The sequence below is a fragment of the Hevea brasiliensis genome, chromosome 18, assembly GCF_030052815.1.
Source record: "Hevea brasiliensis isolate MT/VB/25A 57/8 chromosome 18, ASM3005281v1, whole genome shotgun sequence".
NCBI lineage: Eukaryota > Viridiplantae > Streptophyta > Magnoliopsida > Malpighiales > Euphorbiaceae > Hevea > Hevea brasiliensis.
The window spans coordinates 35,516,014-35,576,961 of record NC_079510.1 but is presented as its reverse complement, the minus strand read 5'-3'; the positions used below and the strand labels follow the sequence as shown (position 1 = coordinate 35,576,961).

At 32.0% G+C, this 60,948-nt stretch overlaps 2 protein-coding genes and 2 pseudogenes across 3 annotated transcripts; 3 read left to right on the top strand and 1 right to left on the bottom strand.

Moving 5' to 3' along the window:
- Positions 1 to 701: 701 nt before the first annotated feature.
- On the top strand, positions 702 to 6,702 carry LOC110654812 (L-aspartate oxidase 2-a, chloroplastic). 2 transcript variants are annotated; one of them, XM_058140481.1, is made up of 8 exons: positions 702 to 1,057; positions 1,625 to 1,765; positions 2,370 to 2,733; positions 2,932 to 3,174; positions 3,435 to 3,491; positions 3,571 to 3,651; positions 4,411 to 4,472; positions 5,341 to 6,702. In XM_058140481.1, exons 2-8 carry the CDS (start codon positions 1,635 to 1,637, stop codon positions 6,347 to 6,349), a joined length of 1,947 nt encoding a protein of 648 aa, XP_057996464.1. In that variant the 5' UTR covers positions 702 to 1,057; positions 1,625 to 1,634; the 3' UTR covers positions 6,350 to 6,702. The 2 variants fall into 2 exon arrangements, with proteins under 2 accessions (XP_057996464.1, XP_021666619.2); XM_021810927.2 differs by lacking the exon at positions 702 to 1,057 and adding an exon at positions 2,078 to 2,252.
- A 3,055-nt stretch (positions 6,703 to 9,757) lies between these two features.
- On the top strand, positions 9,758 to 11,665 carry LOC110654813 (GDSL esterase/lipase At5g14450-like; annotated as a pseudogene).
- LOC110654771 (alpha-L-fucosidase 3-like) lies at positions 11,614 to 23,505 on the top strand (annotated as a pseudogene).
- A 2,654-nt stretch (positions 23,506 to 26,159) lies between these two features.
- LOC110654811 (protein KINESIN LIGHT CHAIN-RELATED 2) lies at positions 26,160 to 30,306 on the bottom strand. The gene is given in 3 exon segments (XM_058140712.1): positions 26,160 to 26,704; positions 26,789 to 28,790; positions 30,059 to 30,306. Coding segments are annotated over 2 exon segments (2,211 nt in total). The 5' UTR covers positions 28,786 to 28,790; positions 30,059 to 30,306; the 3' UTR covers positions 26,160 to 26,490.
- Between the last annotated feature and the right edge of the window lie 30,642 nt (positions 30,307 to 60,948).

Sequence of the window (60,948 nt, the reverse complement as noted above, 5' to 3'; positions counted from 1 at the left end):
ATAACTCAACATCAATGTAACTTAAACCCAAAACTTTTTTATTTTTAAAATCTTAATTTTGGTTAATTTAATTTAAGAGTTTTTATTTTATTTTATTATTTTTAATTATGAATATAATACACAATTTAAATATTATTTTAAATTCAGATAAAATGTTAAGTAAATTATATATTAATTTATTTTAATATAAATTTATATAAATAATTAAATTATTTTATATAATAAAATAATTAATCAATTAAATATTATAACCTAACTACTTATATATTACCCTTTAATGTGAATTCCAAACAATAACTCTTTTAATTACTATGAAAAATTATTATTATTATTGGAAATGAGAAGCAAAATTTTTTGTTTACACTAAATTTATATTGTAAACAATAAAAAAGTTTAATTATATTTAAATACTACTGTACATTCTCAAATATTAAATTATCAAATATATTTATTTATAATTTTTGTTAATACCCACATTTTTTAAATTATTATGGGCCAATAATAATAAATTATATTATAAAAATAAATTAATAAAATAAATAAAATAATTTTTAAATTTTATTTATTATATTAAATAATTTTTTTTTAGTGAAAAAATTGATAAAGAAGGTTAAGGTATCATCTTCTTTTTGCCACTGAGTTTTTTAATTAAATTCACCGTAACACTTGTTATTCAAGCAACTTCCTAGGAAAAACAAACTAGGAAGGGAAACGCAAGGAAAAAAAAAAAAAAAAAAGAAAAGAAAGAGCGGGGCGGCGCGTATACGGACAACTGAAAAGGGAGCATGGCGCGAATTTCGACGCTGGTTCTGGACTAACAATTCTCAAATAAAACAAGAGTGGCTCTGGCGCTTCGGAGGCATATGATTCTCAATCTCTATACGCCTCTCCTTCTTGTTATTGTAATAATATTTAATTTCCAACGCAAATATTCTCAGAATCTAATTTCTTTGGGCTGGTCTACTGATGCTCTTTTAGATTTCGTCGACAGCAATACCCAGATTCTGATTTTACTGGGGGACTGTTGTCAACTTGTCATTTGAGAAGAACAATCTCTGTAAGTGTTTACATGAATAGATTATAGCTTTTTTGGTTATGGTATTTGATGATTAATCACTGAAAATGATGTTCTTCTTGTTGATGATAAGGTTGATGATGTTGGGTTTCTGTTTTTCATTTTTGTTTTATTGTTTTGGGGTTAAAACCCTTTTTGTATGTTGCTTTTAGTTATAGCTTTCTCTTTTCTTGGCTGATTCGTAGTTATTTGCTTGGTTAGAGGAATTGCTGCCTTATCCTCAAATTCATTTAGTTGCTCATTTTGGATTCTGGTCCTCTGTATTGTTTTGTATATGAAATATTGCTGAATTGTTCCCTTTCCTTAAGGGGTTCTGCGTGAAGAATCTGTGAATTCAATTTTGTTATGGGTAGCATTTCTGTTGTCGTACAAAAATGAATTTCATGGAAACGCAGGAGAAGAACTGTATGTAATTTTGGTTGAAATTTGTCTGACAATTCTTGGTTGTTCCTTTATTTGGTTTTTGATCAATTATATCTTGTATTGTTAAATTGATCTGTTTTTGTTCCTAACGTAGATGCCTTTCTTTACTTTTTGTTTGTCTGGCAGAGGAACTAACATGACAAGTATAGCTGCCTTCAGTGCCAACCTGCACTACAGGTTAAACAAATGCAGGGTACACAGTTGCACACAACCCGCCCAGGTGTCTGGTGCGGCATTCAATGGAGGCTTGCAGAAAGAACTTTCATGGTATTAAGGATCTTTGCTGAGCTATTTAGTTTGTGTATGGAATTTGCTTTGGTTTTTGTTTGTACAAAGAAATGAATATGATTTATTTATTTATCTAAATGGTAAATTCAATAACTTTGTGATATCCTTTTTTTTTTTTTTTTTTTTTTTAATATAAAGGGGTTCTGGTTTAAGGGCTTGTTGAATCCCTTAATACAATTTTATAGAGTTGAGGCTACTCTTGTCCCACAAATAGCATTTGATTGAAAATTCACATAAGCAGAAGATGATGTTTCTGTGGCTCCTAAAACTTCTAAACTTTGCTCTTTTCAGCTTTCACTCTATGGTGCTCGGTTATATGACACCACAAAAAATGTACTAGTACAAAATTTTCAACTTTGCTGTGTTATTGCTGCAAAGGCAGTGCTTTACAAGAGGGATTTTGCTTAATGAGAAGCAGGCTTTATGACATGCCTTTTTCTTCTAGGACAACATAAACACATTTTCTGTAAGCTTGTCCTGATAACAACAAGACAATAATTCATGATTACATATCATATCGAAGCTTTCTTTTTTTTTTGTTTTATTATTAAAATTTATTTTGTGGTGCACATAATTCTTTTAGGTCATATGGAGTATCCAAGATGTTGCAAATTCAAAGATTTAACATTTACCGGTCTACCATTGGTGAATACTGGAAATCTTTTGGAACGATAACAGTTAGTGTATCATCTTGCCTAAGAGATGGTTCCACCAAGTATTTTGATTTTGTCGTTATTGGAAGTGGAGTTGCTGGACTTCGCTATGCTCTTGAAGTTGCAAAACATGGAACTGTTGCTGTGATAACCAAGGCTGAGCCTCATGAGAGCAATACAAACTATGCCCAAGGTGGCGTTAGTGCTGTGTTGTGTCCTTTGGACTCTGTGGAGAGTCACATGCAGGATACCATTGTAGCAGGGGCTTATCTATGCGATGAGGAAACTGTTAGAGTAAGATTTAGAACTACTAGTTTTGCATTATGAATATTCTTAGAGCTAAACTAAGTATTTCATTCTTTAAAGAATTTCAACTAATGCATGCTGAATTTCTCTGAATAGCATATCTGCTAACTTTTCCATAAGCACCTCTTGAGAGTTGTGCCCACAATGAAAGATATCCTGTTTTTATTATTTAATTTTATTGTCTAGGTTGTTTGTACTGAAGGACCTGACAGAATCAGGGAATTGATAGCTATGGGTGCAATGTTTGATCATGGTGAGGACGGAAACCTGCACCTAGCAAGGGAAGGGGGTCACTCTCACCATAGAATTGTTCATGCTGCCGATATGACTGGGAGGGAGATTGAGCGAGCGCTGCTGGAGGCAGTTGTTAATGATCCTAGTATATCCATGTTTGAACACCACTTTGCAATAGATTTACTGACTTCTCAGGTTCATTTCCTAGTACTTCTTTTGTTTATACAAAAACCGAGAAGCATAACTTTAGGTACTCACTTATAGTATTTTTTTTGGCTGAATTATTTCTTAAATGTTTGTAGGTATAAATGTAGCATTAACTTTAATATTCAGTTTCAAAATTAAGGAACAGTTGAATGTATTCACCTCACTTGTGGTGTGCCTCTTCATCTGACATCATAAAGTTTTAAGTTTACATCAGTGTGGATACTTAAATGAATTTTGTGTTGCTGTAGGATGGTCCTGACACAGTTTGCCATGGCGTTGACACAATGAATACTGAAACACAAGAGGTGATGCAAGGGTTTGCTTATTTGGCTTGCCATTTTTTTGTACTCTATCCTCAAGGCCTTTTATCCCTTAAATTTCCAGGTTATTCGTTTCATTTCAAAGGTGACTTTACTTGCATCAGGTGGGGCTGGGCATATCTATCCATCTACCACAAATCCTCCGGTATACTTCTTTGTCTAGTTGTATGAGGTTGTTTCCACAATGATTGTTTGGATGGTTTTGTACCTTATATTTTAAGAGACCAGGTATTTAATCTTTGGTTAGTGTAATCACCTGTTTTATTAATTAAAAATAGATGTTAAGACTTGGCTACTTTAGTTCATAGAATGACCCAAATTAGGAATGTGATTACCAAGAAGTAACGAACAAATAAATATAGCTCAATTAAGTTAACTACCTTGTGGTACGCTTGAATTAGATGAACCACCACTCTAGTTTGAATAATTACATCAAACACCCTTGAAATGGATATTTGGCTTGTGCTTGACTGTTTTACTCTGTAAAAGAAAGTTGTTACTGCCCATTTTATTTTATTTTTCATAGCAGTTGCTAGATGTTCAATTGAACTTATAGCATGTAGATGTATTTATGTTCACTGCAAAATGCATCTGAGGAATGATTTATGTATCTATCCATGCTAGAGGATGATATGTGCAATTTAGGGACATTGCAAGGGTGGTGCATGCGATCTACCCTACATTGATGTATGCTAGTAAAAAATATTGATCAACTGAATATGCAGTAGGAAGTTGGAATCCTTTTTCAGCTAATCTGTATACAACTTTGTTCATTTATTGACTTTTTTATTGGCTTATCAATCTATGTTGCTTTCCGTATATAGCAAATGAACGTACAGATGCAGTGCTGATCACAACTATACTATCCTAAGATTTATTCTTATTTCTCCAAATTTTCTTATAGGTGGCCACTGGAGATGGCATTGCAATGGCTCACAGAGCTCAAGCTGTGGTGTCAAACATGGAGTAAGTAAAAGCTTTTATAGTGTTATGCAAGAAGTGAACATTCTACCTCTAATCATAGTATCCTTCTCTCTTGTTATGTGAATGCCTATGTGGTAAATATAAATTTCACAGTTTTTTTTTTTGGCTGATTTGTTACATATTATAGGAAGAAGTACAGGAATAAAGTGTAAATAGTGTTGTAGAGAATTATAGAACAGTTGTAATTGGCAGGAACAACTTCTGTTATGAGCCTATATAGCTCAGTGATGCTCTTCTTGTAATTCCATTCCAAGAATTATCAAGAAATACAGTCTCTCTCTTCTCTCAACTCCATTTTTCTTCTACCTATTCTGTTTCTCTCTCTTATCTCTATTTCTTCTTCATTTTTCTGTTAGGGTTTCCAAAACCCTAACAGGATTATACCATCCTGGAGAATGTGAAGATGTGGAAATGAAATTATTTTGTCTCATCACAAGATTGTTTTCCAGATGGTTTAATGTCCCAAAAAAAAAAAAGAAGCAGCCAAAATTGGATTATTGATCTTTTCCCTTTATCAGGAAGTCTTAAAACAATTTTAACTACAAAAGACCATTTGAATTCTACTTTCATCTTTTTTATTAATTGTAAACTGGGTTGCTAATTGTTAGAGAGGGGATTTATAAATTGGAGAGCTTTCTTGATTGAAGGCCAAAAAATTCATATTTTGACCATGCTGCATAACTGCTGCTTTCTTTTTCTCATAACTCCGGCCCGGTTGTTTGGCTTGGGAAGGTTCCTGCATTGGAATCACATCTGTGCTTATATGTGGTACATGTGTCAATTAAGTAGGGAATCATGTTAATAAAATTTTCTTTTTGACACGATTTTCAACAATCTTGTATTTTCTCAGATTTGTGCAGTTCCATCCAACTGCCTTAGCTGATGAAGGCCTTCCTGTCAAACCAAACAAAGCTCGAGAAAATGCATTTCTTATCACTGAAGCCGTCAGGGGTGATGGGGGTATCCTCTATAATTTAAGCATGGAAAGGTTTATGCCCATGTATGATGAGAGGGTTGAGTTAGCTCCTAGGGATGTGGTGGCAAGAAGTATAGATGACCAGCTTAAAAAGCGTAATGAGAAGTATGTGCTACTTGATATAAGCCACAAGCCCAGAGAAAAAATACTCTCCCACTTTCCCAACATAGCTACTGAGTGTCTTCAGTATGGCCTGGATATAACTCATCAGCCAATTCCAGTGGTTCCTGCTGCACATTACATGTGTGGTGGAGTCCGTGCTGGGCTTCAGGGGGAGACAAATGTGCGGGGCCTCTATGTAGCAGGTGAGGTTGCATGCACTGGTTTGCATGGAGCAAACAGACTTGCTAGTAATTCATTGCTTGAAGCACTGGTTTTTGCAAGAAGAGCTGTCCAGCCTTCAATTGATCACATGAAGTGCTCTGGGCTTGATCTCAGTGCTTCAAGTTGTTGGGCACGACCAGTTGTGCCCAATTCACTTGGAAGTGATGTAATAGACAACATATTGAAGACAACAGTGAAAGTAAGGAAAGAACTGCAATCAATCATGTGGAAATATGTGGGAATTGTTCGCTCAACAACTAGACTAGAAACTGCTGTGGGAAAAATCAGTGAACTGGAGTCTCAGTGGGAAGAGCACTTATTTGAGCAAGGATGGGAGCAAACAATGGTAGGGCTTGAGGCTTGTGAAATGAGGAATCTCTTTTGTTGTGCAAAGCTGGTGGCGAGCAGTGCCCTGGCTAGGCATGAAAGCCGCGGTCTTCACTATACAATTGATTTCCCGCATGTGGAGGAAAGTAAGAGGTTGCCAACAATTATTTTCCCTTCTCCCATAAATAGGACATGGAGTTCAAGACAGCTGCACAAGCTGGCTATCTGTTAGCAAGTGCAGGGCCTGTGTCTGTTTTCTTCCAGCTAAAACATTATTTTTTGGATATATCATTCATTGTTTAAATGAAGATTTATAGTGAATCCTCTGGAAAGAAAGGGGATGTGCCTTTCTTTGTTTACTTGAAAATTTCTTTGTTTCCTTTTATGGACTTGTTAAGAGAGCCTAACAATAATGTCCTTGGTGATTGGATTGCTATAAGTAGGATGAGTTATGAATATTTGAAAAATTGAATTTGATAAGTCAAGAAATGCTATAAAACATGCTGTGGCCTGTATTAGGAGAAATTTTTATAATTTCTCCTGTATTAGAACACATATTATGAATTTCTCATCAATTTTGCTCAACATGCATTTATTTACTTGTATTGGGAACTTGCAACTCACTCTCACCGCCACAGTATATTCATCGCCAACATTTGCATAATTTTACATCTTCAACATTTATGTGAGAAAATGGCAGGTTTCTTGCTGTTGTATCTACTGAGAGGCATAACACTGAGCAAGTTTTATTCGCCAAATTGATGGCTTAGTTTCAGTTCCCATGTCTCAATCTGAATTTTCTTGTTTGCAAATTAGTTTATACACTATCGACCATGATGCAGTAAGAGAGGGGTGATGCTTGTATGAGGGAGTTCATAAAAGGGATAATATACTTAGTAGGGGAGGCTATATGCCTTCATCTTTATTAGTACCAACTTTATTATATGGAGTTAATTGCAAATAGACTAAAGCAATTGATCCTTCTCTCTCTCTCTCTCTCTCTCTCTCTCTCTTATGTTCCTTCTTTTTACTCTTTTGCTTTGCATCCATTATTATAGTACCAAACTGGATGGAGACATCTTGAGTTGGAGACTCCGCAGGACTTGCAATGCCTTCAACTTTATTGTTTACAGGCAAACTCCTGAGGTTTGTACATGGTTATTGTTAATATTTTGTTTTATATTTAATTTTTTTAATTATATTTTATATATCTTTCAATATTTATATTTAAATAAATTTTAAAATCAATTTATGCATTTTAATTAAATATTTTTGTAATTAATTTTAAAGAATGAGCTTCAAATTTTTGTATAGAGTGAAAGTAACAATGATAAAATGTCATTCATAAATTATGAAGTTCAATGATATTTAAAATTCATTTTCTCAAATTATATTTATTTTTTTTATAGATTTAAATTTTTATGCTTTGTGCAATAACTAATAATTTATTTTTTGTATTTAATATAAATTATTCTATTATTTGAATATTTATTAACATATTTAGTAAATATTTTTATTTTTCTATTAATTACTCCTTATCTGATTTTTATGACTTAGTTTATATACACAAAATTATAGTAGCTAAAAATAATATGTTCATAAAGAAGAAAAGAAAATGATAGTAACAATGATCATATGAAATACAAAACATAATAAAATAATGATTAATTTTTAATTTTCTTTTAAAAAGGAATGGTTAAATTTTAAATTGATTTCAGGTTAATCATGATATATGATATCTTTATGCATGCAGGAAATCATTTTTTTTTTCTATTAATACAAGTAAGAAAAAATAAATAAAAATAAAATAAGATAATTTATTTATATATATAATAAGATATGCATATAAAAGCAATAAAAAATAGGTGAAAATTAATTTGTTAATTGAGAAAGGAAAGAAAATCAACTATGAATTAGTTGAGAAATTTTCCATTAAAAAGTGAATTAATTTATTAATTAAAAAAAATCAATTAAAAATAATTGAGTAATTTCCCGTAAATTGTAACAAATATATAATTTTTTATTAATTTAAATAATAATTAATTTGTTATAATTTTGATAGATTAACTTCTTTTTATTGTGATAATATTAAAAGATATCAAATCCTTGGGGATCTTTATTTATATTTGATTATTACAATAATCAAAATTCAGTTAGATAGTGTTTGGTATAAATGAATTCTATAAAATTTGGTGTAATTCATTTATAAATATAAAATTTTAGTGTTTGATTAAATGAAAATTTATTTGAAATTCTTAATAATCAATTATATAGAATTTATTAAAACTAAACTAAATTCCATCAAAATTGATAGAATTTATAAATAAATTTCAAACTTAAAATTATATATATTTCAAGTGACAAAATTATCTTTTAATTATATATTATTTTATTTTATTTATTACAAATATAAAATTCATTTCACTTGAAATGAATTTCATATTTAATATAAAATATCCCAAATAAAAAAATTCATTTGTAAATGAATTACATTATAGAATTTATTTGTAAAATAAAATGAGTTTTATCATAAAATTGAACCAAACGTGGTCTTATAGGAAAATTAGGAGTTTATATTTGCTTGATTAAAATGACATTAATCCAAAACTATACTCGCATCAATTTTAAGAGCAATGGACTATATATTATCTCTCTTGGGTTATAGAGCTAGGGTAATTTATATAGTTCGTTTCTAAATTTTATTTATATAGTTCGTTTTTAAATTTTATCCTATGTTTCACTTTATTCCTTGATTTTAATTTATTGCTAAAAAATCTTTAAACTTCAATTTTATTTTACAAAAAATCCATCTAACTTGTAATAGTAAATTTTCATATTAAAAAAAAAATCCTTATAAACTATAATATCATGTTTACAAATGCACTTTCAGTACTTTCTAGTGAATCCTTATGGATTGTTCATTATAATCACAATTATAATTATTAAGATTCATTGAACTTTAAGTTATTTATTAAGTGCACAAGGACCAAACAATTTCATCCAGCACGGGAAGCAAATGCATATATAATAATCTAATCCTGTCATCATGCTGAAATATAATGCAGCTAATTAGCTGGATACCCAGAAAAGATAGTTATTTGCTAATCCTATATATATATATATATGTTTGTAGATAGATTGTTAACTCAAGGCTTGTGAGTTTTGTTGAAGCCGGTTAATGCTGTATTCACACATGTTCCAATTCGTTAAGGCCAGAAATCTCAGATGTGTTGATCTTTCCTACTTTCTTAAAGGACGGAATTATCAAGGGCCAATTCCAATTTCTGGCATTTTCTCTTGATAATTGTTGACTTACGCTAGCTTGCTGGGTTTCCATTGGCCAAGATGTTCTATGTTGCAGATAAAATAATAATAATAATAATGGTCTACAGAGGATTACAGAAACATGTAGTTCACATCAGATCAGAACAAAATAAGAACTCTGAGAAGAGTCAGTTTCCATAATCACTGGACTGCTGTAATGGAAATTCATTCGTTTCGTTGTTCATTTTCAGAATTTCTTGTAATATTCAGCTGTGTCATATTGTGCCTAAGTTTGTAGTATAAATAACCATAGTCAAGTACCACATTGGCATATCATTAAAAAAACTATCACACTTCTTGTAAGGGATTATTAATCATGGCTTCCGGAGGAATGTTTTGGATTCTTGGACTACTGGTTATGGGATTGGGAATATCAAAGTTTGCAATGGCTAGAGGTCTCAACTCAAAATGTGCATTCCCTGCTATTTATAGTTTTGGAGACTCAACTGCAGATACTGGAGGAATGTCTGCTGCATTTGGTCCTGTTCCTCCTCCCCATGGTCAAACCTTCTTCAAGAAACCTTCTGGGAGGCTCTCCGATGGTCGTCTCATCATAGATTTTATGGGTGAACTCCATAATCTATAAAACTTCTTAGCTCTTTGGACACTAATTAATTTAAGACTTCTAATTAGTTGTTGATTCAATGCAGCGGAATACCTAGGATTACCATATGTAAGTGCATACTTGGACTCTATAGGGACAAAGTTTGCACATGGGGCAAACTTTGCAAGCGCAGGATCATCTATCAGGCTGGGCCCTAGGAGCCCTTTCTTTCTTGCACTTCAGGTCTCTCAGTTCATACAATTCAAAGCACGCACCACACAACTCTATAAGAACTCGAGCAATAACGGTATGAAAAAGTCCTTGCCTGCCTGCATTCTGCTGCAACTTTTTAAATTTTTGATAGTTATAAGCGGTTGACAGTTTTCATTTATGGTCCCTGTCTAAAGGTTCTCTTCCAAATCCTAAAGATTTCTCAAAAGCCTTGTTCACATTTGATATCGGACAAAATGATATCATATTCGGTTTTATGAACACAACAGAAAATCAAGTTCCAGTAACATTTCCTGACATCCTTTCTCAGTTCAGTCAAGCAGTGCTAGTAAGCAATTTAGAAATTTAACATTTCAGCCCCTATGTAAATTCTTACTATAGACATTACCTAGGCATGCATTGATACCTAAAATTAATGTACTTGCTCACAGAGGCTTTATGGCGAAGGGGCAAGAGCCTTTTTGGTGCATAACGTAGGGCCAATCGGCTGCTTGCCATTCGGTGCTGCAATGTTCCCTCCAAAGAATGCTACTCTTGACAAGAATCGCTGTGCAGTGGCCCAGAATGATGCAGTTCATGAATTCAACAGGCAACTAAAGGACACAGTAGTACAGCTGAAGAAGCAACTTCCACAAGCTGCCATCACCTATGTAGACGTTTATAAAGTTAAATTTTCACTAATTGATGATGCTAGGAATCAAGGTAAAATCAAGTAATTTCTTGAGTCTTGTTTTGATGGGGGGATATATACATTGAAATTGATTTGAGTATTCAAATTACATTAGCTTGGTTTTTCCTGATTAATCCATTTATATGTTGTAATTGCAGGATTTGAGGATCCATGGAACTTCTGTTGTGGCATTCTTGAGCCTAAACTAGTTCTCTTTTGTGGGACAAAATCAGAAGACAAGAATAACTCTCGTACTGCAACTGCTTGTCCTGATCCTCAGAAACACATTAGTTGGGATGGTGTGCACTTCAGTGAGGCTGCAAACCAGTGGGTAGTGAAAAGGCTTTTCGATGGCTCAGCGTCTGATCCATCTGTTCCCCTCAACCAGGCTTGTCCTTAGACTAAGAGAGCATAATAATGAACAATAATTAAATAAAACTTTCACCTCAGCCAAAAGGATATCAGGACAGATGTATGGTTTTGTGCAACTGAAGCATCATAAGTTATCCAAATGTTGGGAGATTCTGTTTGAGCTGAGTAATTTTAAATAGAACTTTCTTACGTTGGAGTGCCCTTCTGTTGTAATTTTTGTCTGCAAAATTTCAGTTGAGAAATTGCTTATATAGTAGAGTTTTCATTTTTGTTCTAAACACATTTGCTTGCTTAAAACTGTCTCAGTTTTTGTCATGAAAGTATCACTACTTGCAGAGGAACCTAACACTCAATAATGGTTCTGGTTTTGGCTGGATTATATGCGATAGATGGAAATGCAAATCTTTGCAGACTTCAACCAAATGACTCATTTCCTGATGATTGGATTAAGACTTTCTCCAATCTAGTAAGGCCAGGTTCACTAGGCACCTGACAATGCTTTCCATAAAGATTTCCTTACAAATAAAAGGATTCATTTGCAATCAGAAAAGTTCAAATACCAGTTATATCAATCCGACAGCATTTTCTGTTGGCTGTTGGCTCCAAATCCCATTATGTCACTTTTGGATTACTTCAAACACGCAATTCTTTTTTAGTTCACAAGGAAGTTGCATAGATGTTGACAGAACATTTTACTAAAAACTGTAATCAAAAGTAAGACAAAAATGCGTCTGATGCGAGTATATGCATGCATACTGTTTTTATGTGAGAATTATGTTTATGTGCAGATCGGAATTGATTCAAGGTTTGCGGGTAGCTTTTAATATTTGAAATCCTATGATAGCAAAATGCATGAAACAAGAACACTCGTATAGCACAAATCTACTGATTTTTGGGCACATGATACATGCAATTGGTGTTAGTCTACATGATTTGCACAATAATTTTTGAGCAGAAAATTAAATCCCATATATCTACTTTAATTAACTTATTGGAATGGTGATAATTAATTTCATTTGGTAAGCAAATTACTTAAAACTTTCTTTTTATTACACAGACCGGTTCTGAGAAAATTCTCCCAGACTATATTAGAGAAAATGGAAACTTTGAGTGCTAGCTCAAAGTGTAGAATGAGGGCTCTAATGGAAAAAGAGATGACAAGCTTGCTTTTATAAGAGCAAATTTTAATAATTAATAATTTAACCATTTAAATTTATTAATTATAAATTGACCCTATAGGAATTAAAAATTACATAATTAATTCTTACAATTTTTGAAATTGCTATGATATAAAGCAACCTAAATAAAATTTATACTTTGGTCCATAAGTCTCTAGAGTTATTTTATTTTATTTTAATCAAGTCCAACTTATCATCCATTTTAATTCCTCACTTACGATTTATATTGTGCGACCCATTAGACTCCTAATATATTGGCAACAAATATAATTATAATACTTAGATTTAAATAAATTAATAATTTAATTTTATTATTAATTCATAAGTGATTAATTATATTTGTAGACCATTATTGATATCCAGTAATATATAATGACCACTCAAATATTAAAACTTGTCAAAGTAGTTTGACTAACGTTTTAGTGATTCTTACATCATTGTAATTAATATCTATTCATTATAATATTCTGATTTATACACTGATACATAAAATGTGTCTGCTATGCGTAAATTATTTCAGAATGTGTCTGTTATGTATAAATCATTTCTATTTTCTCAGTGTGATTGATTAATTAAATAAGATTTTCAATATTAATTTACCTTGCACAAGGATTTAACAATCCACATTAGCCAAGAACAGTTGAAATATTTTCTCTAATATTCTATCTTGACAATTACATATTTTCATACAATTCTACCTATATTCAATAGCTGTTATAGTTGTTATTTTTATATAGAATGACATGTGAACAATATCAAAACGTAGTAATTCTTAAATAAGATAATTTATTGTCTCAAGTCAATGCAAGTCTTTCCTTAAACACAGTTCCGTGAACTTGTCACTATAAGCATCCACACATTGGTTCTAGGTATCCTACATACCACAATTTAATGAGAATTGCTACTTCCTTTCATAAAAAATGACATGTGAACAACATCAAAATGTAGTAATTCTTAAATAAGATAATTTAGTGTCTCAAGTCAATGCAAGTCTTTCCTTAGACACAGTTCAGTGAACTTATCACTATAAGCATCTACACATTAGTTCTAGGTATCCTATATACTACAATTTAATGAGAATTGCTGCTTCTTTTCATAAAGAAAGAATACAAAGTGTACTAGTTTTACCAATGTGTACTAGTTTTACTGGTTTTATCTATATCCAATCTCAATATAACATTGACAAGGAATATTTTGAAATAATGCTATAATATAATTGGAGTCTCACAATTATAACCACATTATAATTTCTATTGTTGTGCATATAAGTTCTATGTATTTTATCTTTATTAGTTGACTTTCATTAAAATTAACATAAACATTAAAGATAAAAGTAGCCTTTATTGATAATAAAATGTGCATGTAATTAAGTGATTACACTTACAACTAATATATTGGCTGCAGTGCATATACAATAACAATTGGTGCATGAGTTTTTGTATCATAAAACAATGTCCCTGTAAAAGCTTATAATTGACTAAGGACTAGTAGAGTTTTGATTGGCCAAATAAAAGCAAATATGATTGTTGCAATGAGTCCATAAATGAAGTGTCCCTAATTGCAAGCATGTAACATGGGATTTAACTTAGAAGTAACGTTTTAGATATCAGGGTCATTGCTTTCGGTACAATAAATTTAGGCTTTAACAACATGCCATATATGCTGTTAAAAGTTTAAAACATGTTGTTAATAAGAATTATCAGCAAACATATGATGTTGTCCATAATAACACTTTTATATTAATTTACAGCACTATTATATATAATATTGTAGATATTATTTATTACGTTATATACTATCTTGATGTCAAAATATGTTTCTTGAAATTATTTATCACTTAATATCATCTATAAAATGATATTAAAAAAGTATTATTAAAACCTATATGTATTGTAGTGTCTCAATCATGAATAGTAGGGGACCCTCTATTCAGCTCCAAAAGTGTAAGAGAGAGACAAGGCCGATTTAACAATCACCATGCAGTAGTTTCAATGCTTCTTGCTGTTATAATTTTTAAAGCTTAGAACAGACCTCCTGGGAGTGGAATAAAGAAAGAAAGGCTCATTGTAGTGTGGGTAACTTAAATTCTTGAAGGGTACTGCTGCTGCTGAGACTTAGCCAGAATGTAAACAGGATGAGGCTACTTTGCGTATTTGTGCTTTAATTTTGACACTCCAAGAAAGGTGACGGGTGGCACTGGTTTGCAGAAATGTGGATTCCAGGCAATATACAACATTGGGGATTCGAATTCAGATGCTGGAGCAAGATCTTCAACATTGTCAGAGGTCAATTTACCAAATGGTGAAACTTTCTTCAAGAAGATTTTGTGATGGTCGTCTCATTATAGACTTCATGATTAGTACTGAAGGTTTTGGGCTTTAATTTGTTAGACATTCTCTGCTCCACACCTGAACATCCTTCATCGCCGTACATCACTGACCAAACCATAGGCAATGATGGAATTTTGCAACCAGATTGATGAAATAATTCAATGTTTAGGTTTCATGAAGGTAATTTTGTTTTTATATTTGTTACTATTAGAGCACATAACATTAATTTCTAATCAATTTTGTTCAACCTGTACTTATTTACTTGTATTGGGAACTTGCAACTCACTCTTGCTGCTACAATTTATTCATCACCAGCATTTGCTTATTTTCACTTCTTCAACATTTATGTGGGAAAATGGTAAGTTTCTTGCAATTGTATCTACTGAGAGGCACAACCCTGAACAAGTCTTATTTGCCAAATTTATGGCTTATTTTCAGTTTTCATGTCTGAATCTGAATTTTCTTGTTTGTAACTTTAATAGCATGTAGTTTATGTACTCTTAACTATGATTGTTGCAGGATGGGAGGGATAATATTGTTAAGATCCCATATTATTAAGGAACAATTTAAGAATAATCTTGGTGAGATGTTAACCTTAGCTATTGGTAGTCTAATCTTATCTTGCTAGACCTAAAACTCGAAATGGTAACCTAAGCCCATTGTATAAGGATGAGTGATCTAAAGCAATTGACTTTTCTTTTTTTTCTTGTATTCTTTCTTTTAAACTCTTTTGCTCTGCATCCATTATTATAGAATCAAACTTGATGGAGACATGTCTTGACTTGGAGACTCCCCAGGTCTTGCAATGCCTTCAGTTCTATGAGAAGAAAATTAATATTATAATAAATATTTAGAACATAAATATTATTATTCATATTATAATAATAATAATAATAATAATAGGCTAAAAAATAAAAGATGGATATGTATTTTAAAAAATAAAAATAAACCGATTAAAAACTATATAATTAAATTTATATATTTATAAATGATATAGAATTATGGAATTATATTTTTATTTATAAAATTTTTACTATTTAATCCCATATAATTTAAAATTATGACAAATTTATTCAAACTTAAACTTTTCATAAATTATATAAATTATTTTCACCATATGAATGATTTTTACTAATAGCGTTGAATGATAATCACAATTATAATTTTTAAAAAACAAAAAATATGAATTTTTTAATATAATTATTAAGATTCATTGAACACTATATATATATATATATATATATATATATATATATATATATAATTTTAAATTTACAGGAATAATCTTTTATTTGTGTATTTGAATACTCTCAACGCAAAACTTGTTAAATTTTGAGAATTGAATTCAAGCCAATTCATATTTCTATGCAAACGTTAACTTGGTTATTAAGATGCACAAGGATCAAACAATTTCATCCAGCACAGGAAGCAAATGCAGATATAATAATCTAATTCCATCATCATGCTCAAATGTAATGAAGCTAATTAGCTGGATACCCAGAAAAGATTGTTATTTGCTAATCCTATATATATATATATATATATATATATATATATATTGTTAACTCGCACAATTTGAAGCCGGTTAATGCTGGATTCACACATGTTCCAATTCATTAAGACCAGAAATCTCAGATGTGTTGATCTTTCCTGGTTTCTTAAAGGACGGGATTATCAAAGGCCAATTCCAATTTCTGGCATTTTCTCTTGATAATTGTCGACTTACACTAGCTTGCTGGGTTTCCATTTGCCAAGAGGTTCTATAATGCAGATATAATAATAATTAAGGCTGTGCACGGTTTTTTAGAGAACCAAACCAAATCAAAGAATCATACCGAACCGATAGGAACTGTACTGAATCGAATTTATTTTGATACTTTGGTTTAGTTTTGGTTCTTCACTAAGAACCGAACCTGAACAGTACCAAAACCGAACCGAAACCGTATCGAACTGGAACTGAACTGAGAATCAAATTTATATATATGTTTTTTTTTTATGTTTTTTTTAAGGTTTATCATATATTTTCAATATAATTATATATACTTATGTATGTATATATAATTATGAATTAAATATAACTTAATATTATATTTCATTTTTCTATATTTTCTTAATAATTTTAGTTATAAATACATTAAATTACCTTATCATTCTTAATTATAAATATACTATTATCTTATATATATATATATATATATTAATTCTTAATTATATTTGCATCTTATAGTTAAATATTATATGATTAATAAATAGTTAAAATGTATATTATATGATATACTATTATATTATATAATATATTTAATCATAAGTTATATATGCACATTATAATTAAAGATTATATAATTTAGGTATGGCTAAAAGATATATTATATGATATATTATGTACTAATAACTCAATTCAAAACATAAATGCTAATTCAAGTTTGCCTTTTTAAGGAAATAATTATATAAAATTATTTTAAGAACCGAGAATTAAACTGGAATCATACCGAACCGAACCGGAATCGAATATATATATATATATATATATATAAATTCTTAATTATATTTGTATCTTATAGTTAAATATTATATGATTAATAAATAGTTAAAATGTATATTATATGATATATTATTATATTATGTAATATATTTAATCGTAAGTTATATATACACCTTATAATTAAAGATTATATAATTTAGGTATAGCTAAAAGATATATTATATGATATATTATATATTAATAACTCAATTCAAAACTTAAATGCTAATTCCAGTATGACTTTTTAAGAAAATAATTATATAAAATTATTTTAAGAACCGAGAACCAAACTGAAATCGTACTGAACCGAATTGGAACTGAAGAATCGAGAATTGTACCAAACTGAAACCGAAACAATAAGAATCGAACCGGAACCGTATCGAAATTTTGAAATTCCAGTTCGGTTCCGGTTCCTAAGCAAATCCCGAAATGAACTGGAACCGAACACCCCTAATAATAATAATAGTGGTCAAACCTTCCCCAAGAAACCTTCTAGGAGGCTCTACGATGGTCGTCTCACCATAGATTTTATGGGGGGGCTCCATAGTCTATGAAACTTGTTAGCTCTTTGGACACTAATTTAAGACTTCTAATTAGTTGTTGATTCAATGCAGCAGAATACATAGGATTACCATATGTAAGTGCATACTTGGACTCTCTAGGGACAAAGTTTGGATATGGTGTAAACTTTGCAAGTGCAGGACCATCTATTAGGCAGGGTCCTAAGAGCCCTTTCCTTCTTACACTTCAGGTTTGTTATAACAAGCACATAATTTTAAGGCATACACATAAATCACACAATCATACAATATATAATAAAGAAGAAGAATAATATAGGATTTAACGTGGTTCGATTGTAAGGTCTATGTCCACGAGCAAGACGAAAGAAAAAGGTTTTATTACGATGAAATGAGCAAGATACAATCATTCAGAACTCTCAAACTCTAACCTCAGTGTATTTTTTGAATATCTCATAACTCTATTGCAAAAAGCAGAATAATACAATATTTATACTGGTCCATATCCCTACAGATATCACTTTTTATCTCAATCGGGTAGCAGCGTGAAGTTTTCAAGTTGGGTCATAATTCGGGTCAATTTGGGTCCATGAAAAAAATATCCAAAATTCCAGCCACATAAAAATAACAATTCTTCCTCTTAGCTTGAATTCTCTCCATCATCAACAAAATAACCACAGACACTCTATCTTGCTATATGCCCTTGCAATGGCACTACTAAGCACTACAAACACCAACCAAGTATAGGCAATGCCTAAACTTGCTAACTGAGACTCCCTTGATCATTATATCTACTGGATTATCATGTGTAAAGACTTTTTCAACGACTACAGTTTCCTGAAATATAATGTCCCGAATGAAGTGATATTTGACATCAATGTGCTTAGTTCGCTCATGGTACATTTGATTCTTTGTGAGATGTATTACATTCTGGCTATCACAAAACACTGTTGGCTTGTTCTGTATCAACCCAAGATCACCCACCAAATCCTGTAACGATAAAGCTTCCTTTACCGTCTCTGCTAAAGCCATGTATTCATCTTCTGTGGTAGAAAAAGCAATTGTAGCTTGCAATGTTGTCTTTCAACTGATAGCACTTTCAGAGAGAGTAAACAAATAACTTGTCAGAGATCTCCTCTTGTGTAAGTTTCCTGCAAAATCTAAATCCACATAGCCAATAACTGAATCACTTATCTTGGCCCTGTCAAATGTCAGAGCAACATTTGTAGTACCCTTCAAACACCTTAGAATCCATTTCACTGCCTGCCAATACTCTTTCCTAGGACACGCCATGTATCTACTCACAACACTGACTGCGTGTGAAATGTCAGGTCGAGTGCAAACCATAGCATACATGATACTACCAACAGCACTCGAATAAAGAACATTGGACATATGCTCCATCTCCTTATCTGTTTTTGGTGACATGTCTGCAGATAACTTGAAATGGGTAGCAAATGGGATAGTCACAGGCTTAGTATTGTTCATGTTGAAACACTTAAGCACTTTCTCAACATATGCCTGCTGAGACAATAAAAGCTTCCCAATACTTCTATCCCTAGTAATTTCCATTCCCAATATCTTCTTTGCAGCATCCAGATCCTTCATCTCAAACTTATCACTCAATCGCTCTTTCAGAATGTTAGTTTATGACATACTTTTAGCAGTAATAAGCATGTACAATAGCAAATAAATAAAAAAATCTTCTGAAAGCTTCCTATGATACACACAACTGTCATATGGACTACGAATAAAGCCATTACTAATCATGAATATATCAAATCTTTTATACCATTGTCTAGGTGACTGTTTCAGACCAAACAAAGACTTCTTGAGTCAACAAACATGGTTTTCTATACCTGGATTGACAAATTTCTCAGGCTAACTCATATAAATTTTCTCCTCCAGCTCACCATACAAAAATGTTGTCTTTACATCTAGTTGCTCGAGCTCTAGATCATGAAGAGCAACCATAACAAGTAAGACCATAATAGAAATGTGCTTCACAACTGGAGAAAATACTTCATTAAAGTCAATTTCCTCTCTTTGAGTAAAGCCTTTTGCTATCGAGGTGTTTCAACCCTTGGAGTGCGTTCCTTTTTTTTGAACACCCATTTGCTTCCTACCACTTTTTGTCCCTTGGGCAATGTTACAAGCTCCAAAGTCTAATTCTTGTGAAGAGATTCAACTTCTTCACCCATAGCACCGACCTACTGATCTGCATCTGAATAAGAAATAGCTTCTCTATAATTGTTGGGTTCATGCACATCAACTGTCTCAGTAATTGACAAGGCAAATGTAATTAGATCTGCATATGCATATCTTTGCAGGGGTCTAATCTATCTTCTCTCTCTACCAGTTACAATTCTATATAGTTCCTGTTGTTGTTGCTCAGATGCATCCTTTTATTGATCAGGATCTTTCACTTCATTCTCTGAATCACTGGACTGAACTGCTGAAGTATCAATGTCAAGCTCCACCTGTTATCTAATATCGTGATCTGATTCTATTATTGACTTCTCTCTCTGACTATCCAATGAAGCAGACTCATTAAATGTCACATCTCTGCTGATAATTAATCCTGGAGACTTTGAATCATTGCACCACAACCTGTAGCCTTTCACTCCAGTTGCATACCCTAGAAATATACATTTTCTTACCCTTGGCTCAAGCTTACCATTCCTCACATGAGCATAAGCAGGGCAGCCAAGCACTCTCAGCTGAGAGTAATCAGCAGGTAAACTGGACCAGATCTCAAAAGGAGTTTTGTACTCAATAGTTGTAGATGGAGATCTATTAAACAAGAAATAGGCTGTATTAATTGCTTCAGCCTAGAAATCCTTTTCTAATCCTGAATGTGAGAGCATGCTTCATGCTTTATCACAAAGCGTTTTGTTCATGCGTTTTACAATACCATTCTATTGTGGTGTCCTTGCACAAGTGCAGTGTTTCACTATGCCTTCATTGTTGCAGAATGCATCGAACTCACTATTGCAAAATTCTAACCCGTTATCAGTTCTAAGACGCTTAACCTTCTTTTCTGTCTGCTTTTTAATCATCATCTTTCACTTTACAAAGGTTAAAAATGCATCATCTTTTATTTTCAGAAAATACACTCACACCATTCGAGAGTAATCATCAATCAAAATCATGAAGTACTGGCACCGCTCTTGGAAGGAATTCTGTTAGGACCTCATAGATTTGAGTGGATATAATCCACCGTTCCTCTAGTTTTGTGCATTGCCTTTTTGTCAAACTTCACCTTGGTCTGTTTGCCAAACGCACAGGGTTCACAAAAGTCCATAGATTCTGTTTTTTGCCCATTTAACAAATCTCGCTTGCTCAACTCAGATAACCCTCTTTCACTCACATGACCAAGACGCAGATGCCATAATTGAGTCTGATTCTAATTATTGCTTTTGGATGCTACTGAAGCTTTCCTTGAAACTGTACTGCCCTGAAAAAAATACAATCCTGAAACCAAACTGCTCTTCATGAGTACTATAGAGCCCTTGCACACTTTGAGAACTCCATTCTCTGCATGGTATCTGAATCCATGAGAGTTAAGTGTCCCAAGAGAAATCAAGTTTCTCTTCAGTCCTAGAACATGCCAACACTCTATAGTTCTAACAACGCTATCAAACATCCTCAATCTGATGTTACTAATTCCTTCCACAGGTAATGCATGATTATTGCTCAGAAATACCTTACCACTCATCTGTTTGTCAGTAACAAATCAATTTCTGTGTGGACACATGTTATAAGTAGCTCCAGTATCAAGAATCTAGGAATTTTGTCCATGATCTGAACTCACGGATAGAATTTTTCCAACACTGTCATCACCATCAGAATTGATAAACCTGTCAACCATATTCACAGAACTTTCTGATTGCTTTCCCTTTTTATTTTTCAACTTGGGATAGTCTCTCCTATAGTGTCGTTACTCCCCGCACTCAAAACAGTTAGCATTTTTCATTCTTGACTTAGATCTAGCCTTAGATTTCTTCCTGCTAGAAGAAATTCTTCACCTGCTCACCAAACCTTCCCCCTCAAATCTTTCTCTATTATCTTAAAAATTCTTTTTTAACTCATTCGATTTTAGAGAATTACTAACATTGTCTAGTGAAATACTGTCTTTCCTATACAACAGAGTATCAACAAAAGTCTCATAGGAGGGTGGCACAGAACATAATACAATAAGAGCCTGATCCTCATTATCAATATCAATATCAATTTTTTCTGGTCCATAATGATTGAATTAAATTCATCCATATATTCTTTAATGGGAGTACCTTCGCTCATTCTCAGATTATAAAGCCTTTTCTTCAGATATAGGCAGTTGGTCAGCAATTTAGTAGATTACAACTCCTCCAATTTCTTTCATGTTGCAGACGCTGAACTTTCACCAGCAATCTTGTGTGAGAGATTATCAGTTACGCTCATGAAAATTGCGCTCAAGACTCTCTCCTTCATATCAGCCTTTTTCGCCTCTTTCATACCTTCCAGAAAGTTATCCTTGATTGCCTTCCATAGACCTTGCAGGATCAAGGAAGATTTAATTTTAATCTTCCACAGGCTGAAACTCTATCCGCCATTAAACTTCTCCATCTCATAGATGACGCCACCTGTAAACCCTAAATTGCGTGCATAAAGCTCTGATACCAGTTTGTTATAACAAGCACACAATTCTAAGGCACACACACAAATCACACAATCACACAGTATAGAATAAAGAAAAAAAATAAAACAGGATTTAACGTGGTTCGATCATAAGGTCTACGTTCACGGCTAAGACAAAAGAAAAAAGGTTTCACTATGATGAAAACAGCAAGATACAATCACTCATAACTCTTAAACCGTAATTTCAATGTGTTTCTCAAATATCTCATAACTCTACCGCAAAAAGTACAATATTATAATATTTATACTAGTCTATACCATCACAGATCTCACTTTTTATCCCAATTGATTCGCAGCGCTAAGTTTTCGAGTCGAGTCACAATTCGGGTCCATGAAAAATATATCTAAAATTCAAACCACATAAAAATAACAAAGTCACTCAGTTAATACAATTCAAAGCACGTACCACACAACTCTATAAGAACTCGAGCAATCACGGTATGAAGAAGTCCTTGCTTGCCTGCATTCTGCTGCAACTTTTTTTAACTTTTTGATAGTTATAAGTGGTTGACAGTTTTCATATATGGTCCCTGTCTAAAGGTTCTCTTCCAAATCCTAGAGTTTTTCATGTATGGTCCCTGTCTAAAGGTTCTCTTCCAAATCCTAGAGATCTCTCAAAGGCCATATACACATTTGATATCGGACAAAATGATATCATATTCGTTTTTATGAACACAACAGAAAATCAAGTTCCAGTAACATTTCCTGACATCCCTGCTTAGTTCAGTCAAGCGGTGCTAGTAAGCAATTTAGAAATTTAAAATTTCAGCCCCCTTGTAAATTCTTGCTATATACATTACCTAAGCATGCATTGATACGTAAAATTAATGTGCTTGCTCACAGAGGCTTTATGGCGAAGGGGCAAGAGCCTTTTTGGTGCATAACGTAGGGCCAATCGGTTGCTCGCCATTCGGTGCTGCAATGTTCCCTCCAAAGAATGCTACTCTTGACAAGAATAGCTGTGCAGTGGCCCAAAATACTTTCCATAAAGATCTCCTTATAAATAAATGGATTAATTAATTTGCAATCAGAAAAGTTCAATTAGCAGTTACATCAACCAGAGCATTTTCGGTTGGCTCTTTTCTCCAAATCAAATAATGTCCCTTGGGATTACTTCAAACACATTATTATCCTTTTTTTAGTTGAGAAGGAAGTTGCACAGATATTGACAGAATATTTTATTAAAAACTGCAATTCACTTAAGCCTTCAATGGTGGATTTTTGACAGACAAAAACTCGTCGTTGATACCCTTGTCAATAATTTTTGTGACGAAAATTTGCCACTGTTGCCAAATCTCAATGACAAATAAATTTCCATGAATAATGCTATTGTTAATCCGTCAGTAAGCTGTTATTAATTTTGATTTTATTTTTAACTAATCTATCACAAATCCGTTATTAAACTGTCTAAGTTAAGTGTTATTTATCAATAAAATTATTTTTTTTAATTTCTTTTGTTATTCCTATAATTCATTAGAATAATCTATAAATAAATACAGTATATTAATTATAACATACTTATCAACATAATTAAAATTAATATATTAGTAAAATTAAATAATACATAGAAAGCATGTGATATTTATAACTACTAAATTAAAATAAGATCACATCCTAAAAAGTACTATTATTACTTCACATAATATCTCTAAGTGCAAACATAACACCAGGATGCTTTTACTTCAAAGAAGAGGTTAAGCAAGGAGTATAAGCAGCCAGCGAAGATACATTGCAGGATCAGTTGCAATCTAGCTCCACTATAACCTTGGAGTCTGATTGCCGATACGTCATATCCATGACTCTTGAGTGGGAGCTCTTGTAAATAACTCGAGAAGTCTAATGTTGGTAACAGCCACTGGTTGGGCAGAGCAAGTTCAAGATAATGCCACTCCTTGTGAATAAATTATGGTTGATGGCTCCCACTCTTAGCACATTAAGTACAGAACAATAATTTAGAAGATGATAGTTTATAAAAAAGAACATAAATAATATAGTAAATGATCTTTAATACGACACAGTGCCACACGTTTCTTCCATTCTTCTGCCCCTTTAATGCATTCCCTACACAGTGTGCAAGCTCATGGTTGAGCAACGGTTGCTCTCTTCTTCCTTGCTCAATAGCCAAATCACTATCAGAGACATTCATCCAGCCAAAAAGTAAACTCAGAAGATTCAAAATTACATATCTTTAAAATTTAACTAAACACTATCAGCATAAAACGTTGGTTGTCTAGACAAAACTTGTTCACCAATGTAGAAGACCTAGGCAAGTTTTTAGTTGGATATCAAGGAAGCATCAAAAGTCATATACTCATGTTTCATAATTTTTAATACATAAAGCAGTTCCCTGCACCCAGAGCCAAAGGGAACTGAAAGATAATAGTTGTAGATCATATAGGGTGTAGGGATCCAAATACAGCTAAATTGTTGCAGCTTAAAAAATGCAGACCCAACTACACATGCACGCTAAACTGTTGCAGAAACATGAAATTGCTCATCTCCAGGAACTGTAGGAATATTCAAGGCCTAAAATTTACAAACCCATGACAAATCGAAGAGAAATTCTTCACAAAAACTGAGAAACTAGGGCATAAAAAGAAAGAGATAAATTGTAAAAAAAAAAAAAAAAAGGGAGAAGTAGAAACGTCTTCAACTTCGGATTGGAAAGAAGAGTTTATCCACGAGAAGATCTCCAATCTGCAGACAAAATAAGAAAGCAGTACATTCTGTTCATTGGCTAGTCGTCACTTTGCCCCACTGCTGCCTATGGCGTCAATTAAAGCAGCTGTTTGCATAGCCAGGTGTGCCTCTACTCGTTGAGCACACCTATGCAGGTTATCCGACTCTGATTTAAGGGTTTCAAGAGTCTAAATCCGCTGTTTGGGGACTCAATTATCTCCTCCTTTGGCTAGACTCCAATGACACTGCATATCAAATCTCTTGGAGGATTGAGGTTCTTATCATGAACAATGGGATGTATCATCAAAAGAGAGAAAGAGGTTGTAGCGAAAGGGAATGATTTAGCTCAGTTCATTTACCTTTAATTGTTCTAAATGAACGCACGGGTGTGAGACGCAACGGTGAGAGCTCCTGTCCACAAGTAGACTGAGAGAGAAAAGCAATATCGCAATTCTGAGAAGGCAAATGATGGCGCAGTCGATGAAGACAGTGATAGCGGCAAGGACGGCGATGGCCACCCAGACGGCGACACACTAGACATCTTAAATTGTGTCGCTCATCAGTCAGAAATGTTGTCAGTAATGATGGCAACAAACCTCCATTAGCAATCAGTCACTAAATCTGTCAGCAATTTAATTTATTATTGACAGATTGAAATCTGTAGCTAAAGGAGGTTTTTTTTGTAGCCTCCATCTGATCAATCTCCAAATTGAGTTCAATAACATGGGGTTTTCCGCTCTCTTTACTTCAAACATATTATTCTTTTCCCTCACTTTTTCCATTTTTTCTGAACTCAATTCTGATGTGACTAAGAAACTACTATCGCCCAAATGGTCAAATCTATAGTCCTAACCATTTGTGTTCAGAAGTTCCATTCAAAGCAAATAAGACATGAGTAGGTAAAATAGAAAACTTCAAAGTTGAGTAGTTTATCAAAATGGTAAAAGCAATTACAAGCATTCTGATGTGCGGTTTGGTGTACCAGTAGAAGAAAATGATATTCCAACATTTCTTTCTTTATTCAAGATCAAGCCATACAAAAAAGAATGTGAAAAAGGAAATTTCATCAATCCCATCAACAATGAAGTATAAATGCAACCATTTTTTTTTTTTAATTTGTTTAGTTGCTTGACCCACCCTACACCCCTAAAAAAGGAAATCATTATATAAAGAACACTTGAAACAAATTTCTGATTCCTGTTGTTGGTGCTTTCGTTTACTTATTATTTTCCCATAATTCCAACAGGAATCTAATAGAAACAAAACCAACAAACTAATTCTTGTCTAACATGTATCTTACAAGTGCGAGTATATGCAGAATTGGTATTATGATACCTCAATGGCATCATCTTGTATAATTTGAAGTTGTGTGTGAAGGAGGGTTACAAGTGACCTGGATTTTCTGTTCCGGACTCTTCCTGCATCTTTCAACAACTCGGCCAACCTTCGCTTCTCATCATCCACATCAGGATTTGCTGTTCCTAGCTTCTCCTCCCTCATACCAACAACACTGTCCAAGATTTCAATGGCATCATCCAACCTGTGTAAATAAGATATATATGAGAAATTATAAACTAAAACCAGAAAACTGAAGGAATGATATAACACTGGATGAGAAATGTACCTTCCCATTGCATCATAGGTGCCTGCTAGGTTGCTGTAGACCCCTAATGTGTCAGGATGATAAGGTCCATATTCCTTCTCCAAAATGCTTCTTGCCTCTTCAAATAGATCTGCAGCCTCATTTATCGCAAAACACTGCACACAGGCAAGACCCATTTGATTCAAAGCAATGCCAAACAATACAGATCTCTTTTCTCCACACGCTCGAAACTTCAAGATGGCACTTTTGAAGGTATTGTAAGAATCAGCATAATTCCCCATCATGTAGTACATGACTCCCATCTGGGCTTCAATTCCTGCAATTGTGCCTTGTTGACCAGGAGAATTGTCATATATCTTCCAAGCATTTTTAAGTAACTTTAGCGCCTGATCAAACTCATTCATAGATTGATAGATAGCAGAAATATCAATAAATCCACTGGCCATCTCTTCTATAGGATTCCCAGGATTGTGTTTTTCATAAATTCGAAGCGCATTTTCGCAATAAATTTTAGAATCCCTGAACTTCCCTATCCTATTATACAAATCAGCCAAGCGTACGAAAGCTGAAGCAACTGCCGGATGATTCTCCCCTTTTCTTGACTTGAACACTGTAAGTCCTTTCTGATAAGCGAAAATAGCCTCATCATAGCGTGCCAAAGATAAATATGCATCTCCAATGCTGCAATCAATTGAAGCGACGTCTATGTCCTGCCCATTTGCCGCCATGGACATGCTTGCTAAAACATAATGTTCAAGAGCAGTTTCATACTCTCCTTTTGCTTCAGATATAAGTCCCATAAGCCTCCTATCTGCTGCTTCTTCAAGCGATGCAGGACCACCTTTCTCCCTGTGGATGTCAAGTGCCATTTGACAAAGCTTCTCAGCCTCATCAAATTGCAATGCTTGAACATGAGCCTCGGCTACATACCTGCAAGTCTCCCCAACTCGAGGATCTGTTTCTCCAAGGACTTGCCTTTCGATTTCCAAACCAGCTGTATAACACAGAATTGAATTCTCCATCTGGCTTAGCATTGCATAAGTATCACCCAACTGCATGCATCCAGCAAATTTAGCAAGTGCATGATTTTGGCCATCCTCTATTACTGGGATCTCAATAGATCGCTCAAGAACAGGGATTGCCTCATTATATTGGCCTAAGCTGCAGTATATCGCTGCCAAAACATGCAAGGACATGACAAGCTCTAAATTGGGTTTTCCATTTGCACAAACCTCAAATGATTTTGTTGCCCGAAGAGCAAATTCAAGAGTCTTTTGTGGATTTTCGCCTTAAGAAATCATATTCTTTGTTTGCTTGAGTAAGAAGAGTCCAAGGTCAGGGTTATCTAATCCCGTCTCCAGAGGATCGGCAGTTCCACTCTGAAATCTTGCTCCAATGGAACCAAAATTCCTGTGCTTCTTCATGTGGAAACCTGCATTTGGCCTTCTCATATTCTTATCAAACCTCCTATCAAGCGGAGGCTTCTCACGGGGAGATCTCCCCTTAGGACTAGATTTTGCAGATGCCTCCATAGCTGATTGCAAGCGGAAAAGCTGCTTTTTAAGACTTGCAGCTCGACTTCTGTCCTTGTTTGCAGAGATTTGATCAACAGAACCATTAGCATCCTTCTTGGGAGTGAAGCCACTAACATTGCCATCTTCTTTATTTTCAATCACCACTTCTTTCGTTATTACCTCCACTTCTCCAATATCTCCAACAAGGTGGCCCAATTCTGAATCAATCCTCGATTCCTCACCATAAGACAAAAAACTAGCCCAGGAGGGCGAGGGATTAGAGCTCTGCATTTCACAGACATTGTGATACAACTGCTCGATTGATGTGTCGATTACGCCATCAATAGATAGATCAATGGAATCACTGTGGGGACTATGTGGACTCAACATGTTTCTTGGAGACCTTTGATGACTAAAGCTTCCCTTATAAGGTAAGAATTCTCCATCAACATCATCTAATTCTCTGTCTCCGCTTATTGCATCCATGGCTACAAGTCCGGGCATTTTCTCTATGCTAATATATACATATGTAGAAACAACAATTCAAATTCTATAGAATGCACAGAAATGCTTTTCAAGAAGCAACCTTAAGTTTCATACATATATTTTTTTTTTGTTAAGCTTCATCCATAATTTAAATTTCTTGAAAACTAAATTTTCTGGACTCATACCAAATACCCAGATGAGATTCACCCAAAAGCAGAAAATAAACTGCAGAATTAAAAAAGAAAAATTGAAGCAAACACAGAAATCATCCAATAATATCCCAAAAGAAGTGGAGATTAAAAGAAGCATGGGTAGTCAATCTTATTGTTCTATTCAAGAAAAAAAATAAAAAGCCAAATATTTCTTTTGTTTTCTTTTCCCTTATTAATGTTCTGTGGGCATTATATACAGATACAATGACAGAGATAGAGCTCTATTTATGTAGCTATCTCTCAATTTGGCTATATATACAAAAATGAGGATGAAGAAGGTGGCAATCTTACTCATATATAAACAAGTGCAATAAATTTTTCAAAAATGAAGAGATTAATTAGAAAGACTTTTTAGCTATGAAATGGCATTCACAAAGACTATTCCTGCTAAGATGAGGACACTCTCTCACTTTTGTTTCTTGAAATGATCAATATATAAAATGGCTTATGTAGATTTAAGACCCTTTTATCAAGAACTGGAATTTCTTGACTGGTCCAGCCCATGTTTTCTTCCTTCTTCAGTATCCCACTTAGTTTACACACTAATTAGTACAAACTAATGATATGTCACATGTTAATCTTTAACTAATCTTCTAATTAACTATAATAATCATAATTTATTGACAGAAATAAAAGACTGATAACACAGGATTTCATTTTGGGGGTAACAGCTAGCTACATCAAAAAATGGCTAAGTTGAGTAGTAAAACAGCCAAATTCTTGGAAAGTATCAAAAGTTAAGAATATTAACTGTCATCCACCCATAAGCCACTACATCCATGATCCACTAGGTGATCTCTTCAACATCAGAACGCACAACTATTCACTGTCATCTTACTCCCAGTGTTGGTTGTGGTTGCTCCGGTTCAATTTATGGTGATGCAAGGAGAGGCAGTTGATTGTGGGCAAGTGAAAATATATTGCAGGGAAATTCAACATCGCATACAAAAGAAAATCATAGATCCAATAAAACATACAAAATCAAATCAAAGAAAATCACAATAAATTACAGCGAATCAAAGCAGAGCAAACATACAGTATCCAACAAATTCGACGGCAAGAGGGAGATCGAAGCACACCTGTGCAAGAAAGAGGAGAACGACGAGCTGGTACGGCTTTGGTTTGTGATGGCGACCGTGCAACGGCAGCGTAATTAGACGGCGACGGAAATTCCGGAGTAAGGCTAGGAGAGGACAGGCGAATCCGTCGGTCATTTTACTGTTTTTTATAGTGAGAGAATTAGCGTTTTGAAGCAATGAAGAAGGCGACTTCTCCCCCACCCTCTGTCTTCTCTCCCTCTCCCCTTTTTTTCTGCGTTTTATTTATTTATTAACTTTTATTTTCCATATTTTATATATATATATTAAAAATAATGTTTTTCGCTTTAGACGTTGAGAATTTGGCGCGTTTAACTGATTTTCAACCAAAAAAAGGATACGAAGAGGCCGAAGAAGGGCAAAGATGACAATGCGTGTGTGCCACAGAACGCGAAGCTTATGTATCATTCTGACGCGTGGATATTAAAAAGTAGTCTGAGGTTTAACTAGCTTTTGATAGAATCATTGGAAGACTTTGTAAGGGAATCTACGTGGACGCTTCAGACGCTGCCAGCTGTATTTGTTGTATAATTGAAGCAAAATAGTTTTAACAAAATATCGTATGAAGCAAAGAAGTCTGAAGCCCATATCGAATTTAGGTTATGGGATAAAAAGAGTTTTAAGGAAATTATCATTTTCTCCCTTGAAAAAATAGTTTAGAAATATTATTTTATTATTTAAAATTTTATGATTAAATAAATTTCACTTTAAATAAAATTTTAATATTTTTTCATCAATAATAACTCTAACAATAATAATAAATTCGCTTGGAGTTGATATTAAAAGGAAAAGGGAAAAATTTTAGAAAAAGTATTATTTTAAATATTAATAAAAATTTTTAAAAAAATTATTTAATAATTTAAAAATTTTTATAATTAAAATATATAAATTTAATTTTAATTAATTTTTGATATTTTATTGATATTTAAAAGTTTCATGAAAAATTCAGTCCATGTCATTTAAGTAATTTAAATATTAAATATTTTGATACATTTAACATAAGATGATAAATATATATAAAGTAAAAAAAAACTGAAAAATACGAAATATGATAAAACATGACACAATTAATTAATCATATTTAAAAAGGTATTTTCTCGATTATAGTTTTACAAAAATTATTAAATAATTATGCTGGCAAGAGAGTATTAAAAATTAATTTAAAATTAAATTTAATATATATTTTAATCGTAATAGTTTTAATATAATAATTAATAATTTTTTTTAAATTACTTTTTAATAGTAAGTAAATTTATATTTATTCAAAAAGTGTTTTTCAAACTTTTTAACCTCAACCCCAAACAAAATATATAATTAATAAGAATTATAAATCCATTATTCAACTATTATTTTTGGCAATTATATCCTACTTTCGTTTAGAGGAATAGTTATTTTCAATCTTTATTTTAAAGAATAATTATATAACATAAATTGTAAATTATCCTTTTCATGTTCTGAAAATAAAAGGAAAATGGAAAATTTTTAGTATTTGAAATACATTTGAAAATCATGTATCAAAAAAATCACAATATAAGAGAAAAAAACTCTTTATTGGGAAATCCCACGTCAGGAAAATAAAAAAATTAAAAGATAAATATAAATAAATATGAATTGTAACATTAATTTGACTTGTCATTTTAAAATATAAAGCAACTCAACTATTTATATAAATTCAAATTAAAAATATAAACTTTTTCAATTTGAGTAAGATTTTTAATTTTATTAATTTAATTTTAAATTTTCACATTAATTTTAATTTTAATAATTAACTTAATTAGATGATTTAATTAATAAAAATAATTCAAATATTTAATTAATAAAAATAATTCAAATATTTGCCCACATTATTAATATTAGCCAATAATTTTAATTTTTTTTATCATTTTAACAATTATTCTCAAATAAATAAAATAAAAATGTTATTTTACTAAGTTAAATACTTACCATTGATTAGATTTATTTTGGTTATATTTTATGTTTGAAAGTTTGAATTCTGGTCATTCGTTATGTCTTAAATTCGAAATAAAATTATCAGAATTATGTAAATTAAAAATATAATAGTAAGAGAGAGAATAAAATAAAAATTAAGATAATAATATTAAAGATATTATATAATATATTTTAATATATTCAATTATTATTTTTTTTATAAATAAGAAATTTGTTAAAGTTATTAAAAATACTAAAATTATTGAATAAATTAATAAAAATAAATAGATTAATTAAAACTGATAATATATAAATAAAAAGATTTAATAATTTTCGTGTAATTATTTATAATTGTTGTATTGAGTATTTTGATCCCACTTAGTAATCTTGATATCTTAATAATTATTATATTTATTATTTTAATAATTAACATGTAAAAATATAAATATCATTATTATATATTAAATTTACAGTGTAAAATTAAATTTAATATAAATTCTTATTTTATAATTATTATTATGAATGAGTAACCCTTGGGAGGACTCACTCCACTTTCTTATTTAATGTACAATATTTAGGAGACGTTCATCTTCCTCAACTATTCTTTAGCATGCATCTAAACTTTTTTTTTAACATTTTATTATTAAATTTGAAAAAGACTTTTTTTAAAGAGAATTATTTTAAAAAATAAATTGTTTTTTTAATTAAAAAATATTTTTAATGATAAAATTTCTTAGCTCTAAACTTTAAAAATATATATTTTTTTAATTTTTTTTTCATTAAATAAATGGTTCAATTAATGTGAGCAAATTTTTAATATTCACAAAGTGATGAATTGATAGATTGGTCGCTAAATCTTCACTGATAATATAAGTTAGTGACGAATTTATACTAGTCTGTCACTGAAATTTATTAGCAATGATCATAATTTATCGCTAATTCATAGTTAATTCAAAAAAATTAACTCTTAGTGAGGCATTTTAATTCATCCGTGAAATTCTCATCGCTACAGCATCAACAAAAATCATAATCCATCACTGATTCAAAAAAATTGACTTTTAGTGAGAAATTTTAATTTATCATTGAAATCTTCGTTGATAAAGTATTATCGATAGAATAGTAAAATATTAGTGATGAATCCAACACTAATTAATATTTTTGCGATGTAATCAGTCGCTCAATATTTTTTTATAGTGATTTTGATAATTAAAAATTAAAAAAAAAAGTAAAAGATTGAGAATGCCCTAGAGCATACACCCATTGCATAACTTTTGTGCCCATAATAGCATACATGTGAATCTTATCTTTTACTATAATTAAAGGAAGAATACATTTAGGGTCACGAAAGCTACTTTTGTGGTAATGAGAATATTTATTTATTTATTTATTTTATATTTATAGTGAGGAATATTTCTAAATTAATTTATGTTTGTTAAAATTAAATTATTTTTTGAGTGATTATAATGATACATTTCTTTATATTAATATAATATATTTAAAACAAATAATTTAAAAATATTCACCAACAAAATCTAATCCCGATTAATAAATAGTGAGGGCAGCTATGAAGGCTGGAGTGGACATGCTAACAAAAATAGAATGACCAATGTTTCGTGGTCTGCAATAATATAATAATAATAATAATAACAACTAAAGTATATTCTGATGGTCCAACCTCCCTGGCTGGTGGTTAGGACCCAATGTTTTAGGTGGTCAAGGGTTTTGGTTTTGGTTTTTATAGTACAATATATAAAATTAACAATGGGATTTAATGGGCTAGCATTCGATCCATGAATTTTACTTCATGTTTTATTTTTATTTTTTAATTTTAATTTATTAATAAAAAATTATCAACTTTAATTTTATTTGATAAAAATTTATTTAACCTATTATAAACATGTTATAACAGGTTTTAAAGTTTCAAAAAATAATAAAATTACTATTTTATCTTATTTCCTTGTATATTAAAAAAAAATCAATTATTTTAATTATCATTTAAATTTATCATAAAAATACCAATACTATCACAATAATTTATTTTCTGTAAATAGAGAGGATTTAGCTATTATTAAAAAGTGTTGAAACTGAAATTCATACTACAGTTTAAAAAGATTTTTTTATTAAAAAAATAAATTAAAATTTAAAAATTTTATAATAATAAATTAAAATTAAGAAATTAAAGTGAAATATAAGATAAAATTTAAAAATAAATTATAAAAATTATCTAAATTTAATAAAATTGGTATCATATATTTTATATCATAAAATTTTATAATATTAAAATTATTTTCAAAATTATAAAATTACTTGAAAAAAAATTTCAAATCCAATTCCCAATAAAAGTGAAGTATACTAAAAAAATCAAAGTACCACCCAAATGTGAAATTATTCAATTCTTGCTATTAGGGTTGAAGTGAGTTGAATATCTGGAAAAACCACTCAACTACTATCCTTAATGTGGATATGTAAGAATGATTGCACAATCAACATGTTAAAGGTTGATTGAGCAATTCATATGAGTCGGTATTGTCTAAGAAATTAAAAAAAAAAAAATTATTAGGTCTCCCCCCAATTCAATGATGCTGAATATTCAACAATGATACACCAACAGACAAGTTTTACTTGTATTTGTCTGTCTTGTCCTTGGTAATTAACAATGTACTTTTGTATTATAATATCTGCACTTCAAACTGTCTCATCACACCAGCAATGACAATGAGTCAATAACAGCGTCCTCAAAAGGCTGAGAAGGAATTAAATTATTTGATGATCTTGTAGGAAATTTTATGCTTCATTCTAGTCTCTCAATATATATTTTTTTAATTAGTTAACAATACATGTATATACATCAAAATATATACTCTTTAATAAAATTATAATAATATTTTTAAAATATATTAAGTTTTATATCTCAAAACACATATTTTTTAATTAATTAATAATATATACATACACATGAGATAAAAAAGATATATATATTTTAATAAAATTATGATGATAATTTTATTAAAATATATTAAATTTTATATCTTATACAAAATTAAATGAATAAAATTTATTTTTAAAGTAAATTAATTTTTTTATATATTATTTTAATTTATTGAAAATATTTACTACCAGTAACCTATAAATTTATTGAAAATATTTTTTTAATAATAATCTGGTAGGAATTTCAGAATGATGTTACCTAAAAAAAAGTGAAACCGATTATTCTTTGCAAAATTTGCAATTTGGGACAAGGTCGTGGAGACATTACAGTTAGTGGAAAACTTTCTATAGTGGGTATCAGTCTGAAACGGGTGTGAGAATCAGATGGTTGATAAGAGCTAGCCATGAAAATTGGAGGAAAAGTTTGTACATGAGTAATTAGTTGGATATTTTGAGGTTTAGTGAGAAGATCAGAAATGAGTTTGAGGTCTCCTTATTCATATATCCCTCACTAAAGTATGAGTATACCCAACACTCATCTTTATTAAGGATTGCCTTGGACCAAATATTTTCTTGCAGAATTCACAGGCTAAATTAAAATTTGCCACTTCTATATAAAAATTTTTCCCATTATGAGGCCAACTGAAAAAAAAAAAAAAAAAAAAAAAATCTAAGTATGCAATTAGTTTTATTAATCATTACCAAGCCAACCCTGGCGTCACATGTATTGGAAAGCACTTAAAAAGATCTTAACTTTTTGTTTTTTTTTTTTTTATTAGAGGATTAAGGAAATGGGATTAAACCTGGATGAACGATGAGCCTTTAATCACTGTACCAAATCAGATCAGAATGCTTTCATGAATTTTTAGATTGAAGCTCTAAATTATAGGAATTCACTAGTCATAGGGGTGTGTAGTAAGTAGTTTAAATTAAAAAATCAAACCAAATTAATTTAATTTGATTTTTCAAATTATATAAACTGATTTAATTAATAATTTTAAAAAATTTCAATTTTCAATTAAGTTAGATTATTTTCTAAAAATTTAAAACATGAACCGAATTGAGTGAATATGAGCTTCTTCTATTTATTATCTATAAGCCCAAGTCCATTCCCTACAGCCCAAGTCCATCCTAGAATCCAAGGCCCTTTATTTTTAGGTATCTTCTCCATTTTTTACTTTTAAAATTGTGAGATCTCAAATTTGAGTTTCAATTAGACTTAATTATATTGTAAACCAGAATTAATCTTGTTCACGTGGGGTCAGCTCACTAAGGGAAAAGCACTCTCAATGAGGGAATCTTCTCTATCCATGAAGATGGAACACTTGACCTACTTAAAGAATAAGAGTGCCGAACAATTCATAGCAAATACCCATTGGTATACGGACTTCTTTTTATTATCCTTATCTTTCTTTTTTAGTTTGTCATGCATCTGCTTCATAAAGAAATATTTGACATGAAGACACCTCTTCTTTATTTGGGCCAAATGAAATGAGCATGAAACTGAAATTTGGGAATGGGATGCAGGTCTATCTGACGACGCATTTTCAGAAATTACTTGATTCTTCTAAATGATTAATATTATCAATCAGGATGATCTGATTTTCTTTTCAATTGATATTTTTCTGTGAAGTCTAAAATGAGAGTTAAGAAGTCTTCATCTAATCTATTTAAACATCTCTTCTAAGCCAACCCTACTACTCACAATTTTTGGAGATTTTTCAATTAGTTTTTAATTAGGCAATTAAAAAAGTGTTTATCTTAACTTATAAGCAGCAAAAATAGGATAACCTCCTTATTTATAATAATTTTTGAACTTATAATTTGATTTTATAAGCTAAAAAAAAAAGTTTGAGGACCAACTTTTTATTTTATTACTTATTAGCCCTATGCTTAGTATAACTAAATATTTTACTATATTATTTTTATTTAATTATTAAAATTTCACTATAAATCACTCTTGATATTTTTTTTAGTTATTTTAATAATAAATGTACTTATAAATTATTTTTTTACCAAACACGTTAACTCTTTATTAGTTACTTATAAATTCTTTAACGAAAAAATATAATTGCTTAAAATTTTAAATGCTTATAATAAACAATAAGCTGATTTTCATAAGTCAAGTCAAACACCCTCTAAAATTGATTTTAGCCTTGTAATTAGTTGTTGATAATTCTCCATTTCTAAATATTTATTTAATTTATTTATTGTTACTGCAATGTTCGATTTGAAATTAGACTCGCTTGTCCTACCAAACTCTGTAATCTTCTTATTCCCCATGGTTCCCATGCAGATTAAAGACCCACCTGATCCCACGTTATGAACAAACAAGCTGTCTTTTACGATAATGTGACCTTCTCTGATTCAAAACATCTCAAAAATGAATATTCATTTTCAAAACTTTACCTTACACTTATCAAGAGAGTTTTTGGGTGTCATATCATAATGTATGATTGAGTCAAAGGATTAAAGTTCCATGAGAGCTAGTTTGAATACATGGTGTCTGTTGATAATCTGCTCATTCTTCTATTGTTTTAACATAGAAGTAGGCCCTATACTTATTCAAGACTCACCCCTTCAAGCAAATATTAACCACCTGAAACAAGGATTGATATACAATAGATCAGATACATCGACTTTGCTTTTCTCTTGCACAATATCTGTTTCTCCTGTAAGAAAGTAAATGTCGAGATGCAAGAGCCTAAAACGTGTGTTTTCCTCTGTTGTGTTTGGCTGCTTGTCGCAATTGTCGTCTTCTTTGGCTTGCTGGGTTTTGTTTGAGCAGATGTTTTTGTCTTCAGTAGTTTGTGGGTTTTGGTTACATATGTAGCTTATTTATTTGTGCTGGCTTCCTTTGTTTGTTGGCTTTAGATTGCTATGTCCTTCTGTGTGCTTTGTGTTCTGGTTTGTGGCAGACTTGTTTTTTTGTTTTAAGGCCTTGGTGCTTGTATCTTTTGGTCAGATTTTTCACTTGGCATGCTCAGCCCTAGGTTTGGTTTCTTGGAGAGTTCTATTGGCTAGAGATTAATTAGTCGGGCAGTGCAGGCTAAGTTTTTTTCTGACATCTTTATACATTTGACACTATCATAGACAATGAATTTCGGTGTCATTTTTAGTTATATGTCCTTCACTTCTCTTATCCCTTTCTAATGTGAGACTTTTATCACAACCCACTTATATTTTCTTACGTATTTTCCCCTTCAAGTGTGCGTCTCTTACATATTGAATTTCACAACCCACATCGGCTCCTCTTCAAACATAAGTTGAACTTAAGTATTTAAGATATCAATGAGAGCCTAGAATTATCATGTGCGCCAAGAGTCACTATTGCACCTTAATTACTATTCTAAGGTTTCTAATATCAATTTACAGTGATCTAAAGAGCTAAAAACATAAGGAAAATTCTTGTGAAAGAATTATATTTATGATCTTGATATCAAATTCAACTAAAAATTTAAAATAATAAATTTATGGGTCTATCTCATCTCTATCTCTTTTCAATATAGAAATTTTATCCTCACACTTATATTTTCTCAACAATAAAATTAGTCTAATAATATGATTTAGTTATGACTCATCTCTATCTCTTTTTAATTTAGAAATTTTATCCTCACACTTATATTTTCTCAACAATAAAATTAGTCTAATAATATGATTTAGTTATGAGAATTTCATATCAATTTTATTATATTTCTTTTATTTAAAGGCAATAATTTACGTAATAAAGATTGTTGTCCCTAGGTGTGAGCATTATTCGGTTCAAATCGAATAAACCAAACTGAACCGTCTTAATTTGGTAATTCGGTTCAGTTTTTAATATAATTCAATTCGATTTGATTTTATATTATAAAAATTTCAGTAATTTTGATTTGGTTTAATTTTGAAAAGAAAAAAAATATTACTACTTCTCGATTTAAAAAAAAACACAAAAAAATTATATAAAATAAAAACTTTTTAAATTAAATTAGATGAAGGAATAATATTATATTGACTTTATATATATATATTCGAGTATCTACACAAAACCTAATATTCTCTACTAAAATTATTTATTCCCCATTCGTCCTTTACTGCAAAAGAAAAGAAACATTTTGAAGAAGAAAAGAAGCTGTGATAATGATGGTGAAGTAAATATGCGTCAGAAAAAAAAGCTTTTGCATTCGGTCAATAAAGCATCTTCTTCTTCTATCTTTTTTAAAAAGGCTGCTCCTTTTTTTTTTTCTCTCCATCTTTCTGGTTTGACTCAATTCTGACATGGTCAAAATTCGATCACTTAATGGCTCCAAGTTACAGAGGACCAGGTTTTGGAATACCAGGTGCTTTTTAGTTTTTATATTTTGATAAAAATTAATTATATAATTTTTTATTTTAAAAATATATAATTTTTTATTTTTTAATTTATAAATTATTTAATCCCTCCCACAATTAAGTTAGTGAGAAAAAATAGTTAATAAATTATAGCAATGAAGTAGCTGTATTATCTAAATTATAGTTGAGTTGAAACAAGGGGAGGGCTAAATGATTCATAAACTAAAAATATAAAATTAAATAATATATTTTTTAAAATAAAAAAATTAAATAATTAATTTTATTAAAATATAAAAACTAAATTAATAACTATTTTCTTTTCTTCGTTGTCATCATTGTATAGATGAAAAGGCAGAGAAAAACAAGGCTTACTAATGATTCCTTTTCAAAGGTTTGTTTCCACATTGTTGTTGAGAATAATTATTTTATTAATTATTTTAATTAAAATTATTAAAAATAAATATAATATATTTTAATTTTTTAAAATTTTTTTGATAATTTATTAATAAGCATCATAACGTAAGTACAATATAATCTTCTCATAAGTAAAAAAATATAAATATAAATAATTGAAATTTTGCATTTAGAGATGATCTGGGCAAAAGAGAATAATATTTGAATATTAATTGGTTCTCTTTTATATTAGAGATAAAAAAAAAACTTTTGTAATATTGCTTTTTTGGGAACTTATTATCTTCATAGACCATGAAAGAGTTAAACCAATAAAATTCAATGAAGGAATAGATCGCGTTGCAAGAGTCCATTTATAAAAGATCATTACCCATATTTGGTAATCATTTATTGATTAAGAATAAAATACTCAAGACTGATTGCATGTACTCTTTCACCCATGTCTACTACATGTATGCTATGATATGATAATGTTGATAGAATATGTAAGTTTCATCAATAGATAAATTGTGCGTTGTATTTTTCGACTATATGATTATAAATCTTATAAAATAATTTTTAAATTTAAATTATACTTTGTAGATGACTCTTTTCTAAAAAAAAAATAAAATAATTCATCAATAAAAATATATAATAATTTTATTAAAAAATAACAAAATTACATATTAAGATCTATCACGAAAATAGATCTGAAAGTTATTCACTTAAAATCTATTATTAATAATATATCTAAGGATATATACATATGTTTAGAATATATAACGAACAGACACAGATTTAGAACTGATTAAAAAATATAAAAAAATAAAAAAAAATAGTAAAAGAGAAAGCAATGGGTTATAATTGATAAAAATACTTATCGATGAATGCTAAAAAAAATTCAAAAGAAGTACAGGAAAGCTAGAGGGAAAAAATTTGATGAGAAAGGGGTTTGAATTTTTTTTTCTCTCAAAGGTAGATACACACACGGAGTTCAGGGACAGGATATACTTATGACCAATGTGGGAGCCCGAAGGCTCTGCCTCACAGAAGAGGTATGCGAGTTGGGCTATACTCACACACACTAACTCATTCCTCTTGATTTTAAATTTTTTTTTTCTCAAAGATAAATGCAAACACACGTGATTTAGGGATAGAACACACATGTGATTTACCAAGATATGCTAATCCATATAAACTACATATATGTATGCTCTACGACCGATGTGGGAGCCCAAAAGCTCAGGGTCTGAATTTACCTTATGATATCTTTATGGGTAAATTATTGCAAACTACAAAACCTTGGTTATTCTATTTTTTGTTTACATGTCCAATCCAGCTTTCATAGATGGCCTCACTATTTGATGAATATTTTAAAATTATTTATTTTAAACTTATTAAATTAATTTTAAAATATTCCTCACCATAAATATAAAAAAAAAATAATAAATGTCCTCGTAAAATTAAAGTAGCTTTCTTGACCCCACATATATTCTTGCTTTAATTCTATTAAAAGATTCACTTGTGTACCATCAACGGGCACAAAAGTTATGCAATGGGTTTCTGCTCTAGGAGATTCTCCATTTTCTATTATTATTATTATTATTATTATCTCTTTGTAGCTCGAATATTTTATAATTTTTTTTAAAAAATACAATTTTAAAGTTGAGCGTTAAAGAAAATTAATTAATAAAAAATATTTTCTTAATTAAAAAATAATTTTCTTTTTTAAAAAGAAAATATTTTTCAAACTTAATAATAAAATATTCGAAATGAAGTTTTTATATTCAAAACATTTTATAATATATTATAAATTACAAAAAATTAATACGCATATATTTCTTAACAAGTAATTGTCAACATCATCAATTTGAAGGATGCAATTTTAATATATATATATATATAAGTTAAGATAATAAAATTAAATCAAAATATAAAGATGTAATAGAATGTATTTTTTTTCTTTAAGGTTTAAATTATGAGTTAAATGAATATATTTATGGAGATGCAAATTAAGGATGCATTTGATATTACTATTGAAATTAGTGTTGCGAAAAATATTATTTAAAATATATTAATTAAAAAATATTTAAAATACTTTAAATTAAATTTAATAAATTTTAATCATATAAATATTAAAATAATAAAATAATTTTTTAAATAATTTTTTTATAATATTTAAAATAATATTATTTTTCTTAAAACATAATTTTATCCCTTCAACTTTAATATCAAGCGGACATAAGGAAGAATGGGAAGGTGAACCAACCATGCACGACAAAATCAAAGGCAATAAAGAAAGAACTTAACGGAGGAACCGATAATACTTTGTTATGGCGGTATCTTGAGAGCTCGAAGAGGAACATATGTAGGGCCACTCTTGGCTCAAGTCAAAAGCAGAATCTCATTGACATTGCCTTGCATGATCAAAAGTCAGAATTCTGTGTCTCAGAGGGATTGAGCAAGTGAAGGTAAGTCTTGAGTTTTTAATACATACCACTAAAATAAATTTAGACTTTAATAATATATATATCTTAATATATTATTAAATATTTAAAATATATTATTAATAAAAATTATTAGTAAGCATTTAATAATATGCGTGAATTTTGTAATATAAAGTTTTTAATAACACTTTCATACTAATTTATAATACTATTATGTATGATATTATATATATTATTTATTATTTTATACATTTTCATGATGTCTGAATGTGTTATTTTGATATTATTTGATACTACCGGCCCAAAAATCCTAGTCAAATAGTCAGACTTATGCTCAGCATGACAATCAAATAATCAGACTTGTCCAACGTAGCAGTCAAAAAGTCAGATGATGTTTAGATGGTCAGAGGTCAAATGAGCTGAACAAAAGGTAGATCGAGTAAGACCTTCGTTCACCCTATTATATTGAGCTACAAACATACCAAAAATCAAGTAGAAGCCCGGATCTCGCGGACCGAGCAACAATCACGTTAGCAATCAAGCAAAGAGCGGATTTCACGGAGGCAATCTTGATGATTCACCCAAGATCAAACCCACAAACGAATCAATGGCTATTTCTCTAAAAAGCCTATAAATATTAACCAAGTAACTAGAAATAGGTACGCATACTCACTTTGCAATTCTTTTCAACTAAATACTTTCTAAAATCAAAATCTCTAACTTGAGCATTGGAGTGGCCTACCAGTAGAGCATCCACCTTACTTTTTCTCTTTTTTGTAGGACTTCGTGGCACCAAGACTAAGACCAAAATCCTTCTAGTAGCATCAGTGGCACCGTTTGTGGGAAACCTTAAGATACTAGTTGAAAATTCATCTGGAATCCTTCTGTCCCCTCTAAAACATCTTTTCTTGCCACCAACTAGTTTTGATCTTGGGCCTTAATTATTTTCTCAAATTGTACTCTTTCTTAATGGCTACAAATCTGAGGACCTCATACAAAGGCATCATATCCATTACCCCTACACTGGGAGGAGACTCGCCTGCAGCATCCGTGATCCAAAATGTGGCTATATTCACAAACCTATCAGAGACACAAATCCCACCACATAACGTCATTATCCCAAGTTAGCAAAACCAATTCCAAGGAATGGCACCAAATCAATTATACCTACGCATTCAGGAGATGGAGGCCCAAATTGCTTTCCTTCAAGGGTTGATCCTAAGAATTAGTGCCCCACAAGGAACATCTACCCTAGAAGTGGGAAGGGTCATAGAAGTAAATCCGACCAAAGCTAAGGAAACCAGGCAAGAAATCGAACAATCAACAAATAATAACTCGAGAAGAAAAAATGAACGAGTCACGGTGAATGAACAAGAGGAATAATCCGATGTGTCACCGCTACCACAGATAAATTGGGGTTTGGTCAAAGCAGTGTAGAAATACCATAAATAGATTGAGGAAGAGAATTTTGACATGGGAGATGAATCTCCACTATTCGAAACAATGCTAGTCGAGCAGTTCTCGGCCAAATTTAAATTACTATGCTGGATAAGTATGAAGGGACAACAGACCCAAGGATTCACATGGCAAACTTTTAAACAACAATGATGCTCCAAAACGTGAATGACTACCACTTTTATCGGGTATTCCTAACAACGCTGACAAGACTAGCACAAAAATGGTACCAACACCTCAAACCTGGATGGATATAGAAATTCCACCAACTTTCCACCAAATTCAAGAATAAGTTCATTTCTTCCATCCCTCCTAAAAAGCTATCATCTGATCTTTAGAAAATTAAACAATATGATGGTGAGTCTCTCAAGATTATATCATCCGTTTCAATACTGAAGCAATACAAATAGAGAACTTGAACCATGAAACAGCCTGTGAAGCTTTAAAAAAGGGGACACAGAATATTAAGTTCTCATATTCACTCATAAAAAATCTCATAGTAGATTATTACCAGCTATTGTAGAAGGCCTAGAAGTACATCAAATTGGATGACTAATGACAAGCTCTTAGGTAAGAAAGGAAGTCTTGACAGAACAATGAGAAAAAGCTTATTGTTAGTCACCTTTGAATGGATCAAATTTATAATTCAGACAGAAATGAAGAACGAAACAGAATAAGATTCCATAATTATACACCTTTGAATGAGCTCAGATCCTGAGTACTCATATGGATTCAGAAAAATGGTGAATAGGTTAAATGGTCGAAGAAGCTTAACCCTGATACTACAGGTAAAAAAGATAAGGAAAAATTTTATAGATTTCAGGAAGATCATGGCTACACTACCAATGAATGTAAACAGCTCAAAGATGAAATAAAATGACTAATCAGAGATGATTAACTTGGAAATTTACTAGAAATGGTTAGGATGAGAGAAGAACAAACACTCGTAGAAGTAAAGAAATCGTACTCGAAAAAGACAAAAGTCTGATCTAAGTGATCAATGTGATTGCTGGCAGACCAAACACAAGCAAGATGGGCAACAAAAGATAAGCCAAACCAAGCAGTGCCAAAAGCTAAGCAATCCTCTCCGTCGATGAAAATGAAATAAGAAAAGAAGTAATCATCCTAGGTTTGAGGAATAACAAGGTAAATCAATCACATACTGACCCATTAGTAGTATCTATGCAGATAAATAGGTATACAGTCTGATGAATGCTAATTGACATAGGTAGCTCAGTAAATCTCCTAATGAGAGAACTCGTGGAGAAACTTGGACACATAGTAGAAAACCCAACCAAAGTCTTGTACCCCCTGGTTGGCTTGGGTGACAAAATAGTCCCAGTACTTAGAACTATAAATCTAGCTATGGTTCTAGGTGATAAAGGCTACAAGAGGGAAATCTACACAGAGTTCATAGTAATTGACATTCCTCTATTATATAACATCATCCTTAGCCAACCAATCTTAAATGACAATGACATAGTAATCAGCATGCAATGGCTGTGTATGAAGCTACCAGCTCCTGAAGGAATAGCCATAGTTCAAGGAAGCCAAAAATCAGCATGGGAATGCTACAAAAAATTAATAGAGGTAGTCATAGAAGTGACTTTACCAATTAAGTTACTCAAAAGCCAAAAATTCAAGTATCACCCAAACTAGTTGATTCAATAACAAAAGAAGAAATAGAAAAAGGTAAGAAAATATGCCTTGGGATAACACTCAATGGAACAAGTAGAGAAACAGTTATCCAAATGCTAAGAAACAAAATAGCAACATTCGCTTGGAAAGCAGAGGACTTTAAAGGAGTAGATCCCACAATAATAACACATAGGCTGAGCGTCGATCCAGAAACCAAATCGATCTGACAAAAGAAAAGGCATTTCACACCAGAATGTCAGTAGGTAATTGAAACAGAAATTAAAAAATTATTGGATGCAGGTCTAATCCAAGAGGTCAAGTAGAATAGCCAACATTGTCTTGGTGAAAAAGACAAATGGAAAATGGTGAATGTGCATTGACTACAAAGACCTCAATAGAGCATGTGCAAAGGTTCATTACCCATTACCAAGCATTAACAAATTGGTGGGCATAATAGTAGGGCATGCAGTAGTATCGCTAGTCGATGTAATATCAGGATAGCACCAAATAAGGATGGATTCAGAAGATGAGGAGAAAAAGGCTTTCTTAACGAAATCAAGAGTTTGCTACTATAGAGCAATGCCATTTAGATTGAAGAATGCTAGAACAAAGTTCAAAGGCTCATGGACCAGATGTTCAAAGAACAGAAAGGAAGAACAATAAAGGTATACATTGATGACATGATAATAAAATCTAAAAGAGTGAAAGATCATGCCAAAGACATAGCCGAAGCATTCGATGTGCTGGACAAAGTAGGAATGATGCTAAATCCGAACAAGTGCACGTTTAGAGTAAAAGCAAGGAAGTTCCTTGGTTTCATGATTTTTGAATGAGGGATTGAGGCAAATCTAGAAAAAATTTGAGCAATCCTCGACATGTAACCTCTAAGCAACATTAACGAGGTACAATGGTTAAACAAACAAATCACAGCACTTGGAAGATTCATAAGCTGCTTGGCTAGGAAGTGTTTGTCATTTTTTTGAGCCTTGAGAATAAGAAAGAACTTCAAATGGTTTGATGAATGCCAGGTAGCTTTTTAATAAATTAAACAGTTTCTATCTTCACCTCTATTACTTGATTCATCAAAATCGAGTGAGGTTTTTTATCTTTATCTTACAGTTACTAAAGAGACCATCAGTTCGGTCCTTGTAAGAGAAGAGGAAGGCAAGCAGAGACCAATATACTACACCAGCCAAGTATTGAAAGGGTTAGAGCTTAATTAACCAATCTTGGAAAAGCTCACCTATGCAGTCTTAACAGCTGCAACTAAATTGAAGCTATACTTCAAAGCGCACACCGTGGAAGTCCAAACAAATTATCCATTATGAAAGATCTTACACAAACCAGAGACATCCAGATGATTAGCGGCATGGTCAGTCAGCTAAGGATCATATGTAACACCCCCGTTTGCATAGCCTGGTAGATTTCACTGTTCTGGTGACCAATGTCGGTCCGGACAATTAAGGGGATTAGAACCACACTTAAGTCAATTAGAGAAGCCATAAACACAAATAATTAGTAATGTTCAATTAGTTAAGTATAAATAAGAAAAACAGAACATAAGAAGTTAAACGAGCCGAGAGTCACAGCGATGGGTGACCTTCTCGGGAAGGACTGCGAAGTCATTTTAAACTCAAATTTCGAACCGTAAAATGTGACGCTGCGGTCCTTAGGACCCTTATGAACACAGTGGAAAAGAGAAAATCATGAAAAAGATCTGTTAAGCCAGTCAAATAATTAGGTCAGGGAGTCGGAAGAAATATGGAATTAATTGCAAACCCGGATGAACCGGCGAGGGGCAATTTGGTCAATTGACCTCGAGAGCTGACTCCTGACCTAACTGTCAAATAAAATCGGAGAAAAGAAAATTTCGGAATCGAGAATTAAATTAAAGAACTAATAGAAAAATTAAAAAAAAAAAGAAGAGAAAATGAAAAAGTTGAAAAATTGATGACATCATCATGATGATGTAACTATGACCTCATAATTAATTTTAATTTAATTAACTAATTGACTAAGTCAAATTAAAGACTAAAAACAAAATTGAAAAGCTAAATTTTATCTTCTTCTTCTTCTTGTTTTCCCGTAGCTTATCATCTCTCTCCCTTTTCTCACTAAATCCTCCATGGCTACTTAATTTCAAGCTTTTAAAGCTTGAATCAACCCCATAAATCCCATAATTTCCTAAATAAAACTTATTCTTAGATCTTGGCAAGCCTATTGAGAAGGAAATTTGAAGGAAAATAAAAGGGAAATTGAAGCTTGGGGAAACTTCACAAGAGGTTAGTGACAAATTCTTCAAATTATCTATTGAATTTTTGTTTAAGTAATTGATGTAAGTTAGAAATTAACTTTAAATGGAAAGAAAACAATTAGAAAGCTAGGGTTTATGTTTGAAATGGGTGATTTGATGCAAATTAGAAAGTAGTTAAGTGAGAATAAGTGAATGAGAACTAAATATGCATTTATAATTCAATAAATGAACTAAACATGGAAGTTAGGGTTTTGCACTTAGGGTTTAGAGACCAAAAATGTGAGAAATGAGTAAATGATGTCTTTGACCTAATTTGAAGTGAAAAATGGTCATTTGTGACCAAATGAGTTGTGTTGGAATGGTTGGAAATAAAGTCAAATTCGGAGGGAGTGTGGTTATGCTGCTGGCAGCATGACCAAGTCAACTTTAAAGGACCAAAAATGAAATTTTACAAGTCCAATGGATATGGGACCAATTGGGGATGAAAATAGGCACTAAATGACACAATTTTCATTTAGGAAGCCTGCCCAAAAAGTGACCAAAACCTAGTGAACAAAGTGACCGAAGTCGGAAAATCGCAGGCTGCCTCTGCACAAACTGACCAAATGAACAGTATTTGTTCATTTGGTCATAACTCGAGCTAGGCAGGTCAAAATGACCTGAAATTTTACCAGGGGTTAGATGAGATATAGATATAAAACTTTCATGAAGAACACCAACCCAAATTATGCCATTAACCCAATCAAATTACTGAGCAAAATTGGTGACCTGAATCTGCAAAACTGCATATTGCCATATGAACAGTAAAGTTTCAATGGCTATAACTCTCTCTAGAAAACTCTGATTTAGGCGATTCTTGAACCGATGGAAACCTAAGACATAGTAGAACATTTCATATGAAGAAAATTAGACCAAATTATGGACTTAACTTGATCAAATTACTGAATGAATTTGGATCAACAAATCTGCAGAACCAAATTCTACAGCATGAACAGTAATAGTAATTTGCTTATAACTTGAGCTACAAAACTCCAATTGGGGTGATTCAAAAAGGAGAATAAACTTAAGACAATAACGAACATTTTCTATGAAGGAAGTTTTGCCAAATTCCAACAGTAAAATTACCAATGGAATAGTGCAACTAGGAGCACCAAAACTGAAAATTTGACAATTTTGCCAAAAGGACTTAAGCTTTGAGAAAATGACCAAAACCAACAAATTTAATGACCAAAATGTGGTATGTGGGTGAAGTTGGAATTCTCATACCTATTAAGCCTTAGAAAGTCAACAAATTGACTTGAATAGTGTAGTGAATAGTAACCCGAAGCACAAAATTTCAAGAACATCGAGTTTAGCACGTTAGGGCTAGGTAAAAATGAGGCTAAATTTATTTTGGATTTATGTTAAGTTCTAGTACTGAAACATTGTAAAATTGTGTATTTCAGTTGAAAAGAATATCGGGAAGGAACACGAGGAACCGAGTCGAGGCTAAGGGGTGACTCACTTGAGGTTTGTGCACAACATCACTATGCTTTAAAATGTAGTGATAAAGTGAATGAAATATATATTTTACATTTGCTTTGAATTGTTGAAAGTTATTGTGTATATTTGAAATGACAATGTTTAGCAAATTGTTAAGATAAGTTTTGAAACCACAGTGTCATGACCATATATTTGAACACCTCACTAGCACGACTAGTGGGGGTAATTAGTTTCAAATTTTGATTCCTTCTCTGGAGAAGTGTTGAGGTGTGCCAGTAGAAGAGGATGTGAATGGATATCCATATATTTGAGCTAGCTAGCCTTGTGATGTGATTTCTGTTGAGCCTCTGGCTATTGAGATTCTATTTGTTTCGAATGGCATGATCTAACTGTGGATTTTATGAAATGTGTTTTGATTCTTCGAAATGAACTTGGTTTGCATTAAAATTTCATAATTCGTGTTTTGTGTTTAATGCTCATGTTTAGTCAAATTTTTGAATAAATGTGATTTATATTTTGCATAAAGATTATTTTAGTATGTTGTGCACCACTGAGTCCTAGTACTCAGTGATAGCTATTCTTTGTCGCAGATCTGAGAGACTAGAGGAGCAGCGAGTCTTTGAGGTGTGAGGAGCTATCAGCTTAAAGTCTTCGAGTATAATTTATACTCTAACTGTAAATATTTATTTTGATGTATATATTGCACATAAATGTATGGACATGTAAAAATGGGTCTTGAGCAGTTTGTATAAAATTTGTATAAAGTTGTAATATATATTGTAGTTTGAAATTCTGTTAATGTAAATTTTGTAAGAATGTATATAAATTGTTTTGTCTCTAATGAAATATGAGTACAACTATTTTATTTAATTTAAATGAAATGTATTGCTAGTATGCTGAGGATTATCGAATTTTGAACTTGAGAAATTTATTGAAATGATTGTGAAATTGATTGAGTTTGATTGTGAAATTGAAGTAGTGGTTGAGAAAAATTTTTAGAAGTGCTTTTTACAGGTATTTGAAGAACTGTTTTCTCAAAATACAGAGGGAACTCTGTCAAAATTTTTATAAAATTTGTGGAAAAATAAAATGGGCTAAAATTTCCAACTAGCTTTCCACTTAATTACATGTTTTAAATACTTATTAGAAATGCTCACCACTTATCAAAAATAAGAAAATTATTTTAAAATCCCTTGTAGGGTACTTAATGAGTTATCGGTAGGTGAAGTTCGGTAGTTCATTAGGTATTCTACGGGATCATGTTATGCCTTATAGAGGGGTAAGCTGTGACATCATATCATATCAGATACATGCCAAAAATAGCATTGAAGGACAGGTGCTTATAGACTTTTTAGGAGAGCTAACTCAAGTTCCCAAAAGAGAAGATATAATCAGAGAACAATGGAATGTATGGTCAGACGAAGCATCAGGCTCCTGTGGAAGGAGTAATATTAGAAGGACCACACAAAGCAAAGTTAAAGTACGCAACAAAATTAGCATTCTAAGCAACAAATAATGTGGCCGAAGAAGCCATCCTAATGGCCTTACAAATCATCAAAGAGGTAAAAGCCCAAACGATTAATCTTTATTGCAACTCACAACTTGTCATTAATCAACATCAGGGAAACTTCCAAGTACGAGACCAGATTTTGGGAAAATATGAATTACGTATCTAAGAAATGCTAGCACAAATTCGAATAGAAGAAAGAGAAGTAAATATCCTCCAACCACCGAGGGAGGAAAATTAAGAAGCTGATGGTCTGGCTAAAGCAATGGCAACAGGCGAGGAACACTTCTCACAACTGATCCCCTTAGAAGAAATTACAATGCCAATAGTGAACAGAGAGGAAGAAACTTTTCTAATTGAAGTAGGAGAAATATGGATGATGCCAATCTTTTGCTACCTTGACCAAGGCACACTTCCAAAAGATCAACTTAAAGCTAAAAAGATAGTACAAAGATTAGTAAGATATAATATATTTGATGAATGGCTGTACAAATGATCTTATCTCTAACCATAGCTAAAATGCATCAGCAGAGAAGACGGTTTGTTAGTTCTACATGAGATCCATGAAGGATTATGCGACGCTTATGAAAGAACAAGAACGATCGCCAAGAAAGCATTCAGGCAAGGATTCTTCTAGCCCATTGCAGTTCAAGATGCCAAGGAGCTAGTTCATAAATGCCAAAAGTGCCAAACGCATAGCAATATCCCTCAACAGCCAGTAGAGAAACTTTCAGCCATCGAAAGTCCTTAGCCCTTCTATCAATGGGGCATAGACATACTCGAACCATTTCCCAAGGCATCTGGGTCTCGCAAATATGTCATCATTGCCATTGACCACTTCACCAAATAGGTCGAAGCAGAGCTATCACCACATGTAATAGTGGACCAAACAGTCTCTTTTGTCAAAGAAAATATCTTTTGCAGATTTAGAGTTCCCAAAGTCATCATAACAAATAATGGCACACAGTTTACCAATGAGAAATTCAAAAAGCTCTACACTGAGTAGGGGATTAACCTTTGCTTTACTTCAACTTACCACCCTCAGATGAACGGAATAACCAAAGTCATGAATCGAACAATTATTCTTGAACTCAAAAGACAATTAGGTGAAGCAAAAGGAGCATGACCCAACCATCTACCGAACGTATTATGGGCCTACCAAACTACACCAAGATTGACAATAAGAGAAACACCATTTTCACTTGCATATGGCTCCAAAGCTATAATACAAGCAGAAGTCAACATTCCATTAACCCAAACAGAACATCTCGAGGAAGCATCATAGGAAGAAGATCTAAGATTTAATCTTGATATGATAGAAGAACTCAAAGAAATAGCCTTCATTCGAATGGTTCAGTACATGCAAAAAATGATCAATATGCATAAAAAGAAGGTCAAAAACCAAGCATTCATAGTAAGAGATTTTGTTCTCAAATGAGACAACGTCACAGGAGGACTAGCTAAAGTAGAAAAGTTAGGATGCAATTAGATTGGACCTTATGTAATTTCAAAACTTATACGCCCAGGAACTTACAAGCAAGCCAAGATAAGTGGGCAAATATTACCCTGAACTTAGAATATCTATAATCTTCGTAAGTACTATCAATAAAATTCTTTTTTTCTTTCAATTTTTTAGTTTTAAGGGTGCTTAGCCCATTCATGGCGATAGTTTGTTAGGCTAAATAATTCCAATGGTGCTTAGCCCATCCACAGTGATAGTTCACCAAGCTAAATAATCAAAGGGTACTTAGCCCATCCACAGTGATAGCCTACCAAGCTAAAAATCAAAGGGTGCTTAGCCCATCTACAGCAATAGTTTGCCAATCTAAATAAATTAAAAAGTATCTATAGATCCCAAAGTTGATTAGCTCAGGTGCCAAACGAATGATGTTTTTTGAAAAAACATCAACAAGCAAACATCAAAGCACTCAAAAGAAATCAAGGTAACCAGAATTCATCTTCTTTTTAGTTTATTTATGAACTGAGCAATTAATAAAATATGGTTTTTAAAAGGTCGAATAACTTTTACTTTACAAATTTTCTTATCAATTACCCCTTTTCAATTAGTCGATAAAACTCACCGAGCCGGTGAGTTCGAATGATCAACACTAAATATGAAAGAATGAAAAAAAGTAACTTCATTTATAAACATATTTTTTACAAGATTTCTTAGGCAAAGAGGCCTACTCATCACCTTCATCCCCTTCCCCACTCTCTCTCTCCTTCTCTCCCTCACCACCCTTCCCACTAGCCCCCTTACCACCACTTAAAGTAACTACCCATGAGAAGTCATCACCCGAGTAGCAACTTTGGAGCTCGATAACAATGTCATTTTAAGCCTTGACATAAATTTCATCCAAACACTCATCGATGGCAGCGAGTTTAGTCTTCTACTCATATATCTTTCTTTTCATTTCAGCCTGCTCCATCCGGGTAGTCTTTAGGTCACCTTTGAGACTTCACACCTCTTTAAGTAGCTTTTATAGCATGCCCTCTTGTTCTTGAATTTTCATCTTGTAGGCAGAGACTGACTCAGTTAGTAAAGTAATTTCCATCTCCTGAGTTTTGGCATGCCCCCTCAAAGCTCGATTTCACTCATGGAGAATCTGGGTGCAAGCGATTTACTCCATTTGAAGAGATATTGCCTAGAGGGTAAGCTCTTCATCGTCATCAAGGTTGAGGCAAGCTCAATTACTCGGGAGAGTGTACCACTTAGTGAACTAAGCAGCAAGCTTAAAGTTCTCTACCACTGACTGCACAGACAGAAGCTGTTCATTTGATTGGCAAGCGATGGGCCACGAAGTGGAACGTTGAACATCTTTAGCTTGGGTCTCTATTATGGGGGGAACAACTGTTTGATCACCCCTAGCAGGTGAAGCCACCGATTCGGTCATTTTAGTTTTCTTAGCTACTGGAGGAGTGGAAGGATCCCCAAAAGGATGAGCCTTGGCCCTTTTCTTCTTCTAGATCAGCTCTTCGATGTTCTTTGCCCGACTCGACATCTCTACATAGAGAAAGAAGTCTCGGTAAGTATAAAAATCATAGAAAACAAGTTTTAAGTTTTTAACCTCGAGCGAGATGTTGTTATAATGCTCAATAGCCTAGGTCCCCCTCAATATAAATAGAAGACCACCACTGGGACTAAATATCGAGCAAAGTCTTAATCTATATCTTGTTTGACTGAACAACGGTATATATATCTCCTAGACCATGACTTTCTTTTTGGCATCCAGCTGCACTTTTCTCACTTGCTTCTCGGCCAAGAAGCTTTAGCTCCTCTGGATTCCCCCCACTGCTCGTCCACTGTATCCTCCATAAAGAAAAATCTATCTTTCCATTTCTTTAAGGAGGATGGAAGACTGGTGAAGAGACCCATACCCTTCCAAGCATAGAACTCTTCGTTGTCCCGATTGTTCAATTGAAAGAAGGCAGAAAAGATGAGAGCTAAAGCATGAAACCTTTTTCTTTGGCATAGTGCTTGGAAGGCAGATATTAATTTCCCCGAGTTTGGATACAGTTAGGTGATGGACAACCGATAATACTTGAGAATCTCCACATCCAGAGGATCTAATGGTACTCAGACGCAATTTCAGTTGCTCTTTATACAAAGCTACCCAAAACCAATGAGCGATAAGCGATACCAATCCTTATCGATCCCATATGTCATGCACAGATCTAGAAAATCCCAACCTGTCAAGCAAGATTCAAGCTCAAAGACCACAGGAATAGCAGTTGCCCTTGAAGAACTTGGACCAACATTAGCAAGAGGTTGAGACCCAGTAACTTCGTGTAGAGTAGAGGAGCCAGTCACCTCTAGAAAGTCATAGCGACGGTGGTCAAATTCAGAGAAGAGCTCTCTAGTACTGCTATATTGACTATAAACAACCCCGGTGAAGCAAGAGTAGCACTCGAACCTCGATTCTCATTAACCTCACTCATATTTAAAAAAAAAAAGTTAATTACCTTTAGAAAAGAAAAGGATGAAGTCAGAAAAGACCTCGCTGGAGACACTACAAGGAATCGGAAGAAAGAAAACAACAAGAGATCTATGAACAAAGAAAATAAAGGAACAGGAAAATGAAATAATGTGAAAAGAGGTTCGCTTTTATAGAAAGAGCATTAAGTGTCTTTTTAAATTTCAAAAACCATCATCATTACACCATCAAAGCATTTTATCTTTTCGAGAGAGACTTTATATCTGACGAAAGCTATCCACAAAGATAACCGTGACAGCTAAAGGGACCACACAATTAGTTGTGTCGTATCCTAACCGAACAAACAAACAGACATGAACATAAATATTCGCAAAGAACAGGGGTTGGGGGGGGGAGGGGTGGGGAGTAATGATACTACCCACCTAAAAATCCAAGTCAAATTATCAGACTTATGTTTAGCATGGCAATCAAATACTCAAACTTATCCAACGTTACAGTAAAAAATTTGGATGATGTTTAGATGGTTAAGAGGTTAAATAAGCCAAACAAAAGATGAATCGAGCAAGACCTTCGTTCGCCCGACAAGCAGCAAACATACCAAAAATCAAGCAGAAGCCTGGATCTCGTGGACTGAGTAATAATCACGCCAGCAATCAAGCAAAGAGTAGATTTCACGGAGATAATCCTGAAGATTTAGCCAAGATGAAACCCACAAATGAAGCAATGGCTATTTCTCTAAAAAGCCTATAAACATAAACCCAGTAACTAGAAACAGGTACGCATACTCACTTTGCAATTTTTTTCAACTAAATACTTTTTGAATACTCTCTAAAATCAAGATCTCTGACTTGAGTGTCAGAGTAGCCTACCAGTAAGCCATCCACCTCACTTTTTTTCTATATTGCAAGACTCCATGGCACCAGGACCAAAGTCCCTCCGATAGCATCATTATTTATTGCTTTAACACTATGTATAAAATAATATTAAAAAATATTGTTAAACTTTAGCACCATGTATAAAATGATATTACAAAATATTGTTAAATCATAAATTTATTGTAGCATATTATTGCTTCACAATAATACCATTTATTGTCAAATTTCTATGTTGTATTTGGTTCCTTGCATTTACAATAAAGGTGGCAATGGGTGGGTCAAATTAGTGGGTTCGGGTTGTTTTGTATATAATTCTTTTTTAGATAAATTTGAGTTGAAACATATTGGATTTAGGTTCTGTTTGTTTTGTAAAAAATAATTTATATAAAAAATACTTTTAATGGAAATTATTTTTTAAGAAAATATTTTTTATATTTTTTATTGTTTGATTGTAATATTAAATTAATGATATATATATATATATATATTCACATTTTAATAAGATTATTAAAATTTATAAAATGACTTCTTTTTTTAAAAGTGAACGTCATTTTTCTTAAAAATGGATTAATTTTTCTTTTGATTAAAAAAATATTTTTTATTAATTTATTTTTTTAAGTATCCAAAAACTAAAAAATATGAAAAATATTTTCTTATGGAACAATTGGAACCTAAAAGTTAATTTACGGCCTACGCACCATTTTGATTCAAAACGTTGATTTTTTGAAAAATTAACTTAATTATTTAATTTTCAAATTAAAATGAACATTAATTATGTCAAATTTAAATATAGATCAATTTTAAATTGAGTCATTAAATTAACTTTAATTTTATGAATAATATGAATTAAAATAATTTAGAATTTAAATGGATTACTTATTGAGTTGTCAAGTCAGGTAAAAAATTGAGATCTGTAATTTGCACTTTACATTTTGGACTAAATTCATTACTTGAGTAAGTTAAAACATTTTGGCCATGTTTGGTATAGCGTAATTAAATTTGTAATGTAATCGCGATTACATTGCATATTTTATTTTTTGATTACGTTGTTTGGTAATATAAAAAAAAATTAACATGATAGAATGACAATTATGCAATGTAATTAATTATACTTAAAGTGACGTAATGATCATTAACTATTGTCTCTTGTAGCAACCCAAAATGAGAGGTAAATTGGGTGTTAATTAAAAATTTGAAGGCTATGGGAAATTTTTTTAAGAAAAGGCACAAGAAATAGGAAGAGAAGAAGGAATACAAGAAATTTATAGAGGTTCGGCTATCTCAAACCTATGTACTCTCCTTAAGGCACTCTTTAAGAGTTAACTCCACTATAATTCTTCTTTGGGTGAAGAATAAACTCTTACAAATATTATAAGAGCAAACCCTTGCTCTTTTATAAATCCCTTTATGCACAAGAGCAATTTAATGCTCTATCACACATTAGTTACAATAAATGCTCATAACAACTTTGAACAAACTCTCTGAACTAAGAAATTACAACTTAAACAACAAAGCTCTCAAGAATTACTTATGGTAGCTCAAGTTCTAGAGAGAGGAAAAAGTAAAAATCTTTAGAACACAATAAATTCTCAAAAGAAATAGTTGTTGTAACTTCCCTCCATTCATAAATGGTCTCTAGTTATAGTTTTGGCAAGAAAATGACCGTTGAGAGTGCATTAAATGTAAATATAGCCGTTTAACCACCCAAAATCCAATTTTATCTAGTTGGAGAAACCCATGTTTGACTGTCGAAACTGTTAGAAAACTAATTTGATAAACTTTTCAATAAAAAAAATTTTCAAAAAAGAAATTTTGCATTTCTCAAAAGTGAAAATTTTATTTTACTCCCCCTTGGTCAGGAAATAGACAAAAATAGAGACACCAAAAAATTTTTGAAAAATCCTAGACTTGAGGCAACATAACTAACTAATTAAGATTCACAAGATTAAAAGAAAAATTTATATTGTAGTGTCTCCTTGATCTTTTCTTCAATTTCTTGCTCTCTTTCAACCTTGATTTGAAGCAGTTTCTCAATTTTGAACTTGAGACCTACAATCTTAGCACAAACACTTTCAAGGTAGATTCATAGCACACTAATTGTTTATTATCATCAAAACATAGATTGAGACCCCTAAGTCTAATAATCTTCCCATTTTTGATAATGACAAATAATTAGTGGATACAGGAAATTAAGCATAAGTGAAGTATGTATTTTTCAAAAATTTTCCTCCTTAATGTACTCTCCCTTTCAAAAATAATTTATGCCTCAATAACTAGAATTTAGAGAGCACATAAGAGAGATTTTAACTCAATGAATGCAATATTATAATGTCATGAGTCCCAGATAAATGATGATGTAAAAGTATTTTTAGATCAATAACAATCCAATAGATCAAAATATATATAATAAATATACCAAAAAACATCATCAAAGAAACAAATATGGCTAAAAATATATATCCAGCTAAGAATATATATCCCAACTAAAAGGCATTATACCATGTGTATCCCAACTAAAAAGTATGTCTATGTGTGTAAAGCCTAGAACTATACATTTACTATCTACATATCTCCCCATTTTGGAATCACTAGAGTACCCACCAAAGGGGAATACTTACAAAAAAGGTGATCAAAAGTATTACAAAAAACAAAATCAAATGTCTGGAGGAGGTGGAGAAGTTGTGTCTAGTGGAGGAGTGCCAGAGGCCATCTGCTAAAGAAGGGAGAAAATTTGGGCCATCTGCTCCTCCATATGCTGGTGATAATGAAGTTAACAGCCCTCCATCCTCTATAATCGATCCTCCATCTAAATGGTGTGGAGCTTTAGACGAGCCAGGGAATCACAGATATCATGTGAAGTCCGTGAGGACTCACCCTAGTCAACTATGCCACTGGGTTTGACAGGGGCGGTGGTTGCACCAGTCTGATTAGAGGAAACTTCAAACCAAAAAAAAAGTGTGAGGCAGCAAAAACATTAGAAAGATAGTATGCTATTAAGCTAGTTTGTTTTAAGTAAGCCAAAACAAAGAAGTCAGTGAAAAATAAAATACCATTTTAAGACCAAAGTTAGCCTAGAAAATGATGTAATTCATGCTAAAAAAAAACCCGTAGGTAGTGGCAATATGCATCCATATTTGTATAGTTCATTATCCCAAAGGCATAATCAAACAATGAGCACAAAAGCCTTGAAACATAAGTTCTTTATACAGTAACTTCAAGCTATAGATAGCATTGACAATCAATAGCATTATATTTCCCAAATAGGTAATAAAACTAGGATAAGCCAAATGCATTTATCACTTAAACAACTAGTAATACAACTATTCTCAATAATTTGAAAAGAGCAGTAAGTCTATTGAACAAAGTTTTAACAAACTTACCCAAAAGCAAAAATGGGAAGAAATAGCCAAACTAATAATCCAAAGCCCAAGCTAGAAAATACTAGCAATTAACGAGATAAAATGCAAAAAATGAGCATAAAAACAGTAAACAAATAAGAAATTCTAAGAAAGAATGAGAAAGTTGGGAAAAAATACCTAGGTTTGGGAAAATAAAAAATGTAGAAACCTAAAGTTAAAAAATGAGAAATCCAAGCTTTTGTTAAAGAAAAAGAGAATGAAAGAGGGTTTTGAAGTGTTTTGGCAAGAAAATTAGGGATTTAGAGAGGAGAGTGAGGGAGATTTTGAAAGAGGGAGAAAAGCATGAGAGAGAGAGAGAGAGAGAGAGAGAGAGAGAGAGAGAGAGAGAGTTGTTAAAATATAGAAGAAACAAGGTTTCAGGGGATTTTAAAAACCCAACTTTGGCTACTGGAACACTATGTTTCGATTGCCGCAAGCTATATAGCCCATTTTTTAAAAAACTAAAGAAAGAAGGTTCGATTACTGAAGCTTGGAATTTTAGCTGCCGATTTACTTACTGCCCATTTAAAAAAAAAAATGAGTTTTTGAAGGTTCGGCAGCCAAAATAGAGACTTTCAACTGCCACTTTTGGTTCTACCCGAATATGAACAATTATAGAAATACTTTGGTTGTTGGAATAGGTATCTTCGGCTACTAAACTATCTATGCCTGAAATTTTAAAGAAACATTTTCAAGGCCAAAATGACTTCAAAAACTTTTTCTTTTTGAGCAATTGAAACTCCTTACACATAAAAATTTTACAAACACTGAGACAAACCTTAAAACAACAAAAATACAACCATTGAACAAAAAATTTCAAAAGGCATACACATATACAAACTCACAAATTTAAGCATCAAAATTATCAAGCATACCTAATTCTCTCTTAATAAAATTGAACCTATCTTCACACAAAATTTTTGTAAAGATATCAATTAATTGATAATTTGTATCAACAAATTCAAGAAAAAAATCACTATTTAACACATGATCACGTATAAAATGTGTCTAATGTCTGTATGCTTGGTTCTAGAATGTTATATGGGGTTCTTAGTCAAATTGATTGCACTTGTGTTATCACATTTAATAGGAATTTGATTAAGAGACACTTTGAAGTCTCTTTATTGTTGCTTGATCCAAAGAATTTGGCTACAATAAAGACCCACAACCATATATTTGGCTTCGGCAGTAGAAAGTGAAATCGAGTTCTATTTCTTACTAAACTAAGAAACTAAAGAATGTCCTAGGAGTTGATAAGTACCTAAAGTACTCTTCCTATCGAGGATGCTTCCCGCAAAGTCGGCATCCAAGTAGGAGCACAAATCAAAAGATGCGTATCTAGGATACCATAAACCTAAATACAATGTATCATTCAAGTATTTAAGAATGCGTTTAACAGCATTCAAATAAGACTTTTTAGGACATGATTGAAAATGTGCACATAAACATATGAAAAGCATAATGTTTGGTCTACTAGCCATGAGGTATAAGAGACTACCAATCAAGCCTCTATAGAGCTTTTCATCAATCGATTTTCCTTTTTTATTCTTATCAAGTTTGGTGTTTATGCTCATTTGAGTTCTACTTGGCTTGCTACTTTCTATCCCAAACATCTTGATCAATTCTTTGGTGTATTTGGCTTGGTTGATGAAGATACCATCGTTTGCTTGCTTGTTTTGAAGCCTAAGGAAGAAGTTGAGTTCACCCATCATGCTCATCTCAAACTCATTCTTCATGGTGTTAGCAAACTCTTCACACAAACACTCATTAGTAGCACCAAATATAATATTATCAATATATATTTGCATTACAAGGATGTCATTTTCATGATTTTTAATAAAAAGTGTTATATCAACTTGTCCTTTTGAAAAACAATTTTTGCAAAAGAAAGTTACTAAGCCTTTCATACCAAGCTCTAGGAGTTTGTTTCAAACCATACAAGGCTTTAGTTAATTTACAAACATAATTTGGAAACTCATGATTTTCAAAACTGAGAGGTTGCTCAACATATATCCCCTCATCAATAAAACCATTTAAAAAAGCACTTTTCACATCCATTTGAAAAAGTTTAAAATTTATGTATGATGCATATGCAAGCAAAATTCTAATGGCTTCTAATCTAGTTACGGGGGTAAAGGTTTTATCATAGTCAATACTCTCCTTTTGGTTATGGCCTTTGGCTACTAACCTAGCCTTATTCCTAGTTATGTTTCTATCATCATCTAACTTATTTCTAACTTATTTCTAAGGTCCAAACCTTATACCTTTCAAATTGATTGAGTTACTGTTACATAGTAAGTACCCAACCTTCATCATTAATGGC

Excerpts from the sequence above, each read along its gene's own strand:
- LOC110654812 (XM_058140481.1), top strand. The coding sequence starts at position 1,635 with ATGACAAGTATAGCTGCCTTCAGTGCCAACCTGCACTACAGGTTAAAC. Across the intron at positions 3,652-4,410 it reads CATCTACCACAAATCCTCCG|GTGGCCACTGGAGATGGCAT; the intron begins GTATACTTCTTT and ends ATTTTCTTATAG. Across the intron at positions 4,473-5,340 it reads GCTGTGGTGTCAAACATGGA|ATTTGTGCAGTTCCATCCAA; the intron begins GTAAGTAAAAGC and ends GTATTTTCTCAG.